Source organism: Papaver somniferum, chromosome 8 (assembly GCF_003573695.1).
Source record: "Papaver somniferum cultivar HN1 chromosome 8, ASM357369v1, whole genome shotgun sequence".
NCBI lineage: Eukaryota > Viridiplantae > Streptophyta > Magnoliopsida > Ranunculales > Papaveraceae > Papaver > Papaver somniferum.
This window is the reverse complement of record NC_039365.1, coordinates 103,190,826-103,262,914: the sequence shown is the minus strand read 5'-3', so window position 1 is coordinate 103,262,914 and position 72,089 is coordinate 103,190,826. Positions and strand designations below refer to the sequence as shown.

At 37.7% G+C, this 72,089-nt stretch overlaps 4 protein-coding genes and 1 pseudogene across 4 annotated transcripts in view; 3 read left to right on the top strand and 2 right to left on the bottom strand.

Moving 5' to 3' along the window:
* Window positions 1–12,430: 12,430 nt before the first annotated feature.
* Window positions 12,431–17,191, top strand: LOC113302395 (acid beta-fructofuranosidase-like). The gene is made up of 7 exons (XM_026551297.1): window positions 12,431–13,018; window positions 13,161–13,169; window positions 15,044–15,903; window positions 15,994–16,155; window positions 16,250–16,485; window positions 16,586–16,673; window positions 16,751–17,191. Exons 1-7 carry the CDS (start codon window positions 12,610–12,612, stop codon window positions 17,027–17,029), a joined length of 2,043 nt encoding a protein of 680 aa, XP_026407082.1. The 5' UTR covers window positions 12,431–12,609; the 3' UTR covers window positions 17,030–17,191.
* A 10,251-nt stretch (window positions 17,192–27,442) lies between these two features.
* LOC113302393 lies at window positions 27,443–31,669 on the bottom strand (annotated as a pseudogene).
* Window positions 31,670–34,962: 3,293 nt separating this feature from the next.
* LOC113305871 lies at window positions 34,963–35,580 on the bottom strand. Its single transcript, XM_026554863.1, has one exon. The coding sequence runs from the start codon at window positions 35,578–35,580 to the stop codon at window positions 34,963–34,965; it is 618 nt and encodes a 205-aa protein (XP_026410648.1).
* Window positions 35,581–39,894: 4,314 nt separating this feature from the next.
* Window positions 39,895–40,968, top strand: LOC113305869. The gene is made up of 2 exons (XM_026554862.1): window positions 39,895–40,315; window positions 40,433–40,968. The coding sequence occupies exons 1-2, from the start codon at window positions 39,895–39,897 to the stop codon at window positions 40,966–40,968; spliced, it is 957 nt and encodes a 318-aa protein (XP_026410647.1).
* A 30,183-nt stretch (window positions 40,969–71,151) lies between these two features.
* The window catches only part of LOC113305868, a 1,806-nt gene continuing 868 nt past the window's right edge, over window positions 71,152–72,089 (top strand). The window contains exons 1-3 of the mRNA XM_026554861.1: window positions 71,152–71,320; window positions 71,438–71,529; window positions 71,587–72,089. The exon at window positions 71,587–72,089 is cut by the window's right edge and continues 868 nt beyond it. Coding sequence (XP_026410646.1) covers window positions 71,152–71,320; window positions 71,438–71,529; window positions 71,587–72,089 — 764 coding nt within the window. The remainder of the gene's footprint in view (window positions 71,321–71,437; window positions 71,530–71,586) is intronic.

Here is a 72,089-nt window from a genome sequence, read left to right as displayed (position 1 = left end):
CACAAAACCTTTACTCCAGACCCTAGATATCCACGCAGAACCTTGGAAGGCACTAAAGAATCTCCTTGGTTGGCATACAGTCATTGACTATAGGAGGAAGTATCCTGATGCGAAATTCCAATTGTTGTACATGAGTTTGCACTCAGCATACTAAAATTCATATATAAGTGACAGAGCTCTACTCAGATAGTTTCTGTACATCATAACCGGAGTCAACCAATCACATGGAAATATTAAGAAGATGGATAAAGAGATGGTTAAAAGTGAACGGTGTTTCCCATATCTGTCTGAAGGCCTCTGCCAAGGTGAACCTATCCTAATGGACTGAGATACCGGTCTGACTAATATCAACACATCTGGCATATACAAGGGGACTAGTGGTCGATAAACCTAACTCTAGGTCAACACAACTGGCATATACAAGGGCACCAGTGGTCGACTTTATTGAATTTATTCCGGTTGGTCTAATGGTCTGGTCTTTTTTTTTTTTTTTTTTGGTATCTCAATCACTCTATTCCACCCTAGCAAAGGTAACAACTTGAATCGTGTGCCCCACCAAATCACTTAAAAAAATAAAACAAAGGATTAGGATTCAACGAGATATGGCGAAACTACCATGTTTTTTTTTAATTCTAACACCTGAGCTCTGTGCTTTTATGAATAGACTCTTTAGATGTTTCCATCTAATCAGATTGGTTCCTCAACTCCTACAACCAAGATGTTCCCATCCACTTAGATTGGTTAGTGCCAACCTTAATAAGCATAAATTTCTAGGCTCTGGAGTTTATTTGTTGCAGCTAAGAGCTAACAAAAAGTTTCTTCCCCCCCCCAAACTTAAATCTAACATTGTCCTCAATGTTCTAAAGATGAAATTAAAAGCATGAACAATAAGAAACTGTTACCACTTGATGGATGGAAAAAGAAATAAGGAAGGATATTACCGTAAGCATGAGTACCTCCCAGGAAATGCTAAATTTAAAGTCTTTAGCTAGACATCAAATACCTCAAAAAGGATTGTCACCTTCCAAAGTCATATATCAATAGTCGAAACAATTGTGGGTCCATAAGACCAAATAGAGCTGACACCAGTATGAGACAACTGCACTGATTCAAAAAATGAAAAGAATGAGCACGTCCTCATCTAAGTTTCTGTCAAGACAACTGGGTTTATCTGCGGCGTAATTGAACTTCAGTGTGTCTCGATAAATAGATTCATCCGAAAAACGGGTCTCTAATACCTGGGTTACCTCCTGGACAGTATCAGGAGGATCGGGTTGCGGAGTCTGAAAAGACTCAAGTAATATCTCAGATGTACAAGGCTCGAGTCCCAAGTTAGGGACTCTAATTAGGGATACGATACAATCACAAGAACCATCACTACCCCCAAACTTAGGGTTCACACAAACCTCTAACTATTTCTTGAATTTCCGGATCTTCAGAGTCCTTAAAATACTCAAGAGATTCTTCTAGTTCTCTACCCCCAAACTTAGGGTCATCATTATTCTCAGAAAACCTAAAACTATTGCCTGAATTTCTGGGTCCATAGAATCTTTAAAATACTCAAGAGCTTCTTCTAAAGATTGATCACATATCTGATCTAAGAGAATGGTTTCCTCAAAATCATCTAAAGAATCTACCAGTAAAGTGTCAAGCCAATTATCCTGAACTAAAGTGCTAACTATTCACTTCTTCTAAATCATCGTTCTCAGAAGGTTGTCTAGTAACATTAAAGACATTTAGTTCAGTGGTCATATTACCAAAGGATATGTTCATAAGCCCAGTCCTACAGTTGATGACAGCGTTAGCTGTGGCTAAAAATGGGCGACCTAAAATCACTGGGATTTGACGACTTGGGTCCTGAACAGGCTGGGTGTCTAGAACAACGAAATCCACAGGATAAATAAACTTATCAACCTCAATCAGAACATCCTCTATGACACCACGAGGGACTTTGACAGACCTATCAGCTAATTGTAGTGTCATTTTAGTCGGTTTCAACTTACCAAGACCTAGCTGGGTGTATACATGATACGGGAGTAAGTTAACACTAGCTCCTAAGTCAAGTAAATCTTTATCGACCATGTGATTACCAATCGCACAACATATGGTGGGGCATCCAGGATCCTTATACTTAGGGGGTGTTTGGTTCAGAAGAATGGAACTTACCAGCTAAAAAAGCTTTCTTATGGACATTAAGCTTACGCTTTCGTGTACAAAGATCTTTAAGGAACTTGGCATAAGCAGGCATCTGCCTAATTGCTTCTAATAGCGGAATGTTGATGTTCACCTGCTTAAATGTTTCCATTATCTCGTTGAAAGTCGACTCCTTCTTGTTGGGGCTAACAAATGTGGATATGGGGCTCTAGGCACAAAGGTAGACCTATCAGGAATTTCTTGGGAATCCTTAGAGACTGTTTCAGTTTCCTCGTCTACGGGCTCCTCTTGGGAAGTAGAAGGTGGAACTACAGTATGTCCACTAGGCATGGCTACCTTATTGTCTACCGTTTTACCACTCCTAAGGGTTGTTATCGAGTTCACATGGTTTGATGATTTCTCACCAGCTAAAGATATTTGATGGACTCCCCTAGGGTTGGGTTGTGGTTGACTAGGAAACTTTCCTTTTTCTCTCAATGTCTCATTTATCTGACTAACCTGGGTTTTCAACTCGGAAATAGCCTGAGAGTTAGCCTGACCTATTCTCTTATTTTCTTCTAAACCTTGAGCAACAGATTGCTGAAACTGCACAGTGTTACGAGTTAACAAAGCAAGAGACTCTTCTAAACTCATAATCTTCTTATCCGAAGGGTTCTGAAACTGTGCCGGAGCTGAAGGATTCTTAGTATAGCCAAAACCTGGGGGAACCTGAGCATTACTAGACTGACCTTGATTCTGGCCCTTGGACCAAGAAAGGTTTGGATGGTTTCTCCAGCCAGGGTTATAGGTTTCTGAATATGGGTCAAACTTCTGTTGGTTATCAAACCTAGTGTTGTTATAAAGAGCATTGGCTTGCTCTTCAACAACATGGCCTTCCCAAAAAGGCTCATTTCTTCCACTACTACCACTAGAATGACCTAATTCTAAGGCTTCTAACCTTTTGGCTATAGCTGCTATTTTGGCATCTGACTCATAAGATCCTTCTACCCTATTAACATTTCCTCTTTAGAAAGAATTGTTTTCTGGGGTTCCCTACTATTTTCCCATTGTTGGGTCTTATCGGCGATTTCATTCAAAAATGTCATCGCTTCATCAACAGTTTTATTCTCAAACCCACCTGTGCATAAGGACTCAACCATGGTTGTTGTTGAATAATCTAAACCCTCGTAGAGGATCTGAACTAACCTAACCTTCTCCAAACCATGATGAGGACATTGAGATATCAAGTCATTGAACCTTTCTAAGTACCTATATAAAGATTCTCCCTCTTGTTGGGCAAAAGTACATATTTGTGTCCTAATAGACGATGTTTTATGCCGTGGGAAAAACTTATGTATAAAGGCAGAAGTAAGTTGGTCATAGTTTCAATTGACTCAGAGTCCAAACTGTACAGCCAATTTGGCTTTATCTTTTAAGAAAAGGGGAATAACCTAAGTTTCACGCATCATCACTTAGGTTTTTAATTTTCAGAGTACTACAAACTTCCTCAAATTCCCTAACATGAAAATAGGGGTTCTCATTCTCCTTCCCTAAAAACATTGGGAGCATCTGTAAAGTCCCAGGTTTCGGTTCATAATTTGCCTCGGTTTCAGCTAACTTGATACAAGACGGACGAGAGGTCCTAGTTGGGTTTAGCAAAGCTTTCAAAGTTGTCATTTCTGGCACTACCAAAGGACTAGGAGTACTAGGGGTACTTTCCTCACAAAGAGACAGATTCTCAAAACTGAAGTTTCCAAAAACGGGGCTCTCAAAAGAAGAGTCTTCGAGCTCCCCACCTTCACAAGAAGAACTACTAGGTTTGTCACTAATCAAACGACCTGGAGTGTTTCTTTTCCAAGCCCGTTTAAAAACTTCGGGCATACACTAGAAAAACAAAATCAAAAAGAAAAAGTCCTAAAAAGGAAGGGATGTTCTATGCAAACACAATCAAGGCTGACTCCACCACAACAAACCTATTGATTTCTAGCAAAAAAAAAAGCATGATGGCTCCACTTAGATTGTTTCTATACCAGCTTCTAATCTTTTCAAACGGGAATTCGTTACAATTTAAGCAAACCCCTCTGGAATCAATCCGAGTTAAAGTAAGTTGAATAGAGGCGAGGGAAGCTCGGTGGATCTTTGATACCCAAGGCCTCACCGGTATTACAAGGCGGCGCAGTCACGCATTCAACTTACAGAAACCGTCAAGAACTTCGAAGTGTGCTTAAAAGAGTAACCAATATTTTTCGAATGACTTTCCTGTTAAGCTCGTTACCCTATCGGTCTCGTTCTAGTCAAAATTTTAGGCTTAGGTTCGCGTTTGGTGTCGTTTTCCTAAGCCGGGAAAGAAGAGAACGGTGATGAAATCCGAACCCTTATCTTGTATGGCAAGTCCTTGCCCTTTACTAGGAAATTAAAGCAGCCGTTTTCAAGTCCTCAACATATATGCATACGAAGGAAGACAATAACTCGCTGACAGGGGATTCGCGAGTGTTTCGACAAACTTACCACCCGTACCAAACGGGGGATGAACCTTTGTAGTCGACTCGGGCCACGACTCCTATGTCATGTACGAACCCGAGGGGCCTAGGTGATATCGTAATCACCGTCCTTCTCTACAAACAGTTTATATTTAAACTACCCTTCCGTAGGGTTTAACAAAAATAATGTCCCAAAATTTAAAGTCCAAAGTCCAAAAATATAAAGTGCAAAAGAAAAAGAAAGTCTAAAAAAAAAAAGATCTACAAAAATAAAAATGTTTTTTTTCTCTCTTTTTTATAAAAAAAAAAATCTTCTTCTTTCGCTCCTTTCGCTTTGCCTATTACTCCAGTCTTTAAGTATTCACCAAAAGCTTTGGCAAATTTTTCTTTCGCTCCAAATTCCAAAATCTGAAAGAAAAAGACAAAAACCCAAAAACGTAAAGAAGATCAAATAAAAATAAAAACCTAAAAAAAAATCTAAAAATTCTAGCCTAAAGACAAGTCTGCGTCGGCGACGCCAAAAATTTGATGTAATTTCAAAGTTGTTGTAGCAATATGATTCGTTCAAGACTTGTGAAAGCGGATTTTTAGATTTTTTAATAAATAAAAATAGCGACCTAAATTAAAAAGATGTTGTGAAAATTATGGAGAGAATGGGACTAGGATTCCACCATTGGTTGATATTAGTGATTTAATAAAACAATAATTATGCAACTCAACATTCAAATTGATTCTAATAGTATTTCCTAGACATGTAGATTTCCAAAAGAATAGATGTTAATCCAAACATAGAATATCAAAATCCTAAAGCAAGCATATTCTATCAAGAGAAAATACGCCTAACTAATCAAAATCATATAAACAATTTTTAGTTCAATGTAAAAATCATAATAGAGTTCTTGTAATTAATTAATAAAAATATATCACTTTTACCGAAACAACGGCTTCCTCCATAGCCCCAAGGATTGGGTTTAGCTCATCATTGTGGAAACGCGCTCAAAAGTTGATTTCATTGCTCAAAGTGTTTACAAATGATGAATTGGAGAAAAACTATTAAAAATCGGGTGTTTGTAACGTTTTTAATTGTTGCAAAACACTGTTACATAAAACCATAAAACCAACTGTCGTTGTTCAACTTCTACGACCCCCGCCTCTGTGTCGTTATCACTGTTGATAAACGACTGTATTCGTGAGTCTGTTCTTCGTGTTCTTCAGTTCTGCAGCAGCAGAAATGGTGTTCTCTGCAACTCGATTTTTCGGCTCTGTGATGCTCTGTAACTCTCCCAAACTTTGTATCCCCTCACTGATACCCAGGACACTCTTATTTATACTGTGAAGACAATCTTAGGTCGACAATCATCTCAATTACTTCAAAAGATCTTTATAGTTAATGAAAGTATTTCACGGGAATATTTCCTCTCCATTTTCACATGTCTTCTGAGTTGTATGGTATATCCAAATCTTCTCATTTAATTGAGCCGAATAATGAAGAGAATATCTTCAATTAATTCCGTGAATAATTCCGTCCCTGTTTTCGAAAATATCCAAAAGTATACGATTCCCTTCCATTCAAGACACGTACAAAATGTTACTATCATGGTAAGAGGATAATCATGTCTTAAAGACACAAATATCCCCATAATATCATGACCAGAATCTCACACAATTGAGATTTCTTTTCCCGCCTAATATCTTTCCCGAGAAGAAGATGATGGGTGCCCCCTATCCGGTCCTGGGGTGCGAATAGCAGATGCCATGAGGGGTGTCTCTGATCAGCTTCTTGGGTGCAAATATCCTTTGGGCACCCCTTATCATTTGGGTGCCCCTTATCCACAAGTGAGAGTCTGAATAAAACGTTCCTTCCAGTGTTTTAGACGACTTTTCGAGCCGATTTTTTTCCGAGAATGTTTATTTCCAAAAATACCTAAAAACACATAAAATACCATAATAAGTACAAAAAATCGAGTAAAACAATACATGAAATTAAGGACAACGTAGACACAAAAATGTGTCTATCATTGGTATTTTAAGATTTGATTTGTATGTGTAACAATTTCCTGAGTTTTGATATCATGATATAACTATGAAAATTGTTGAGAGAGGTAATTATACTGAAGTTGCTAGAAAACCATTAGAAACTGAAGATTAAGAATTTACTGCTAAGTTTGTTCTAACATTTATGAAAATCCATTAGAAATTGTTTTATGATTCAAATGGTGGTGGTCTGATGATCAAAGGGAGCATATTATTTGTTCAGAGAAAAAACGTGAAGGATTTGTCAGATTGAAATTATATAATGCGGTTGATCAACAACATCATTCAACAAAAATGTATTTTTCTTTGGTAAGATTTTGATGATTTTCATTTTGAGGAATATTATGATGGTTTCCAATTTGAGGAAGATTCTTCTGATGGTTTCCAATTTGAGGAAGATTTTGATAGTTTTCAATTTGTGGAAGAACATGTTCTTCAATCGGCTTGCTAACGGTAACCCTAACAATGTTAAGTAATTAGTTTTTTATAAAAAAATAATAATAAATAAACAGAAGTCTAGATTTAATATAGTCAACGCTGGTCAACGTCATTTTCAAGTACCAAACCCTAACTTGGACAAATATTAGACCAAACACCGAAACTGGACAAAACCTAAGTACCAAACGTCAAATAACCCAAAAAAATTAAACTCTTTTGATAGCTTAACCATGAATTTATAGGAAAAAGTGTTGAGACATCTAAAGTTACAGTGTTGATCATGTGTATTCAAGTTGGCTTGTTCTTATCAGGTCACAATGTAATGTTCTCACAAGGAATCATTTGGATGATTATTAAGATACAAATCCACGTGATTAACCTAGTATTTACCTGAACCTTACAGATTCAAAGGCAAAGTCTTTTATCATTAATCCAAAATCCAAACTCAACAAGAACAAGTCTTGTACATCAATCATACTATTAAGTTAAAAACTATTTAGGTTGATTAGTGCAGTACTTGTGATGTTATATTATATAGATAGGATAATATAATACAGAAAAAAAAAATAACACAAGGCACTATAAATTTTGTTAACAAGAAAACCTACAATCTAACACAAAATTTCGGGACTCCGTCTAGTTTGAACACACACTGTATTAAGTCGCTACAAATACTAACATATTATCATATTTCACACTGGAACGTCGTTGAGACCGAAGAACCCTGTGAGAAATTCATCTTCAGTCGTGCTCCTTATGTATCTTGGATATCACAAGACGTTACATACTTGAATCTCATAGCCGACGTCCTTTAATGGCCTAGGAGTTGCTTCAGCCACTGTGAAGACTTTTAACTATTCAACTTCTAACATATAGCCTATTTATTTCCTTTAGAAAGATATACAATTAAGGTAGCATAAATTTGTTTCTTATGAGTGATCTTCAAGGATAAAGAAGATATCAAACAAACCTCAAAAATTAGGATATCTTTTTCTCTTCAAAAGGTTATTGAGATTCTTAACTGCTTTTACCTTACAAGATCAATTTAACATATATTAAACTTGTGGAATTACAAAGTTTGAGATGAATAATTTTTTTTTTAATTTTTATCAATTTTATTTCATGATTTTTGAATGGTAGTATATCAGGATAGACAAGAACTAGAATGATCAAGATAAAATTACGAATATCGTGAACTATCACGTAAAAGATAGTCTGACCGGGCTTCACGAATCCCTTACTTAAAAAGCCACAAACTAATTCAGTTTCATAAGAAAACATAGGTATTTAGAGGACAACTTTAGATGTAACTAGGAAACAACGTGCCATGGTTGAAATTCTTGCATGCAGAGAGTCCTCAATTTATAATGATGAAAAATTCTAAGCAGTATACAATCAAAGCAGAAATCGTGAACTAGTTTTCATGTTTACGAATTACTTTGACACCAAGTAATCTCAACTTCTTAGTATAGATTGATCAGGTAAGCTTGTGAGAAGTTTTCCTTGAATTACAAAGAAGAATGTGCACCATCATATTTATCGATATAATCTCTATGCACAAAAAGGTTTGCCCAAAAAATAATGGCTAAGTTATCCGTGAACCATCAAGCAATCATGGAGTTTGATAACTCTTAAAGAATAAATCAGTTGGAGAACTGACCAAAACAACTTATGAACAAATTGTCGTCTCGGAGTTCATGAACTTTTTATATCAATAGGTTTGCGAACTGTCTAAATCCACCCGTCTACCTCTAAAATCAACTAGCTCGCACACTTACCAAATCATTTAGTGTACTTGAGGATTTAAAAATGTCATGGAACATCTCAAAATCAGTCATTTCGCAAACTGAACAAAGAAGTTCGTGTGTGCGAGTTATTAAGAGATTTATTCATCAAGTATATTATCAATAAACTCAAAGTTCGTGTACTGACTTAATTAGTTCCTGAACTAGAATATACCTTGATGTCTTCTACGAACTTCTTATGCGATTACGATATATTTAACAATAAATTATTCTTAACCTATTATGTGATAAATTCTTCAGAACTTCCATTGCTTTAATATAATTAGAGATTTATCGAGTATCAGCTTGAACTCGAAATATTCTTCTTTGTAATTTTTATCTTAATACGAAAGTGATACGACATTATCTTAGTAGATCGAATAGTAGGAAATATGAGCAAATATGATAATCAATATTCGTATACCTTTTTTGGTGAAGTCCTCATAGATGACTTCATTGTTCTCCAGTCTCCATTCTTTAAGGTCGATCGGTGAATAATGATACTCAATTACCATGCTCTATCCGTATTCCAAGAATGACTTTGGTAGACTATAAATCAAGATATAGTTTTGATCAACTAAATTTGATAAAAAACTTGACATACCAAAATTTGTTAGTTTGACCGAGCGTTTCTCTAACATAAATCACTAACACCGAGCTCATCGATTTCATATTTGGTTTCGTCAAAATCGATCCGAATCGTACCATGCGTAACCTCAAATCTTATATCAGTGCCAACAAATTGCAAATACATATCGACTAATACAATAACGTACCTTCCAATAAGGAAAACCATAGACGTGCCAATTGCTTGATTTCTCTGTGAATGAGACGGTATGATGAAAAACATGAGGCAATTTCATGTCCCCATTTTCTGGTTACACTCATGACACGATCTCGAGCAAGAATCAACAAATTCTTAACTTCAAACCTAGTATGTGTTGCTTCTGGGTATATAAAATAAAATATATTTTTTGTTAAAGCGACAAATTTAATTTATATTATATATCCCGTTTAAATCTCGGTGGCAACGTGATAGTTATTCGCCTTTTATAAACTTCTAATACACATGGTAATTTAAGAGATTTAGACGTGCCAATTATCTAATTTGACGGTGCGATAAAAACCATGTAAGGCAATTTTCCTCTCCCATGTCCTGGCTAAATTTATATCACGATATCGAGAAAACCTAGCAAATTACTAGAGTTTCTCCGATGGTCAGTTTTGAAAACTAAATTTTTTATGAATAAAGATTTCGTAATTTTCATAGAACATCTTCACCCTTATAATATAAGGATTATATGTGCTAAATATTTGTGAAAATATTCTTTTAGTTAACGGCTTGTTCCAGAAAACTTGTAACTATTGATAAACACATTTCATTAATACATACCCTAAAACCGCATGAATTTCTTTTGCCAGGATCTATTTCATGAGAGACGGTCTGGGAAGATTAAACTGTTCTAAATCATTTATATATTTTTTTTCCTCCGTTGTTCAATTTTTTAATCATCTTTAAAAAATTTTTTTGCTTCCCTGTAGTATTTTATTTCCTGTTTTTTAGATCTTCAAATCCCTTTTAGTTTGAGTTTTATTTTTGGCTTTTATCTTGGTCCTTGGCTAGTCCGCTGGTGGTGTTAAAGAGGTGGGAATTGAGTTTTTTTATCAAGATAACTTCATTTTCAACTTTAGTTGCATCATCTACAGGAACAACTCAGGCAACCATCAATATTTCAACAACAATAAAAACATCAAAGACTATACAACAACATCAAAAGATACATAAGCTACTACACACAAATACTCTGTTGAACACTTAGATTGATTCCAACCGTATCAGATCGATCCCAACAGATGCAGAAGTCATAGACTTTTTTAGTTTTAAAAAGTTTATTTAGTAGTTAAGATAGTTCTATTGTCATACAAAACCATGAGAAATGGCTAAACATTTGACGATTCTAATACAATTGCTTTATATAGTGGTGTTAGTTAGTTTGATATTGATCACAGCAAAACAAGCTTGGCGATTTCACCTAATCCTGATAAACTTTTCTTGGTTTATTGGAAACCTAGGATTGATTGATATAGAACACTCTTGTAATCTGTTAACTTGAAGAAACTATGGTGTTAATGTAACTGCAGTGATCCTTGATATTCATCTAGTCGATTTTCTATGTAATGATACTTGATATTCATCTAGCTGATATTCTATGTAATGATCCTCATTTTGAATCGAAGCTACCTATATAGCTAGGATTTTTCGGGAAAAAAAGACATGCTTGTTCTAGAGGTTTACCAAATAATATCTTCTAAAACACTCTTTTACTAGTAAAATAATACTCGTTTAGTTTTTACTAAGGGTGCTAACGGGTCCTATCGGGTCATACTACCCGGAACCGGAACCGATAACTTTAGTCGATTCTGGATCCGGTTCCTAAATTAATGGACTCGGAACCGGACCCGATAAAAAACTTAAATACCCGTCGGGTCGGATATTTATCGGGTCCTCTAAAATCAACTATAATGTTTGATGATCTATTTTTATATTTGTTATGTTAGCTTGAATTTAATAATTTGTCATATAAAATTATTATTATATCTGTGTCAATGTTCTAACAAGGATTAAAGGTAAGAAAATAAAGGAAGAATGAAAATTTTTTAAGCAAAACTATACGAAATACTCTCATTTTAAGTAAAACTAACAAGCAAAAAGCAAGTATTCGGATACCCGACGGGTAATATCCGTTAGTACCCAAAAACTTAACGGTTCCTAACGGGTTTACCGGTCGGGTAGTGATTTTACTAATGGGTCCAATCTTGGTACCCGGAACCGGACCCGATAGACCCGACTCCGGTTCGGTTTCGGGTAATAGGGTACCCGTTGGTAGCCCTAGCTTCTACACATGAGTTACTAAAATGAAAAAGATGTGATAACTCTTTTCGGAAAAAAAAAAACAAAAAAAACGAACGAACACGGAGTATTAAAACAACCACTCCTTCCATCGGAGAAACTAGAACTGAATCACGAATCTGCATCGTTATTTTGTTTAAAAAAAAGATGATTTCCTTTTCTGATATTTTTTAATTGCATTATTAATTTTTGTTTTGAGCAATGATGTCCCGCACCATTTTGCGGATAGCTATCCCGTTCAAGCGGCTTCTTTACCGTTAGATCACGCTAAAACCCAGATCTAACAGCCTTGAACCCTTTAGGAAAAATGGTGGGTCTTTTCCTGAAAATGGTGGGTCCTTTCCTGAATTCAAATCTAACCGTTAATTTAATCATCTAACGGTAAAAAAACCCGCTTGAACGGGATAGCTATCCGCAAAACGGTGCGGGATAGCATTTGTCTTTGGTTTTTCCCTTTTCATTTTTAGAAACAATAAGAAAAAACAGAAGGAGACAAACCTACATCTGTCAAAACCGCATTGGCACTAATGTCTTGCCCGAATCTTTCCATTCAACACTCCGACCAAACTGGAAACGATTTAACTAATTAATCTCCCAAGTAAAAATCCCTCAACAAGTAGCCTAATCATATATACACATATGAATTTCAATTCAATGATCTATTGATTCACATCGGAATCTGACCCACATCCACCTCCCCTTTTCTTGTCAGTCATCCAACTCATCATCTTCCCTTCAACATTCTTTTCTCCCACCTATTTATACCCATTTTTCTCTCTTTGAATCTCTCTAAGCCTTTCTCTCTTTCTCTTTCTCTTACCAATCAATCATGGACAGCACCAGTAGAATTACAGATCTCGAAAGTGCTGTTAATGAATGTTCTTACACTACTTTACCAGATCATCATACTCTATCAGAAGATTCTTCTTCTGTAAATGGATTGAAACCATTAAAGAGTTTTGCTTATACCTTTTCAATCGTTTTATTCATTTGTTCTACTGTTTTGGTTTTAGTCGGAGATCACCAAAGATCTGAAATTCTTTCTTCAATTTTACCACCAACTAGTAAAATCACTCCGTCCGTAGTAGTATCATCAAGAGGTGTTTCTGAAGGTGTTTCAGAAAAATCTAATGCCAAGAATTTGTTTGCTGCTTCAAACCCATTTCCGTGGACCAATAATATGTTGTCCTGGCAAAGAACTTCTTATCATTTCCAACCTCAACGAAATTGGATGAATGGTAACAACAATTTTTTCTCTCTTACTTTTCGAATTTACAGCTCATTAATCTTTTCTAATTAAAATTCTGTTTTTGGTAAATTTCTGGTTGGACTGTTCTATTGATTCTGGTACGCGTAATTAACCGATTCGTTCTCCTTCAGATCCTAATGGTAATTTTCTCCTCTGTCTCTAGCTGTACTTTTATTCTTCTTTTATGCGTTTTTACTTTCACAAATTATCTTAGTACCCACTTTCTTAAAGGTCTTAAACCATTCACAGAAACCAAATGATCAGGATTTTACACACAAATCTCATCTTTTGCTTACGTGTTTAAGATTTCTTAGACCTTTGTTCTTTCAAAGGTGTTTTTTCCAAGCCTTGCCTACCGGTTGTGGACAGGCGGGCGCAAAAATTATGTTCAACTTTTGGAAGCTTTGTCTCCTATCCGACGTGGTACTTGTTACTCGAAAAGAATTATGGTGTTTGGTCTTTTCCAAGTGTCAAAACGGTACACCACCGGTGTTCAAATTTCTTCCGGCGAATGAGTAGAAAAATGTAGACTCCACGTGATCTCAGCCACCTACTGACCTTAACTAGATATGGAGATTTAAAACGCTTTATACGAATTTAAAAAAAAAAGAAAAAAAAAAGCTGAATCTTTGATCAAAGGATGTTACTTTTCCTTATAAGAGTTGAATATAGTGATTAATGAAGTTAGTATTTAATTAGGGTATCAAACTAATGAGCTTTGAATTTTAAGATATCGAGAGACTGGACTAGATTTTCAAATTAGGCTAGTTCATTCGGGTGCAGATCCCATGTCCCCTTCCTCCATGTACCCTGGTGTCCCACTAGTTAGATTTTGACATGTGGCTTCATTTTTTTCCATAATTCAAAAAAGGTAACCGTATATATGCTTTTATGTTTTCAAAAAAGGTCAAATGAAACCACATGTCAAAATCTAACTAGTGGGACACGAGGGCACATGTAAGAAGAGGACATGGGATCTGCACCCAGTTCATTCATTTTGATTTTATACGATCCATAAATCACTATAAGAAGATACCGGAGGGGCGTAGAGGAATATATAAGTGAACAACATGGGCAACCGATTTTGGGCCCTCGTTTTATGGATTTATTTGTGTGGTCCATGAAGATACTTGCCACGTAGCTAGATATAAGTGGCGTCAGATACACCATAAATCTTCTTCAGATTTCTATTTTACGTGGAGAACTGAAAAAGGTTTTTATTAAATAAAGAAACGGAAAAGTCAATATTTTTTCTCATCACACGTGGAAAGTACTCAAAAATTTATCAAACACTGTTTTTCCATCCCAATGGAAACTGCCCGGTGGTATTCTCCCTTCCGGTAACTTGAACGGGAGGTAGAGTTCATTTCGAATGGGAGGCTTAACAACACAATGAATATGTATCTGCTCCTCCTTGTGTATTTATTTATGCACCAGTCATTTTTAAAATCAATCATTAATATGGATCTTTAAATGAAAAAGAATGTTTCCATTAACACTTAAGTCCTCGAAAGAATTTATTAATTTAATATGACACCATTACAAATTTGCCAAGATATTTCAGTTTTCTGAAATGTCGATTGCCGGTTAATTAACATATCAAGGTCGATGGACCTTTCAAAAAGTAGAAAATGTCAAACTGATCAAAGATTTCAATAATTAAAGGTAGAAAAAGGGTTTATATGATGCATTATTTTTATAATAGATCTTTTATAAAGTCATAGAACTTTGTTTGCTATTTTATTTTTTAAAGTTCAACTGTGAAGATGGATCCTGAATTTCCATTTCAAGTATTAAAGGTGCATCTCATCGGTAGCGGATAGATCTAACACATTAGTTTAGTCAGTTCATTATATTCCATTTCCATGTGAAAAAACATATGCCCACACCGTCATTTATCCATTTTTTGACCAACTGTTGGAAATCATGAATAGCGCGATGAATCATGTGCGCGAAAGCTGTACCAATAATGTGATGAATCTAGTTAAAAACTAACGTAAATAACTTGATGCAGGTCCATTGTATTACAAAGGATGGTACCATTTCTTCTATCAGTACAATCCCGAGGGCGCAGTATGGGGAAACATCGTCTGGGGTCACGCAGTATCGAAAGATCTAATTCACTGGCAATACCTACCTATAGCCATGGAACCTGATAAATGGTATGACAGCAATGGTGTTTGGACTGGCTCAGCAACAATTTTACCAGACGGCTCACTGGTAATGCTCTACACCGGATCCACAAACGAATCCGTACAAGTTCAAAACGTGGCATACCCAGCTGATCCAAATAATCCTCTCCTTGTTGAATGGGTTAAATATGAAAACAATCCGGTTTTGTTACCACCACCAGGAATCGGTTCCAAAGATTTCCGTGATCCAACCACTGCTTGGAGGACACCAAATGGAAATTGGAAGATAACTATCGGGTCGAGGTTGAACACAACATTAGGCATGGCGGTTGTTTACGAAACACCCGATTTTATCAACTACAAATTGAAAGAAGGATTATTGCATGCAGTTCCCGGTACTGGTATGTGGGAATGTGTTGATCTCTACCCAGTTTCTACAGTCGATGAAAATGGACTCGATACATCTGTTAACGGACCTCATGTTAAACATGTTTTGAAAGCTAGTCTTGACGATGATAAAAAAGATTATTATGCACTCGGGGTTTATGACGAGGCTAAGGATGTTTGGACCCCAGATAACCCTGAAATAGATGTTGGGATTGGACTGAAGTATGATTATGGTCATTTCTATGCGTCAAAGACATTCTACGATCAGCATAAAGAAAGAAGGATCTTGTGGGGTTGGATTGGTGAGACCGACAGCGAACGAGCTGACATAGAGAAAGGATGGTCCTCTGTGCAGGTGATTTTCTTTTTATTTTATGTTTGGACATCCATTTCTGGAGCTGTGGTAATGATTTTACTAAATGTGCTATTTATTTGTTTTGGGCAGGCTGTTCCAAGAGAAGTAACATTTGATAAGAAAACCAAGACCAATTTGATTCAATGGCCTGTGGAGGAAGTTGAGGATTTGAGATTATCCAGCAAGAAATTCGAGGATGTTAAGGTTGAAACTGGATCCGTCGTTCACCTTGATGTTGACACAGCTACACAGGTTAGTAATTAAACATGTCAAGTGTTTATATTCAAGTCAGTGGTATCCACCGACTAATACTAATGAATGGTAATTTTGATTTTCAAAACTACAGGTAGATATTACTGCAGAATTTGAAATTGATGAGAAGGCTTTGGAGGGAGTAATGGAAGCAGACGTGGGTTACAATTGTACAACTAGTGGAGGTGCTGCAGGAAGAGGTGCATTGGGACCATTCGGATTGTTGGTGCTTGCAGACGGCAGTCGAACAGAGCAAACAGCTATCTATTTTTACATTGCAAAGGGTGTAGATGGAAATCTCAACACTTTCTTCTGCACTGATCAATCTAGGTACTGTCTTATTTCATTTTTTTGGCCGAAAACCATTGATTTCTTCTGTTTTGTTCTCGAAATTAAACACTAAGTGAAATATGGGATTTTTCCTGTGCAGATCTTCCAAGGCAAGTGATGTCAATAAACAGATTTATGGTAGCACAGTTCCTGTACTAAAAGGCGAAAAACTTTCAATGAGGCTATTGGTAAGTTAATCGAAATGTAAATTTCATCTGAACCATGACGGAATAACATCTAATCAATGTAACAATTTGTTAAACAGGTGGATCATTCAATAGTTGAAGCTTTTGCTCAAGGAGGAAGGACTTGTATAACATCTCGAGTCTATCCAACAGAAGCGATATACGGAGCATCAAAAGTTTTCCTATTTAACAATGCAACTGGGGTGAGTGTCACTGCCAAAAAGGTTAAGATATGGGAAATGAATTCTGCTTTTCTTCATCCTTACCATTTCTCAGCCGCATCAGTATCTCATGTAACTAGTCTATATGTTCTTGCTATGATATTATTTTCCGGTCTCATCAATATGTTCATCTTTTAGGTCTTAAAAAGTTAGTCTTCAATTCATCAAAATTAGCTATTCATTTGATCAATTTTCTTCTTCTCATTCATTGTTGTAATTCTTAATGGGCTGTGCAATATTCCAATTGTAACGTGATCCTGTTTCAAATATAATGAAAATCCAATTTTTTAGTGCCTTGGAGTAATTTGTTGCTTGTGTGTTGAACTGAAATCAAACTTCTTATAAGCATGTTTGGATGCCTGAAAATGAAATGCATTCTCCAAGCATGCGAATCATTCCGTTTCTCGCAGTTAAATTGAAATGACAATACCAATATCTCCTTTTCTTGAGAATGCTGTTGTTGCAAATGTCAATTCACTTCCCCTCATCTGCAACGGGGTTCAAGTTGTGAATAATATACAACAGACTCTTAGTACAGTCGGCTTACGCTAGATAAATGAATACATTCTCAGGTAGAGTGCAGTACGTTCTTGTGAATGCCGTGCAAGCTCTTACCACGTAACGCTTTGAAACCTGTTTTGAGGCATACTAAATAATGTCAAAATAGGGTCACTAAATAAAGAACAACATCACCCTTTATCCATCCTTTTTTATAATGGCATAACTACCCTCATATAATTAGTGTTATGATTATAATTAGATTTTATTAACTAAGAATTTTAAGCCTGGCGTTTTTAGGGGCCACCCCAAAGGATTTAGGGGCAATCAATTTATACCCAGCCAAAGACTCTAGTTAAGGGGTACCCTATATGATATTGAAGTTACATAAATGCCCTTATGGTAAAACTGTATAAAAACCAAATCAAAAACAATTCTACTCATTTCAACTCTTCTTCTTCCAGTTTCCTATTATCTTCAGATTGTGGAAGAAAAAAAAAATTTCCACTCCAAAGTCAAATGGCCCCAATTAGGTAAGAATCTATCATTTTTGGGGTTTATTTCGCTTTAATTCGACGAATCGAGAAAAAATAATTCTAGGGTTTTCGGTTATTTATCCAGATCCGGGCGATATTCATGCTCCTTTACTTCCGAATGTAATCGTGTTCTTCATTTCTCAAAAACATCGACAGTATTCGGGAGAAATATTTGATGGTTATCGGCCGAATATTGTTGGTCATATCTTCCTGGATACAAACTGGTAATAATCGGTAGTTTAATGAATTTTTTGGCTCCCGAATATATTTAAGTAGACACACAGTATTCGGAAGTACACTCACTACCGAATATATATATATATATATATATATATATATATTGAAAAAATCTCAAAATTTCTGATATAGGAAAAATCTCATTTTGGGGCCAGTATTTATTCGGAAGACAATATAATGTTATATACTTCCGATTATTTCAATTTCAAAATTTGAAAAGTATAAGTTTTTCCCAAATTCTGATTTTTGGGCCATCGTACATTCGGGACTTTACAAAACAATCATCCTCCGAATATAGCAAGTTCAAAACAAACCACGCCTTGGCTCTAGGTGGTTCCAAGGGCCAATATAGAATGTTAGACAACCCATATTCGGAAGTTTGGGTAACTAATTATACTTCCGATTATTTCAATTTCAAAATTTGAAAAGTATAAGTTTTTCCCAAATTCTGATTTTTGGGCCATCGTACATTCGGGACTTTACAAAACAATTATCCTCCGAATATAACAAGTTCAAAACAAACCACGCCTTGGCTTTAGGTGGTTCCAAGGGCCAATATAGAATGTTAGACAACCCATATTCGGAAGTTTGGGTAACTAATTATACTTCCGATTATTTCAATTTCAAAATTTGAAAAGTATAAGTTTTTCCCAAATTCTGATTTTTGGGCCATCGTACATTCGGGACTTTACAAAACAATTATCCTCCGAATATAGCAAGTTCAAAACAAACCACGCCTTGGCTCTAGGTGGTTCCAAGGGCCAATATAAGTTTGCCACCGAATGTCTTATTCGGAGGGAATACGTGTATCGTTAACAACCGATTGTAGTGCACCAATGATATGAAACCTCAACGGCCATATTTTCAGAAACCTCATAGGCCATATTTTCAGAAACCTCAACGGTCATATTTTCAGAAACCTCAACGGCCATATTTTCAAAAATTAGATCTGTTGGAACTCTAATCTATATAAGGAGGGTAACCCCTCTCAGTTATTATTGAGTAACAAATCTGAATGAAAAACCTTTTCAATGGCAAGTATATCATCAATCGACAACATACTTCGAAGATGCAAGCGAACAACTACATCAATTGCAGCAAGGGAAGAAGAAATACAAAAAAGGAACAAACAACCCAAAAAAATTAAACCATCGTTAGTGGCAACGGAGGAGGAGGAAGAGGAAATCAAGGCTAAGAAGCGAGGTCAAGAACAATTCCATCATAGAGAAAGACTAAAACAAGTTGAGGAAGAGACCGAATGGATAAAAAATTATTACATTGTGAAAGATCTACCCAAAGAACAGTAGGACGATTGTATATTTTGGATTAACGTTTCATTGGGTCCTTTTGTTGGTAAGTACAAGAAGCCACGCCACAATTATGAACCATCCCATGTTTCTTCAAGGGTGCACCATGTTATAAAATTGTGCACCGAGTACAACCGTATTCTTGCTAGGCACAGAGACGACAGGTTTGCGGCACAAGACTTGGATCCGATTGTCTTCAATCCCTTTCGACACTTCACACGCGCAGCTAAGTCTTTGAACTCTTGTTCTTTGTCGTATGTATCTCCTCGCCTCATCATCTCCATATAAAAACCCTTGTCCTTCACTAGTTGTACCGCCATCTTATTTCTTAAATATTGGCATTGGGTGACATCTTCGATATCCACCTCTCTAAAGTAACCCATTTGTTCCGTAGCAACGTGAAACCCACAATTTCCATCCCCATCAACCTCGTCGGTCGACAAAACAAATTGAATGATAAGTGGAGGGATTTGTTCCAAATACTCTTTGTATATTGTATATGTGGATCGATTTGGTCTTCCATTAAGATCTCTAGGGCAACGAAGAGTACCTTTGTCCTCTTTTATAGTAAGAATTTCCATTGGTTGGGTTTGTTGCGAGGCGTTCATTTGCTCAACAACTTCTTCGACAACATTGGGTTGACTTACTTGAGAAGGCTCTGTAGAGATCTTTGGCCTTACTTGTCGGGTGGTTGGTCCACTTTGATCATTTCTTGGACGACCTCTTTTCTTAGGTTCCGGCTCATCTTCAAATTCGGCTTCCGAACACTCGTGCCTAGACAATATTCTTTTATTAGACAAATACTCCTTCAACTCTTTTCTTTGGATGGTCCTCGACACTTCGGTGTTCGGCCTACCGGTGTTCTTTTGCTTAATAGGTTCATCAACCTCCCTTAAACAAGGGTGAAGGGCTTCCTCCAAATTGTGCATCAATATTTGCTTTTTGGTGCCGTTTGATGTAGCGTAACGCTCGGCTATTCGTGCATACAATTCCGACTCGAAGAAAAACGGACCATCAACTACCGGGGTGTTCGGAGTGAAATTTAATTTCTTCCAAAATGGGTGAATATCATCGATGTCAATCACTTCAACATACCTACCCAACTTATGACGACATGGGAGTCCAATACCTATCATATCCTTGCAAACACAAACCGTATTCTCGTCATCATAAGTTTTATATAACTTCAATTGTTTCATCATGCGATTTATTGCCCATCTTGAAACTTTATGAACAACTCCCCTTAGAAGCAATTTTTCCTTAATATGTTCCATCGGGAATTGGTGTACACTAAATTGCATACATTTCCTAATCTTTACGAGATCACGATTGGTGAATTCATGGATTTCTTCTTGGATCGACACAACTCCATTTTGACTACCAATTAGTATTTTCTTTAGTCGACCATGAGACCCCTCCGCAATGCTTGTCGCCTCGTTCTTGAAGTTACGATATTCATATGTCCATGCAAACACAAACCTCTCCTTAATCGTTAACCATTGTGTTTTACAATACTCAACCGGTTTTGGGTAGTCCGTGCCGTATTCATCCTCAAATTTCTTCAAGTTACATTCGTAAATTTCCTCGGTCATCGACCAAACGATTTTGTCCCATGCTTTCATGAACATTTTCCAAATTATTCCATCCTCCTTCCACTTTTCTTCAAATAGCCTATCCTCTTCCTTACGTTCTTCCAAGGTTAATTTACTAATGCGCTCATCCTCTTCCTTTGACCTCTTGGTACCCTTCCTTGGTATTTTAGCTTGGAAATGATGATGGCAATTGGTTTTGAGATTGCATTGAATGTGCCACGTACATTGCAAGTTTTGGGCTTCCGGAAACACTACCGCTATTGCATGCATTAAGGCTTGATCGTTATCCGTTACAATAACCCTTGGAAAATTATCACCGTTATAAATGGACCTCAACGTCTCCAACATCCAAATGAAACTCACATTGTTCTCATGATCCATTAAACCCCATGCAATCGTAAACGTGTTTTTGTCCGAAGTATGGCAAGCAATGTTCAAAAACGGCATGTTATACTTGTTTGTCTTATAAGTAGCATCTATCAACAAAATTTGATGAAAACATTGAGCCAATTGGATCATTTCGGGATGTGCCAAGAAAATACGAACCATATACCATCCTTTTCTTCCCTTCTCAAGGTGTAGCCGTGTAACTCCGCTAACCACTCCGATTGTTGCATGACCGTTCTACCATCCCAATCAATCCTTTTGATCGTAGCTAGGGCCGACTTAATTGTAGACAAAGAAGACAAGTTGTCGGGATCATCCGCCTTTATTTTACTTAAGATCGCACTCGCTTTTTGGATCCGCATAGACCTCACCGTCTGCATTTGATGTGGTTTTAACTTGGAAACCATTACATGTCCAATTAAATCCAACGGATCATCATGGTTGTGACAACCTTTATCAACTTTATACATTTTATACTCTTTACCTTTAATACCATCGGGCTTATAGAAGACAATCTTAAATGGGCATCCTATCTTCTTGGTATTGTTTCGGTATTTCCTATTCGTCTTCCATATGTACTTACTATTCTTTCCCTCGTGACTCTTTCGCGTCCCACCTCGCTCACAAATCATTTCAAATCGAGTGTCACTAACATGATTATTTTGAACTACCACGCACATGTTATCTTTTGCCTTGTTCATAAGCCATTCCTTTGCCTCCTTCTTACTTCCAAATGTCTAAACGTGCATAAAACAAAACAAATCTAATAAGCATAACCATTTAACATATAAATTTTGAAAAAAAAAAAAGTAGTAATGAGTATACCAAATCGTTAGCATAATATAGGGAAGTGTCGGGCCTCAAATAGAAATCATCAACAAACTCTTCAACGGCCTGCATATGAAAGCAAAAAATTATTATACAATAATCGGAGGTTATTAAATAAGTCAAACTGCCGAATATACTATATTCGGAATGTACATTCAAGTTTTCGGAAATTTTATTTTGAGGCCACTGTTATATTCGGCAGTCAAATAATGTTAAACTATTACCGATTGTAAAGGATAAGAATACTGAGTTTTGAAATTTTCTGAGGAATTCGTTTTTGGGGCCATTCAGAGGTAAATAACTCTACATAACTACCGAATGTAGATATTTTTGGAAAACCAGTTTGGGGTTTTTCTCATATTCGGCAGTAAACTAGTATCTTGGAACTACCGAATATACATATTTGGTACTCAGTGTGTTATATTCGTAAGTTTAATCTAGAAATTATCTACCGAATCTGGGTAGTTCATGGCATTCAATGCATGCAATAATCGGTTTTTCTTGTTTACAAAAGCACACAAACCATGCAAATCGAGTATTTTAGTTTCTTAACACAATACCTGTGTTTTACATGCATCGTTAGCTTCAATATCATGCGATTCTCCATTTTCTTCCATGAAAGGGTCGTCTAGGTTTTCCTCTCCACAAAAGTTTGGATCATTCAACATATACCCCAAATCGTCTTCTCTAAACGGTCGTGAACCCTCAATATTTTGTTCTTCGTCATGATTCTCACCTTCTTCTTCATATCCAACCATTTTTGTAGTGAAAAAAATGGTTTTTCCCTTTTTTCCTTCAACCTCTTCTCTATAACTCTAATAACTCACAAATGCAAAAGAAATGAAAAAATGAAACAAAAATCATTCTAATACTGCACCGACCACAATCGGAAGTCTGGGAAATATTTTGGCTTCCGATTGCAATCGGAGGATAACAATGTTATCATATCCTCCGAATATATAAGGGTAATTTCGCCATTACGAATTACGCGAGATAAGGGCTGGCTACATTTTCCCTTTGGGTGACCTTTTTTGTTTTATTGTTGGCCCCTAAATCCTTTCGAGTGGCCCCTAAAAACGCCAGGATTTTAAGGATTGATTAAAAATTAAATTATTTGTGGTAAATTAGTAGAGAAATCAAATTTATGTGAGAGTTGGGATTTTTGAGAGGAGGAAGAAGAAGAACTTAAAAAAAATTGGATTTTGAGATTTTAGTGATTAGAAGTGATTCAAATGTGTGATTCAAATCAGAGATAGACTTCTATACGAGGTTTAATGTCCTTTTTATAAGTTGAATCTGTCAAAAAGTTGAATTTTTAAAACCCAAAGATCTACTGACCAGATGAACGGTTCGGCTGATAAGTTGTCAGCCGAACCTCTGTATTTTGAAAATATACCTAGGTTCGGCTAATAACTTGTCAGCCGACCTAGGTATATTTTCAAAAACCAGAGTTCGGGTGACAACTTATCAGCCGAACTTCACTCTGTAACTGACGAATTTATATTCGGCTGATTCGAACAAAACTAGCAAAGTCGTATAAGCCGAACATAGTGTTTCTCTAAATCATAAACTAGGTTCGGCTCAAAATTGATATTCCAAGATCAGCCAAACTGATCTTCTGAAAAATTAAAACGAAGAACAAGGCTAGGTTCGGCTGATTCGAACAAAATCTAGCAAAGTCTCATTAGCAGAACATAGTGTTTCTCTAAATCATATATTAGGTTCGTCTCAAAATTGATATTCCAAGATCAACCGAACTGATCTTCTGAAAACCCTAATTTCATTTTTGAAATCATAATCTATTGATCAAACAAAATAAAATCAATAAAAAACAAGATAGGTTTGTTAAAAATACATTTTAAAATACATCTGAGAGCAATTGAGATTTGGATTTCGCACTCCAACATCGCTCACTTCGATTCGTGTTTCCTTTGCTTGATTAATTGCTTGATTGAGTTGGAGTCCAAGATGTTTAAGTTTAAAAGTTATTTTGATTTTTTATTTTAGGTTTTTGAGGATAAGGGCACTCTAGTAATTTAAATTGTTTAAAGATATATAGGTAATTGCACTACCTTTAGACACCCCTTATAAACCCATCCTAGATGGGATAATGAATGGTGAAAACTACTGACAAACCCAGTTTTGTGTTTTTTTCCACAGAGAAACCCACAAGAAGAAAACTTAGTGCGCGCACCCATTTTCTGAGAAAAAATTTCTCTCACGCCCATATTTCTCAAAATTAGTTGTTAGCTTCTTCTTCCTTCGTTTGTTTTTTCCGATGCTTTCCTTCTCCCTTTGTCTTCTCTTTCCGTGTCTTTGAAGAAGAGGGTAGACTAATTTCCCCTTCTATTAAGCTTCGTAATCTAAAACTGGATCCACTATTTTCTGAAACATATATACTGCGAAACCTTGTTAAATCTTAAAGCCCTGAAGCTTCGCCTCTAACCAAGACGTCGATAAGGTACACCACCAATTCCAACTCCCTAGTTAATCCTGAACCGGAAGCAGCTGAGGATTGTATATATATTTGAGTTGTGACCAATAAATGTTTGTAGAAATGTCAATATGATGTTAACATTAAGAAGCTATTATAATAATTATAATAATAGTCTGGGTTGTTTCCCGTTTCAAAATTTATGCAACAAAGGAAGTATTAATTTCCGAAGAAGAGTCATGACTACTTCAACCATTTCCCCCACCAAAGAAGCAGGTAAGCTCGTTTGTTGGCTCACTCATTTTAAGTGTTCTTAATCATTTTTTTTTGCACTGTTTTTTGAATATTTTTATTGATTGGTCGTGGTGATGGTGGTATTTTTGTAGACATGTGAAGAAAAAGAGTTGTTAGTGATTATCGGAGGTCGAGTAGATGGAAAACACGGAGCTATTAGAGCTAAAACTATTCCTCCTCATTTGGGAGTTTTAGTTATTGAAAAATCCAAACCTTTAACATTACTTAATGTCGACGTAAGTTTATTTGGTGATAGAAATTTTGAATGTGCAATCAATTTTTTCAAAAGGAAAAAGAAAAAGGAATAGTGAATGTAAATTTGAGAGACCACTAACTAATTTTGCACACCTTTTCCCATTTCATCTGTAGTTGTATGTAAATTATATTTTTTGCTTTGATTTGATTTGCAGGTGAAGATTTCCGGTGGAGGGAGATGCAATGTAACAAACTGGAAATGTAAATATTTTGCGCCTTCGATCATTCGTTGCAAGTTGTGATGATCTTTTCCTTTAAACTAACAAACTGGCAATGTAAATATTTTGCGCCTTCGATCATTCGTTGCAAGTTGTGATGATCTTTTCCTTTAAACTGTCTTTTTTAGGAGCTTTTGGACCGAAATCAAAACCTCACTTTCCAACACTTGTCCTAGCTATCATTACCACCTCCACCTCCTAATGAAGGTAAACTACTTTACTTTGCTCGATCTAAGAAAGTGAAGCTTAGCTTTGACCTCACTATGCTCCTAATGAGTCCGTTGTTCTCGATTTGTAGATTGTACGTCAGTGTCATGCACAGAGCCATTTGTTAATACACCTCCATGAGCATTTTGTGGTTGTGTTTAGCCAATGCAAGTTGGACTCCGTTTTAAGGTTGCCTTAATTTCCTAGAGAAATTGGAGTTATGTGATGAGTTCAAGATAGTTATTGCAAGAAGAAGTTACAGGAAATGATTTGCTGTCGGGAATGAATGTATGACTGTTGTGCAATACATGGAAAGAGAAGTACGGATTATTATTGTGTAATACAGGGAAAGAAAAGCACATAATATGTTTTGCATATATAAAAGTAGCTATATAATATGTTATGCATTTATAAAAATGGATGCGTAACCTATTATGCATCTACAAAATTTGTTGCATAACTTGTTATGCAGTCCAGAAAACGGTTGCATAACACGTTATACAACAACTTTTTTGTCACTATTAAAACTAGCAAAATAAAAACTGCATAACTTGTCATGCACCTACAATAATATCTGCATAACATGTTATGCAGTTGCGAAAATAGATGCATAACCTGTTATGCATCCAAAAATACGGCTGCATAATGCATTATGCATCGAGAAAATTGTTGCACAATCTTTTATGCATCGAGAAAATAGATGCATAATGCACTATGCATCTATTTTTTTTATGTAAGCACTAATACAATGGCTACATAACTTGTTATAGATGCATAATTTGTTGTGCAGTCGAGAAAATGGTTGCATAATTCGTTATGCGTCTGCAGAATGTGTTATGCGTCTTTTTTGGTGGCTGCATAATGGTTATGTATCAAGTTTTCGAAAATTTTGCCTAAAATGATGATATCTCCGATTTTTTCGTGAAAAATAAAAATTTGATATTGTTGTTTGTACTCGTTGTGTAGCTCTCTTAAAGAGATTTCCGACGATATAAAATTTGTAAAATTCCAAGGCGCGGATTTTTAGATATATTATATCCAAGTTGCGTTGCTAATTATACCCCTGAAAAATTAGTCTGCATAACGAGTTATGGCTGAAAAAATAGTATGCATAACAAGTTATATATTGATTCTTTATAATTTCAGATAATTTTGGGTGTCACTGTATCTAAAATTAATTGTGGGTATGACAATAAGAATATTATTTTTCTTGGGCCTGCGCCTAATTTTCCTTAATAAATGAGTATGCCTCGAAAAAATTCAGTATGCCTCAAAACATGTTTCAAGGCTTTGTAGTAGCTCTTAAGCTTACATTAAACCAACACGCTTTGGCCCAATAAAGAACCACTAGTAATACTGTTGTAATACCCAAGAGCAACTGGACGTTAATTATGTGCAGCTGAGATTCACTAAGTGTACCAAAAAAAAAAAACTAGTTTCATAATAAACACATGATTTGATCCCCCAACTTAGTTAAGCTGCCAATTGTAACTTCACATGTATTGTGCGACATATAGAACGCGAGGTAATCCTGATGTGGTAATCTCCTGATTATCAGAGATTATAGCGTAAACTAACTGATATTTCGTTACACTTACATCTTCTTCCTGATCAGCCCTCGCGAGATGGTCGAACTGATCTTTAATTAATTAGGCTAGTCAGCTAAGTCTTAACATGATGATGATCTAGATCATTCGATTATCCATGTATAACAGCATAAGAAAAACGCGTGCACATACAAACTTTATACGTTATACATAAAGCAGGATAAAGTGATGATCTAAATTAATATACTTAAACTGATCCAGTTAAAAGTAGTCAAGAGTTCCCTTGAGACAAACTGAAAGAGAGTGAGAAAGACAGATTGATGTCAAGTACTCCTACTAATAACAAGGAAGTAGAAGAAAGAAAACTATGAAATCAAACTCTAGAGATTGATCATTGATGAATGAATCCCATCCATTTTCTTAGTAAGGGGAGACACCAATATTAGTGGTTGCAGAAAAAAAAACCATCTTTCAGAAGAAGATCATCTCTTTCCTGTTCCAAACACAAACAAAAAAAAACCAGATCTCCATTTAGTATATGTGAAATAGAAATAAAATAAAAAGTGCACCATGAGAAATAACAAGATGCCATTTTTAGTAGACTGGTTAGTAGCCCTACATTAGTGGAAGACAAAGTTTTGAATAGAGATTGTACCTGCTGGCGCACATTAGTCTTCTTCGTACTCTGGTCGGGCATCAGACCAAAGTGGATGTGGGGAAAGTGGGCCCACTGCACATACAAAAAGGACCCACATAGTCAGAAAATAATGGTAAACAAATAAATCTAAAGACACAGTAAGTGGAACCCTAAATTGTTGTTGTGTTTCGAGCGGCCTCATAATGAAGACACCAAATAACCCAGTCATTTAGGTCGGTCCGTCTGTTATAGGCGCAGCAGATTATCTAGGGCTTCAGAGTTTGTTTGCTGTGAGGGGAAGCGCATTTCATTGTAGACCGACCTTTTCAGCCTAAGCTAGGGTCCTTGGACAAACTTTTGGCTGCTCTAAATGTACACAGAGAAGTCAAATTAGAAAAACATGATTTTCTTTTTTTGAAGTCTTGGTGCTACGTTAGAACCTATGTTCTATATCATCTAGATGTAACTTGTCATTTAGTTCAAACTCAGGTAAGCCTACAGACCGGTGAAGATGTGTCAATAGAATGCTATTTCAATTATTAAGAACATGAAAGTGGTGGGATTGACGGAAACTGATGAGAGGATAGCAGCACTCTTACATTCTTAGCAGCAGCACTGAAGGCTTCTCTGTGGGTGATATCAGGATTACCAGCTTTGATGCGTTGTATTTCGTCTCTGTGGATTATATATGATTGTAAAGATAATTAAATGTACAGGTTTTGACAATAAACCTATTTAATTATGTAATCATTTAATCAAGGAAGTTAGAAACTTAGAAAGGATTGCATTGATTGAAGTACTACAACATGGGACATCAAAGTTAGTTATCATGAATTGCTGATAGTGATCACAAGGGACCATTTTTTTCATTATTACTTACTTGATGAATCGATTGTACGCTGAGGGGACTCTCTGTCTTTTCTCCGGAGCTGCACAAACAAACAACATTCACAAAATTATTAACAACACTTCTCTGCCTCCTGTATGATCGTTTCCCGTCTCTCTTGATCACTCTCTCATGTAGGCAAGGGAATGGTACTAAAGCAAAAGAGAGAGTAATTAAAGTCACTTTAAATAACTTGTTCTTTTTATGTCTTAAATATTTTTCAATGCCTCCTTATCTCAAAGCAATCGTACTTTAGACAGTTAAAGAAAACAAGAACAAAGGAAGATCATTTATACAATTAGATTGTGTTTCTGGTAGGGGAAACAGTAAGCGGCCGAAACAAGAGACGTCGAAGCTATATGCAGGTATATATAACCTGTTAAATAGCTAAAGGTCTCAGGATGTGACCAACAATTTCCCCAACCATGAGTGAAGCCGTTTAATCGTTTTCTTGATTAGTCCAGTAGAGAAGAAGCCAATGCCATTCGTTCTAGGACTCACCATATACAAATGAACGAATGTCAGTTAATACAAATAACTTTGTATATCCTACAGCGTGTGTGTATGACGAATACTAGTCTGTCAAAAATGTATCGATTAACATTGTATATATTCACGTACACATCACATACTCATATACAGACGCCTCAAAATGTATAGACTGCATTCTGCTAGATACAAGTAAATCTTAAAAGAAGCACCATCGGACAGTACCGATGTTTACGACTTCATTGGACACTCCAGCAGACCTTTTGCTCAAATTTTATGCTAAATAATTACTTAGTTTCAGAGGAAGTGCAAACTGTTAAGATGGGGGAAATGTAACAATGTCTACAGTCTAATAAGATTGTTAGTGAGATCTAAGAAGTGTTGAACTTACCAATTCAATATATACATCTTTTACTTATTTACCTTGTTTCTTTTTACACTTTGATATTCTGCTTATATCATACATAAGCATTTGCAATCACTGTGAAAGATGTATCATAATTTAACTAGGTGATAGGGTGCGATTAGTATTTTAGTTCATGTTGTAAAGGTAAAGGAAGTTTCTAAAAGATGGAGTTTCTTTCTTCCTATATGGAAGTGATCCTCGTTCTCTCAGGCCTATTTTAACATTCTGAAAATGGTCCTTGCAAAATAAATAGATGTAGGGTTGTCAAATGAAATCTTCATGAAATGCCAAGGAATGCATGAGGGAACTCGATATATCCACTTAAAAGCCTTACATTTACACATTCAAAAATATTTGCGGATTTTTTATTTAAAGAGTACTGAAAACCTGAAATTAGCTACCGATGCTAGAGTTCTAACATTAATTCATCCCTTTGAAGAGCTTGCAAAACACTATAAAATTATTTTATTTTAGACAGGTTTAAAGAAAAAGAAAATTCCTGAACAGTGATTCAAAATCTTTTTTTTGGATGATTCTAAAATAGTTATCAAAGATCTTGAAATAAATGTATATACCAAGTATATAGTAGAAATCTGAGATGGATCAATAGATGGAGAGTATGATAAAAATGATCTTACGCTTGTTAACAGGGGGTGCCTTCGGGAGCTGGTCGTATCCTCCTCTTACGGAAGATACAATAGATGCATTTTCATTCCTTTGATTCATTAAAGACAAGTTTGGCGTCTGCGCACTTTGATGCTGCATCTCTTCCTGAATTAAGTATTAAAAGACAATCACAACCCCGAAAATTCTTCATACGCGTATCATCAGATTTGGTACCAAAAAAACTTAAAAAATAAAATAAAATAAAAATAAAGGATAGAGAGAGATAACTGAGGGCTTTTTGTGTCCATTGTACTAACCAGAATGTTAAAGGAAGGAGAGAAAAAATCATAGCCAAGCTGAAGGTGAGAGTTGTTGTTATTGGCATTATTATTAGTGTTAGGTGTTGGTGTAGGTAGATGTAATCCTCGCATGTTAACGGAGAGAAGATTCGTACAGTGACCGCATCGAACCGTAACAGTCTTGAACAAACTAGTACAAGGAACACTTACCTGCATATATACATACATGTTCCATTATGAAAATCAGCAAGGTAAGTAAATTCCAAAATCCTAAGCGGAAACTAAAACAAGACAACATATATATGTCGTGTGGTTAAGATATTTTGATCGCAAAAAAAATAATGAACATAGAGAATTCCTGGCTAGGGTTTCAAAGAAGAAGATAAGAAAAACCCTAATTGAAAGATGTTAGCAAATTAAGTTAATTATCTATGTATATGGTTTGCCGATGAGTAAAGAGAAAAAAAAAAAAGGAGTTTAAAGAGAGACCGCAAGGACAGTATCACAGAAATTGCATTGAACATAACAGAGCTGGTCTGAAGGAGAAGGAGAGATATTCATAAGGTGGTCCAAACAAGAAGAAGATGAAGAAGAATATGATATTGAAGATGACATGATCCTTTTTGTTGATATAGATCTTTGATGTGATGATTAGATAGTTAGACAGAGAATAAGTTGTTCCAAGGTGATTGACTGATTGATTGATTACTGATCATAAAATATAATGAACATCAACAGAGAGATATATATCATGGAAATAATTAAGGAATGATGAGAAAATAATAAAGAAGGGTGAGAAGAAGAAGGAGAAGAAAAGTGGATGGAATTCTTGTTTGCTTATAACTATACTAGCTACTTAAAGATTAGCAGTACTAACTAGCTAGTTTGTATATATAAAAAACATCTCTGCAACAGTGTTTTCGATTTATTGCTAACACATGTCTTTGTGTACTGTTTTAGAGTGAGAGAAAGAGATCTAGAGATAGATAGAGAGAGTTAATACTTGTGGGGAAAAAAAAAAAGAAAGAAGAAAAAAAAGGTTTATATCTGATAGTCAAGAAATGGTTCGTATGAAATATACAGACAGGGAATACCCATCAAGGCCAATAGATTTGGGATATGCATATTCTAATTGTTACGTCAAGCAAAGGGGAAAGAAGCATAAATTAGACATTTCATTGTATCCCCTAATCCAAAGGAAAGGAAAGGGAAGAAAAGAGAAACCAGAGATTTCCAGGTTTAAGTGGGTCCCAAAGAAAATGCCAACGTGTCATTCTAATTTGGAAAAACAAATTAAAAAAATGTGTGGTGGTTGGCATTCCCGATGAGAAGAATAGCTATAGCAGGAGTTTAGGGAGAGAGAGAGATAGTAAAGAGAGAAAGAAGGGCTCGATTGTAGTGGCAGTACAGGCTACTACAGAGCAGCGGCAGCAGCAGCAGCGGCAGCTAGCTCTCTCTAGCTAGATGAGAAAGAAAGAAAGAAAGAAAGAAAGGGACATTTGCATGGGAGGTGATCACCTGTTGCTTTCATACTTAAAGAGTGCTGAGAAGCTTTTTTTTAATGTCTTGGTTTCATGTTTCAGAGTTTAACCTCTTCTTTTTGACTGCTGGGTTATAAGTTGTACCTAGCTATACGCCTCTCCTAAATCCTCCTAATTAATAACCCTAAGATCAAACGGAAACAAAACAACTTCTCAAGCTTGCTAATTTCATCAGATGCTATCGATAATAAATTTGCTCTTATCTTAAAACTCAGTTACGTTCCCCTCAGACTCGATACAATTCATGAACGCTTGACTACATATTTTTCTAACCTGGCTAAATTGAGGTCTATGGCACTTAACTGGGCCTATACTAAAATAAGGTCATTGAAAGGTAAAAAAAACATCCTTATCCAATTATTTTAAAAATGACTAATTTACTCCTTGATTAATTAGAGTTAATCGGATGACTAATTGATATTTAATCAAATTAAACTAAAAATTAGCCAATCGATGAATGTTCATGTTCATGTAAATCGAGTGTAAGAATCGGTTTATTATACCTAAAACATAGACTGATTGTAAAATTGTTTTCCTGTGATTTTTTCTCTACAATCCGTTTACATAAATACCCACATAAACGGATTGTAATCCTATGCAATCTAAATCGGTATATATTACTCTATATATAACAATTTAAGGAATCGGATTTTGTATATACATTTATAGACCGATTGTATCAAAAATCGGATTTTATGTTTGCAAAAATGGACCGATTGTTCCGAGGATCGGATTTTTGTATATAGATATAAAGACCGATTGTCGGTAAATATATATACAAGAGAATGAAACGATAATTAGGTGAAGCATCTGTGAAGCTCCACTAGAGATTAGAAGTATGTACACGTAAAGGGAGATTAGGTGAAGATATGTACACGTAAATAGAGATTGGGTGAAGCATGTGCACGTGGCTAGTAACAAAATCATAGATGTTATTGCACTTTTTGTTTCTTATATATGATTAGTAATTCATCAGAACAGAAGAAAAAAATGAATGAAAAGGTCGTTAATCTCAATAACAAAGAAATTGATAGAAAGAAATCAACAACAAAGTCTTCTGAAGCAGGATTACAATTCGCAGTTGGAAGAACCACTCGTAACTTGTAGAGGTGATAGTAGTACTAGTTGAACCAGATGTGAAGATTGACGAGGTAGAAGATAACTTGATTCCGGTGAGAAGGAATCTATAACCTTTTTTATAGTTAATTCATTAGTTGGGTGAATTGAGATATCACATTCTCGGCAAAGAATTGCTCCATCTTCCCGGAAGAATAAAAAAGCTCGACGTTCCTTCAACATCACAACATAAAAACCATAAATATAACTCAATCCATATTTAATCAATCAATTGGAAGAAGAAAATAGGAATATAGATCAATAAACTTTACGAACCTGACATGTCGGAACGAGGAATTTCACTGGAAGAAGATGAAGGATGTAGAAGAGAAAAATGGTGGTGTTTACTAGCAAGTTTGTTAGCATGGTGAACACGATGATCACAACCATTACAAAGAGCAACTTCATCAGCTGAACAAAAAACTGCAGCTTCATCTTTGTTACATACATCACACTGGATCTTCATTTCTCAGTTCTGTTTTTTATATCTAGAAAGTAGAAATATAACTAACTAGGCTTGGATCTTTGTACTAGGTGTAATTTTGGGTCATAATCTTTGCTATGGAAAAAATTCTAAAAAAGGAGAGTGAGAATAAATATGATGAAGAATTGTCAGAGTTTTGATAGGGTGGTTTCTGCACGGGGATGGTCTTCTTCTTAAATCGGTGTTTACTCATGCAGATGTAATCCGATTGTGGATAGAAAAATTGACAGAAAAAATTAACGCAGAATCGGGAGGTTAAGTTGTGACATATTTACCGATTCTGGTTTCTATGTTGTTTATTTTTGAAACCCAAATCCAGAATCGGTTTATATATTGCAACATATCCCCCGATTCTGGGTTTTACGTTCGTCTTTAAAGGAATTTTTTTCAGTTATACCCAATTTTTGTGTGTTACCGTTGATTATGTGATTTGGAGTTTGTGTGAAGATGACGATGATCATGGAGGATGGCAAAGGTAGAAATTGAGTTCACAGGGAAGAGGTAATGATGATTATAAAAGTAAAATTAGGTTTTAATATTTTAGAATAAGGGTTATTTGGTAGTTTCACCCATTTTAATCTGCTTTTGTCGTTTAGTACCAGGCCCAAATTAAACTGCCTAGGCCCCAATTTAGCCAGCTTAAAAAAAAGGGGGCCATTAAGCAAATGGGAAAGGCCATCGTTGGTAAAGGTACCACCACATTGTCGTGCAATGATGGGAAAAAAATCATATTTGTCATTTGATAACAATAATGCAGGTAAGAGTCTCATTAATATTTAAAAAAAAAAAATAGGTATGTATTGATAGAGAGTAGAAAAAGTTAATCATATTGATTCAGTCTCATCTGTTACTATCTCACAATGAGAAGTTGTTCCGATGACTAAATCTGTTAGATTAACCTCCACTGAAACTGTTACAGGAAAGTTGTTTAAATTACATACTTCATAGGCTTTGACAGTGTCATAAGCTATTGTTGGAATTAAAAAACTAGGAGCTTGATCTATCCAGGAGGTTGTGTTGTTGCTTTTCCTTCCCTTCTTTGCCAAAAGATCAGCTACTCTGTTAGCTTTTCTGTCTGCATAAGGAAAATCCAAAAAAGAAACTAGATTGTCTGTTATCTTCTTTACTTCTTCGAGAATGTCCAGACTCCGCTGTTGGATTGTTGAAACCTTTCCTTGTAAGTACCTCATTACCGCTTGATTATCTCTTTCAGTGACCAGATTTTGCAAGTTATTTGAGTTGGCCCATTTAGTTGCATGTAATACAGTTAGAGCTTCTGCTTCTTCAGCTGTGGAAGTTCTGAAGATGCCTGATTCTGCTTCCTTGAAGGTTCCTGTCCAGTTACGAAGGATAAATCAAACCCTGCATTAGTATTCTTAGATAACCAAGAAGCATCAAAATTCAATTTGAAAATGTTAATGAGTAAGAATTGCCAATGTGGTGTTGGTTTTATGGTTCTACATTGTGGTTCACTCAAACTATTCAATTTAGTTGGATGCCAGTAAGCATAGTGCCTAGTGATATCAAGTGTAAGCTGATCAGGTGTTCTAGACTTATCTTCAAAAAATTTAAGACACATTTCCTTCCAAATAAACAAGCACTTGGTTGTTGCGAGTACCATTGATATAGAATTCAGATCTCCTGCTATCCAGTTATTGTATCTGTGCAAGAAAGAAATATTGACAGGTGCTCCCTGTAAGGCCATTGGCGGCAGATTCCACACAGCCTTTGCATAATCGCAGTGAAAGAACAGGTGATATGTAGATTCCACAGCATCATTACAAAACACACATTTGTTGTCCACTGATCTTAATTTCTGTCTAGTAGGCAGTGCATCTTGCAAGCATTTCCAGATGAATAACTTGATTCTCTGAGAAGTATCCATACTCCATAATCCTTTCCAAAACTTCTTAGTTTTGTTATGAATTGAATTAGAATGATTCAGAAGTCTGGCATATAGAGATTTTACAAAAAAATCTCCATTCTAAGTTAAGATCTATCTTAGTTTATCTCTTTTCAAACTTCCTTCAGCAGTCGTATATAGTCTAATGTTATCAATTTCTTGTACTATTGAATTGTCAAAAGATTGTAGCAGTTCCAAATTCCACTTTTTCGTGTTTGAGCCTATTAGCTCAGACACAAGTGTTATGTTTGTGTTTTGTTGGTGAACAGAATCTGCCAGAGTCTCTTCCCTGGTTGGTAGCCATTTATCATCCCAGATAATAATGGACTTACCATTACCCACTTCCCATATACTGTGTTTTTTAGTGTGTTCTATGCCATGTAAGATGCACTTCCATACCCAAAAAGCTTTTGATTTCTTCTTAGAATGTAAGGCTCATGTTTTCTTAAAATATTTCCTTTTTAGAATTTGAGCCCATAGATCATATGGGTTACTTACTAAACGCCAAGCTATTCTGCTGATTATGGCTTGGTTGACCTTGTTTGCCTCCTTAAAGCCTATACCTCCCTGTTCTATTGGTTTACATAGAAAATCAAAGGATTTTATGTAAATACCTATAGAATTTGAGTGTTTTCTCCACCAGAAGTCTCTCTGTATTTTATTGATTCTTTTTGTGATCTTTTTCGGTAATACAAAACAACCCATGATGAAATTGGCATGCTAGACAACTGCTTCGTTCAAACTATTTTACTTGGCTGTGACATGATCTTTCCTAGCCAAGTCTTTATTTTTTGTTCCATTTTTTCAATTATGTTGTTGAAGGCTTTAAGCTTTGATCTATCTATGAACAAAGGTACCCCTAGATGTATGTCTTTTATGTTTATCTTTTTTATCTTCATTAATCTGCAAATTATTCCCTGGTGTTTATTGTGAACTTTTTTTGCTAAAAAACAATCCAGATTTTGTAAAATTTATTACCTGTCCTGATGAAGCACTAAACATGTGAATGGCTTCTAGTAGATTTTTACATCTACCCAGATCAGCTCTTGTGAACAGAAGGAGGTCATCTGTGAAGAAGAGGCGGGAAACTGGAGTTGATTTGGGAGTTAATTTAATTCCTTGAACTTTTTTCGTACTTTCTAAGTGACTTAACAGTCTTGAGAAACTTCCATACACAAGATGAATATGTATGGAGACAATGGATCTCCTTGCCTAATTCCCCTAGATGGTTTGAACTCAGCCACTAAGAAGAACTGCAATTGAAGAAGTAGAAAGACATTGGTGAATAAGTGTACACCAATGTTCAGAGAAACCAAAAGCTTGTAGAGTTTTGATCAGAAAGTTCCAGTTTACCCTGTCGAATGCCTTCGACATGTCTATTTTGAGGCCAATGTTACCAGCTTTCTTTTTACTTTTTTTTTCATAGAGTGCACCATTTCATGAGCAACAATAATGTTGTCTGAAATTTGCCTGGATGAAAGAAAAGCAGACTGTAAAGGTGAAATTATGTTTTCCAGGGATTTTTTGAATCTATTAGCCATAAGCTTAGCTATGATTTTATAAGGTGTATTGCATAGACCAGTTGGTCTGAAATCTTCAGGAGATTTTGGATATTTTGTCTTTGGAATTAAAAAAAGAAATTTTTTATTTAGCTCACTATTTAGTTTTTTGTTTTGAAAAAAATCTTGTATTACAACCACTAATTGTGGTCCTACTATACCCCAATTATGTTTGAAAAAGCTCACTGGGAACCCAACTAGCCCCGGAGATTTGTTTGGTTTAAGTTTTTTAACCACCTCTCATATTTCATCTGTAGATGGTATTTATGTTAGAGAATTATTTTCATCAGAAGATATACAAGGTAAAATGTGAGAAAAGATTTGGTCATCAGAGTTAGTGGAAGTCTCAATGAACAAGTCAGAGAAGTAAGAAGTCAGAACAACTCCAATTTCTATTCTATTAGAAACCACAATATTGTTTTTATCTTGTATACAATCTATTGGTGGATTTGGATGTAAAATTTTAAAGGTAGAATTTATGGGTTCAGGGGATTTGATAGAATTACGTTTCTCTTTGTATGTTTGATTGCCCGAATTCTTGGAATCACGTTTCCTACGGGATTTAATTTTTTAGCAAATCATCCATATGGAGTCCAACCCCTCCCCCCTAAGATTTACTGGGAAACTTATCAAGGGATTTGTGGACCCATTTTTTTTTTTACTTTAAATCACATATATATGCAATTTTAAGATTTGAGGGTAATGCGCAAACGGTACAAAGACTTTAATACAAGAAAACTCTATAAATCCTATGAATTTTAATTGAGTTACCAAACACACAAGGAATTTATATGAATCCCAGAATTTGTAATCACATGGGATTATAAATTCCTGGAAACGGTAAATTATACAAACAAACCCACCATATGTTATTTCTTTTTCTTCTTTGCAAAATTGTGACATAAAAGAAAGTCGTGTTTCTTCTTTTCAAAGTTGTTTTGCAATTTCCTCTTGTGAATCATATTGTGCTTCTAGTTCTAATAACTTTTTGTTTATGAGATTTGTATTAATTTCATTTGTTGGTTTCGTTGTTAATCTCTCTATGTTCTTTAAGATTATCTTGATCTTTTTATTTGGTCTTCCATACACATGATATTTTCCAGATACTAAGATTGTCGCCTAAAGTAGAGATGTTTTCAATAAGATCTAAGACATGGTTCCCTTAATTAAAAATCCAAGATTTTTTTATAACCTCTATGCAAGTAGGTTCTTTAAGCCAGGTGTCATAAAACTTGAAAGTTGGAGATAAAAAGGAAGAAGATTTCAGAGAAAGGCAAATTGGCCCGTGGTCTGAGCCAATTGCCGCCATATTTTCAAGGGATGCTTCCTAGAAATTCTAAATTCCACTGTGCATTGGCTAAGGCTCTGTCAAGGCTCTGTTTTATATTAGCCAAACCCTCTCTTTTGTTACTCCAAATGAAAATGTTTCCTTTAGAACCTAGGTATTCTAATCCAGTTCTTTGAATTAAATTCATAACTGGCTCATTTTTTTTCCTATTGAAAGGGAGACCACCTTCTTTTTCCTCACCATTAAAAATAATGTTTAAATAACCTATTATTAACCAAAGAGTTGAGTTCATGTTAACTCTTTGCGCAATATTCTCTAATTAACCCATTATTTCTAATTTCAATTCATGTTTTGGAGAGCCATACAAACAAGTTAATAACCATTCGTTTGAGTGGAAATTGTTTTTAACAATGATGTTAATCATGTTAAGGTTCCATTGAACCACTTCAAAATGAAACCCATCCACCCAAGCAATTGCTAGCCCCCATCTATTCCATCTGGTTATACAATGTGGGTGTTCGGAAAATAATTGATGTTTCTCATTAAGCCGGCCCCTTTGTGACTTGGTTTCTGATAAAAATAAAACATCATATTTTTCAAGATTTAACAAATTGTGAAGATGTTGTTGAGTTTCTTCTGGCCACACCCTTGTGTGTTCCATGCCAGAATCTTCATAATGCACCAAAAGAGAAGTAGAAGAAAAAAACCAAGTAAAAAGCACTTAGATTTTGAGTTTAATGAAACCTCGGCTTATAAGAAAATTTAAAAAAAAAAATTAAAAAAAATTGCAGTCTAGGTTGTAATCCTTAGTCTATTGAAACCTCAGCTAATGAGCAATTTTCTTAATTGTAACCAATTGACCAGGGGGGGTTAGGTTTTAAAGAGACTAATAAAGTGAACCAGGCTATGATTAGCAGGATAGCCTGGAGATTGGTGAGTAGTCCTGATGATTTATGGGCTCAAATTTTAAAAGGAAAATACTTTAACAAAACAGGAGCTCTTCAATCCAAAAAGAAATCAACAGCTTCTTGGATTTAGAAATGCATCTTACAAGGTATTGAACATATCAAAAAGTATAGTGTTTGGGAGGTAGGAAATGGATTCTCTATAAATATCTGGGATGATAAATGGTTACCAAACAGGGAACAAACTCTAGCTACTTTTGTCCCTGGAAACTCTAATATAACACTTGTGTCTGATTTGATAAATCATAACATAAAGAAGTGGAATGAGTCTTTGTTACTTTCAACTTTTGATAGATCTTTGGTCAGTGAAATAATGAACATAAGATTATACACACAAAAGGATTGAAAACTGAAAAAAGATAAATTTAGATGGTTACTTACTAGAAATGGTAAATTTTTTGTTAAATATTTATATGCAAAGTTACTGAATCCATCTAACACCATTCCTGACAAAACAAAAAAGTTTTGGAAAGGATTATGGAGCATGGATACTTCGCAGAGAATCAAACTGTTTATTTGGAAATGCCTGCAAGATGCATTACCTACTGAACAAAAGTTAAAATCAGTGGACAACAAATGCGTTTTCTGTAAGACTGCGGTGGAATCTACTTTTCATCTGTTCTTTGACTGTGACTATGCCAAAGCTGTGTGGAATCTACATCCAATGGCAGTTCAGGGATTACCTCACAGCTCAGCTTTTCTTGATACTTATTTCTTGCATAAATATAATGAATGTTTAGCAGGAGATTTGAATTCCATCTCAATGGCACTAGCTGCAACAAAGTGCTGGTTTATTTGGAAAGAAAGGTGTCTTAGGATATTTGAAGATAAATCTAGAACACCAATTCAGTTAGCAGTAGATATATTAAGACACTATGAGTACTGGCATCCAATGACTTTGAATAGTTTGAATCAAACAAAAGACAGAACTATCAAACCAATACCACATTAGACCTTCCCAATCATAAATACTTTCAAACTAAATTGTGATGCTTCTTGGTCGTCTGAAAAAACTGATGCAGGCTTTGATTTTGTTCTTCGTAATTGGACAGGAACCTTCAAAGGAACAGAATCAGGCATCTCCAGGTCTTCCACTGCGGAAGAAGAAGAAGCTCTAGTTCTCCTTCAAGCAGCTAAATGGGACAAACTACATAACATACAACATCTGGTCATAGAAGGAGATAACATGGCAACAATTAGGTATTTACAGGAAAATGAATCAACTGTCCAGTGGCAAAGCATTGCAATCCTAGATGAAGTTAAGAAGCTAGTAAAACAAATGGTATCTTTTTTGGGTTTCCAGTACGTAGACAGACGAGCAAACAAAGTGGCAGACCAGTTGGCAAAGAAAGGAAGAAAAGGTAACACTGCAATTTCTTGGTTAAGCCAAGCTCCCTTATTCTTAATTCCAAAAATTGCTTTTCACACGGTCAAAGCTTACGAATCTTGTAATATAAGCACAAACCTTGTATCAGTTCAAGAGGAGGCTAATCTTACATATTCAGTCATCAGCAGGACAACTCTATCATTGGCTATTGACTTTGTTTATTGTCATTAATTTGGTTATATCAACATCTAACCTTATAGTACCCCATGATTTAGTACAAACGTTGAAATAAATTGTTAATCAACTCAATCGAGAAGGAGTTCATAAAGAATTTATTAAGAGGAGAAGAGAAGAACAAACGATCACTTTTACAAGAATGGGGTGCATAAATGTTGAGATGAAGATTGAAAGCTAAAGCGAGGCTGATGATTTGAATTATCATCTTCACTTTTTACTAACTACAACTCAAATGGAAAACAAAAAGAAAATTGAATTTCCATTGTTTCTGGCCAGTGTTGCTTGTTATTAGATACTTTCAGCTGAATATGAGTAAGCAAAACCTTTTTCTTGCCAGGCATACACTTACAGTTTGATATTTTCATAATTTCGTGTTCGATATGTTTGCTCAACTTTTGTTTATCATCTGTTATATAATGCCAAACCAGCATGAACAAAGTTTAAGCAGTTAACTTTAAACTAGCTAGTTAATCAATAGGTTATAACTGGAGCAACTAACTAACAGTACGAGAGTATGGACATGGATTGTTGTTTGGAAGTAAAAAACTATTTTTTCTCCCCTACAAAGTAAATTACTTTCAGTCTCTCACAACTCTATTTTTGAATTTGAGAGAGGATTTGTTGATGTAGCTATTCTCATAATTTGAGCATCATTTTTTTTCATTTTTTTTTTGTAATTGAACCAAAATGATAATGATTAATGAGTTTGAAGTTAATATTTTTGGTGATATGTTATTATTATGTTGTTCTACATTCATACCAAGACAACGCACAATCTGAAACATCATCTACCACTTTCAAAATTCCAAGAAAATCTACAATCTGAAACATCATCTGTCACTTTGAAATTCCACCGTAAAAATAAACAGTTGAATGTAGAACACTGGAAGAGATACAGCCATATTAGAGGGGAGGTGGGGAGGCAGTCTAGGGACTGCCTAGAGCCCCAAATTGTTGGAGGCCCACATTTTTTTTCTTCAGTTGATAGTCGGTTTATGACACTTATAAGTGTTTGCCAAAAAAATTGTCAGACAATTTTGCGTTTATAATCATTACTGAATGTTTTGTAATAACTATAAGTGTTACTAGTCTTTTTATTCTTATAGTAAGCGGCCAATTGTTCACATATTTTAAGTCAAATAATAAGTTTATAATCCAAAAGTTAACCAAAAAGATAAAAAGAATTTGGGTGCCTTTTTATCTTTTTTTTTTCTTCTTCTTGGAAAGCCACTAAGTTAAACATTGATTAAGCCAGCAATTACATGAAAATCTTCACCTTTTATCAAATCGAGGGCAAGATCTCTTAGGGAAACCAAATCTGAAAATTACATTTATTTTAAAATAAAAGACAGCGATCAGCCACCAAAAGTTTCTTTCATCTTGAACTATACTTCTCGTCTCATCTTGTCTCACGAGCTCTTACCCAAGAGATAAATCTATCAAGATAAGGGTGCCCTTCTATCGCAGAGCCGAATCCGACCTTTCACTTTAAACATATTATTTATTTTATAAATTAAAACTCTTGCTCTATCCTTGATTTAGTAACCTACGTCTGTGTGTCTATATATATATAAGAGTTCCTTTAGAGGACTCCAAAATCATAAACCGATCCTGAGAAGAGGAACATATTACCAAAAAATAGCTTTATGCTTATTATCATTCGAGGTCTATGAAAAAGAAATAGTGTAAACATTATGGGATAATATGAGAATCATGTCAATCGAATCTCTCATTTTCAAATTTAAAATCTGTACTTATCTATATTCCGAGCCTTTTACAAACTCAAAATTAACTTTTATAAATTATTTAATAACGAATAGTAGTAAATTGTTGCCATTATCACTCATTGTAGTGGTATTCGATAAAATGTACGAAAAATAAATAACTAATTTTTATAACTAAAAAAGAGGGAGGATCCACTCACATGATTATATTCACAGTATCTCACATATGTTGTTGATGATGTTTTCCAAATAAAACCTAAACCATAATGAGTTAATATTTTGGGGACATATTCTTCTCCCAAAGTTCTACATACCTACCAAAAATGAGCATGTTTCGAAGTACCAAACGTTACTATATATCGATTTTAATTTCAACGGTTGAAAATCCGTTGATTTTCAATGTAGTAGATAGTGTTGTCATACGTCTCGAAATATACTCATTTTTAGTAGGAACATATAAGAAAAACATACCCAAAATATCAATTCCAAATCCGTCACCATTAAAATTTTATTAAGAAAAATATCACTTAAAATGTGAATTAATGTGAATATAAGGATGTGAGTGGATCCTCCCTCACAAAGAAAATAGTTTGATACGACTAAATAAATAATTTAGTTGAAGTATAGAGATATTTTGTCAATAAGTCTTATTTTTCCTAAATCTAGTTGTAGTATTAGAGATATTTTGTCAGTAAGTCTTATGTTTCCCAACCAATGTTAACTGTGAGCACTCAAATCATGAAGGCATCTGAATGCTCACAACCAATCATCGTAATCTAGAGTGATTTGTGATGATGATATCTTAGTGTTGATTCCTTGGCTCAAAACCTTCGGGTTTATCACAGCCTCATCTAACAACTCCATGCAAGGCGTTTGCGCATGGGATATAGGTAAAAACAAAGAAAGAAATACATACAAATAAAGATCCATGGGGTTAGGCAAATATAAAGTGCTGAAATATAAACAAGACCGAGGTTTACGTGGTTCAGCACTAAGGCCTACGTCCACGGGGTTGGTAGTTTCACTATGTTCTTCGCGGTTACAAGAGTAGTCGAATGACTTTTGGGTTTACATGTATTTTCTCTTCTAAAGGATTAACTTACACTCGAAATCTCTCTCTCCTTCCCTTCCTGATTTTCTCGATCCCCATTCCTCTCGGTGGAGAGGGGGTATTTATAGGGTTAGAGTGTGGGACCCATCTCTGAAGGCCGTTGGAACCTTATCTTCTAGTGTCTTGTGTCCATCACGCAGAGGTCTGCGTTTGCCACTTGATCACGCAGAGACATCCTCGCTCGTCCCACGGGTTGATCGACACGTATACTGCTCAGAGTGTTTAATGAGGGTGGTTGAGATGCCTGCTCGTGTCAGACAAGTGTCTTCTGCCCCTGTCACGTCCGTGTCAGCTAACTTTCTCTCCACCGTTGATCTTCTTTTGGGGATGAGATAAAGTAACTCCTTGGGGTTTATTTGGTGTTCCGTAGTGCATCGTATTTTGATGTCTTGGTCTGCATGCTTTCCACGTATCTTTCTATATACACGTGTCTGATGGTGAGATATATGTATACACAATGTGCCCCTTTTCTTCGGGCTTGAATGTTTAATGGGTGCATTGAAGAAAACAGTCGTTGCATATTCTTCTATCTCTCCTAATAAATTTTCCTAGCTACTTGGGTACGTCTTTTATTTGTGCATTAACTGCTCATGTAACGGGCACGTTTCCCATTCCTCCATTAATTTCCTTCTCTTTCTTTTGGGTATATTAAGGAGAGAAAGAAAATTAATTTCATTCTTCCTAAACAATCTCTCGATTTTAAATCTTCGTTCTTCAGCCCTTAAATTCTCTGTCAGTATTCATTCTTCCGCCCTTAAATTCTGTCAGTCTTCATTCTTCTGCCCTTAAATTCTTTATCAGTCTTCATTCTTCAGCCCTTAAATTCTCTCCCCTTAGCATTAATCACGCTTGCCTCCTCTTTATTTCTGATTTGTTCTTTCTGCTGCTGTTTTTGCTGGTAAGTTTTTCTTTTCTTTGTTTCCATGGTTTTACGCTATGTTGATTTGTAAATTTTCTGCTACTGTTGTTCCTTGTTTGTGATGAAGAACTTCTTTCAATGCTTGCATGCTAGTTTGCCCCTGTTCTTCGTCTTAAATCAAGGAGGCCATTGTTTTCTTGTATTATTGAGCTTTTCAGGGGGATTTTATGGAATTTCGAGCATGTATGCTAATTTTAGGGTTTCTGCGTTATCGTGTGTGGATTGCTATTTATGTGGTTTTTTGATCGTTGGTAATGTCCTTGAGTTTGTTTTTGACTTGTTTATGATTAATCTTTTCGCAGCCATGTCTGACCGTCCGCGGCTTCCTTATCAGACTCCTGGTTCTGGTCTATCGAGATCTCCTCCGCGTAGAGAGTCTCAAGATGATGTTCGTAGAAGTCGAGTTTCTTCTGGGGCGAAGGCCTCATCTTCTAGGGAAGAGTTCCTTCCGACAAATCTTCTGGGGCTCGAAAAGTCTTCGATCGCGCGGTGTCTCGTCCTCGTGATGATGTTAGGAGTACGCAGGCACCGACTCGTGCTGTCGCTTTTGATGTTCCTCCTCTACGTTCTGTAGTGCCCGAGCATCATCTGCCGCCCCCTCCTACAACTTCTTTTAAAGGGAAGAATACGAAAGGTGGTGTTCCGAGGGCTGAATCTTCAAAAATCCTTCTTTGAAGAGAAAGGCTTCCGAGGCGTTCATTGGTTCATCCGGTCCCGCCGAGGAGGATGAGGCTGCCCCATTGATACGCAGCGTTTCGGTCAGCAAGAAAAAAGTAACGTTCAAGCATATTGATCTCGAATTTTCAAGGAAAAGCATGAGCTTCAAGCCTTCGAGGTTCGTTTCTATGCCCCTGAGGATGATATTACTTATGAGCTTATCTCAAAGTATGAGTTCGATGAATTTCATTTGTTGACACGGTTGGAGCGTTCGAAGCTGGTCTTATGCTGCCGTTGTACAAGTCAGGTGATTCCTTCTACTATGATGTGTGCTAGTCGTGAAGGCTCTTCCACCAATACTCACAGCCGTTCTGTATCGCAACTATCGGGGAATTATCTCCGCGCCCTGAAGGAGTGCTATCTGCGGAGTAAGGGGGAGACGACAATGACTTGTTACGTTCCCAATCCCGCGGAGAAGGAATGGTATACTCCTGAGAATTTCAATAACTCCTTCGGTGATTACGTCAATAGTAGGAACCGTAAGCCGTGGAGTGTCAGCCTTCGGAATCTCGCTGCTCCTCGGGGCGAAATTCGTCTGTTAAATGAGGTCAGCGATGCCAAGCTGAAGTATGTTCCCGGCACGGAGGGGTCTAGTCAGCGGAAACTTTTCCCGGCCCGCGAGAGGATCAAGCGCGACCATGACTACGAGTGGCACGCTACCGTTATCGAAGGTTGGTCCATGGGCGTACGGTTGGATCCCTGGTCCCGCGGTTGGCGTCCTACTGAGAGTAGCAAGCCACGTGAATCTCCTCCTGCTCGTTATGGAGATTTCTGTCCCTGGCGTTTAAACTTCGCAGGTATGAATTTTCCTTATGCCCTTGACGTCGTGAGGGAGACGAGGAGGAAGGTTCTGGTGCTATACTTCCACCGAGGAGTGCCTCGACTGCTCAGGTACGCGGATTCTAGCTGCGCTTCTCCTTCTTTAGAAATTCAACTGTTCGGGAAAAATAATTCTTTTTGTGGTGTTGGTTTTCAGGTGTCGAAGAAGAAAAAGATTAAGCCGAAGCAGTCTTCTACCATTGTGATGGGTGAGGCTGAGGCCCATGAAGAAGTTACAAGTCCGGTGAACGAAGAGTTTGCTGAGGATGAGGAGATTACAGATGGGGAGGAACGTACTGGTACTTCCCCTATCAATGTCGAAGAAGAGGTCTGTGTGGGTATGGTGATGAAGGGAGAAACAAGCCGTGGTAGCTGATGACGGTGTTATTGGTGATATTTCTGTCCCTGTTGGGGATGCCGCGGATACTCTCCCCACCCTTTCTCAAGAGTTTTCTTTTGATCGGATGTATTCCACAGGGGAGTTATGGATGATGCCCTCGATTTTCCTGAGGACTTCTCTCTACTTTCCCCCAATGATGATTGGGATGTCCTCGGGGGTGCTGGTAACGAAGATGGTGGCGCGGAGGAGCATGGTGCGCATGTGGTGCCGACATTTGTGTGATGGGGCCGTGTCAGAAAAGGGGAAGTCGGTGATTGATTCGCCTGCTGCGGATCTTCCTCATTCGCCGACATCTGAGGGTGAGGACGCCATAATGGATTGGCTCAAGGAAAAGAATCTGCTATTTGTCCCTCATCCCGCCCCTGTTGTTGCTGGTGAAAAGGATTCTGATGCGTATACCCGTCGTATGATGGAAATGTCTTCCAAGGCGCGGGTGTCTGAGGCCTGGGGAAGAAATTTGAGTGTTCCCGAAGCTACCCTTGTGTCGGAGCCTCCTACTTCCGTTGCAGATATGATGGCCATAGCCGACGGGTATCAATATGGCTTTCCTCAGCAGCGTGTCTTGGAGGTAAATTTTCGTACATACTTCTACGTGACGATCCAATTCTTCGGTGAAATAATGTTTTTCGTCTTGATGTGTAGATGATGAGGAGTGAGCATTGTAACCACGTGCTGTATCAGTTCTTCAAAGCGAAATCTCTGAAGCTCGAGGCTAAGCTTCGTCACAGAGAAAAGGAATTATCTGCGGCTGAGGTGGAAATAGAAGAGCTGAAGAAAAGCCTCAAGGAGAAAGAAAAGCTGGGTGAAGCGGAGGCCGGTCTTCGTTCAGAGCTTGTTTGTTCGCGCTGAGTTAGAGCAAACTCGCGGCCAAGTTTCAGCTTTCACAGGTTTGGTTCTTTTTTCTTTTTCCCTCGCAGTGTGTCGTCATTCCTCTATTTCTTAGTTGTTCTGTCTGAGTCTCCCCACCCTATCTCCAGTGGGTGGCGTCCCCGAGCTGATATGGCTTCGAAACGAAAGAGCACGGCAAAGATCTCGTATTAAAGATCTTGTTGAGAAAATTAAGAAGTGAAGCCAAGAAATGGGATGCTCGGGCTGAGGTATGGCGCGCAAGGCATGTTCAGATGGTCGACATGCAAAATCTGTATAACCATGACCGTGCTTTATTTAATGGTACGCTGTGGACACGTGATAGTCTGCGGGAATCCCGTGAGCGTACTTCTTGTTGGAGTCTAGGATTCACTTCTGGAAGAAGAATTACAAAGGCTCGATCCTCCTTTCCAGGAGTTAAGGAAGTATGCTAGTTTCAGAGAAAGAGACGATGCCCGTGCCGAAGCCTGCTCTCAGCAAGGCCCTTGCCGCGTCCCGCGTTGAAGTAGCTCGTCAGGCTGAGTCTGAGAGAATCTTGAAGTGTGTATGTACAGACTTAGCAAGGGGTATCAGAGATAAATAAAGAAGTCGACCACCTTCGTCACATGGATTCGATGAAGCAGGTAGAATTAGATGCCTGTCAATTTACTCTCACCAACCTTCAACTAGACTATAAGAAATTATCCGCGGAATATGCATCTTGATGAAGCGCGAGATGCGGTTGTTAATGAGTATGAAGAGGCTTCGGCTTGTGTCGAAGGTATAACCCTATTTCATCGAGTGTGATTGTGTCTTTTTGTGCTAACTCCCTGGTGTTGTCTTTTTCAGACTCGAGGGACAACTTCGCGTTGAATGAAAAACTTGAAAAGGCTCAATCTTCCTTAGCGCAGCAGGAAGAACAGACCAAGCATTTTAAGAGTTTGGCGGCAACCGCGAGGAGGCCGTTGTGCTGCTTCTAAGAAGTGAATCGTCTATCTTCGTTGTTATCCCAAGCCCAACAGCGGACGCAGTTATTAAGCACAAGGCTCGGTGTCAATTGGCTGAGGAGACGAACAAGATGCGAGAAGATAGAACTTGGCCTAAAGAACGAGCATGGTCTTGTGAAAACTATCCGCGTCGTCCAGTTCCTGCTGCCTTGCCTGGCTCCTCGGGACCCTCATCTGGTGGGAGCGTCCCTTCAAGTCTTCGGAACAATCCTGCTGATGGGGCACATTATCTAGTAGAGACCGCAGCATTCATTATCCTTCCCTTTTTGTAATTATGTAACAAGAATATTTTTTGCTAGTATCATGTAAAAGGAATATTTTTTGATGTGTATCTTCCTTGAATTGGCCTTTCACTTTTTGTAATCATCCTTTATGAAATGGATCCTTTTCTTGATATACCTGCAATGTTGGTTTGTTTTTATTTTAAGCATTGTGAAAAAAAAAAAGTTTTAAGTGTTTGGGTGCGATATCGGGAGGTACCTTCGTGATCGTCTTGAGACCTGTCACCCCGCTGGCGAATCCTGGCCAGAGGATTCCCAGACGGTGGGGGCCGAGGCAACGTTCTAGGATATGGGGTTAAAATATTTACACACCCATTCCGTCGACCCGTTGCCTTAAGATTGGTTGGGTATCTCTTTCTGCTGGGTGCCTTCCCCCTGGTCTTACACTTATGGACACTGATGGGGGAGCCCTGAGAGATTGTAGATTAACTACTTTCCCCAATATTGTCGATAGATTTCGTGACTTGATAATTTGAAAGCTTGTTTGATTGATAGGTTGAGGCCTGCAATTCCTCTTCCAGAGATAGAAACATGTGGAGGTCGGCTCCCTTCTTCTTCTGGTACTCAGCAGATTGCAAGTCTGCGTTGCTCCTATGGGAAGTATGGTTTGAGCCACTTAGCATTCCAAGGATGTCGGAGGACTCGCCTTTAGATTACGAAGGTAGTAGGAACCGCTCCCGCAACATCGTGTATTATAAAAGGTCCTCCCCACGTAGGTGCTAATTTTCCCCTTTTCTTCTGATACGTGGGATTGTTCTCAACACATACTGCCCTTCTACAAAATTCCGAAGCTTTACCTTTTTGTTGTACTCCCTTGCTAGTCTTCGTTGATAATTTTCCATCTTTGTAATGCTGCTTCCCTTTTCTTCCAAGTCGTCCAATCTTCTAACATATCTGTTGTGAGGTTTTTCTCCCAGCTTCGGTCTTCGTGGTTGGCATGAGATTTCCGTAGGGATGACTGCTTCAGCTCCATAAGTTAGAAGAAACGGGGATTCCCCGTGGCGGATCTTCGCGTTGTCCTGTATGCCCATAACACATTGTGCAGCTGTTCACACCATCTCCCTTTATGCTCGTCTAATTGTTTTTTGAGTATAAGGGCGAGGGTCTTGTTGGTAGCTTCCGCTTGTCCGTTGCTTTGAGGGTATATGGGGGTGGACTTGTTCTTTCTTATCTTGAAAGTATCGAAGAGCATGTCTATATTTTTCCCCTGTAATTGCTTACCATTATCAGACACAATTTCAGCGGGTATACCGAATCTGCAAATGATGTTCTGGAATATGAAAGTAAACACATCCACGTCTCTGATCCTGGCCAAGGCCTTAGCCTCCACCCATTTACTGAAGTAGTCCGTGGCTACTATCAAAAATCGTCTTTTCCCTGATCCTTCGATGAAAGGCCCGACGATGTCTACGCCCCATTTTGCAAATGGCCACGGGCTATCGACGGAGTTTAACATTGTTGCCGGCGCGTGGATCTTTTTGGCGAAGCGCTGACATTCTTCACACCGTCGGGACATCCTCGCGGCATCCTGTATCATTGTCGGCCAGTAATATCCTTGCGTTTTTGCTTTGTCAGCTAGTGATCTCATGCCGCTATGATTCCCCGCGTCACCATAATGGATATCGTTTAGAATTCGATGCCCCTCTTTCCGGGACAAGCAACGTAGTAATGGTCCGAGGAAGGATTTCTTGTACAGGACCCCATCCCGAAGATCATATCTTCCTACTTTGGAGAGTATCTTCCTAGCTTGTTTCTGATCCGCAGGTAAGCTTCCCTTTTCGAGAAAGGCATGGATCATCACTCTCCAGTCATCTTCGTTGCTGAAGTCTTCGTCTTGATTTGCTCTTGACAGGATATCTTCTTCGTCAAAGTCGTTATGGATGTCTTCTCCTACCTGGTCTTCGATATTTTCTTCCACTGTATCTTGATTGGTAGCGAAGGAGAATTGAGATGCAATCGAAGGCTCGTATACCCTTGCTATTTTAATAGCTTCGACGTTTTTATCCCTCAGCATGGATGATATATATGCTAGGGCATCCGCGTGCCTGAGGTCCCTTCTGCATAAGTGCCGGAACTTGATGTTCGGGATTTGCGATGCCAATGTTTGGACCAAGGCCATGTAAGCTGAGAGGGTGTCATCGTACACATTATACTCGAGCCCTATTTGCCGTATGACAAGCTGCGAATCACTTGTCAGCCTTACATCGGTTACCCCCATCTCTATTATTATACGGAGGGCATGTACGACAGCTTCGTATTCAACGATGTTGTTGGTATGCTCTTTGAATTCTAACCTAAGTGCCTGTATAATCCTTTCTCCGGTTGGGGTGATGATGACAATGCCTATTCCTGCTCCTTCCTTATTTTTGGATCCGTCGACGAAGACTTCCCATTGTCTTTGACTCGCGGGTTCGAGGATATCCATTGGATCCTTGTTTTCTTCCTCGGCTTCTGGTATTCCCTTAATCTCTTCGTCGTTGTCAAGGGGGAGGTCTGCTAAGAAATCCGCCAGAACTTGGGACTTCCGAGAATGTTGAATTTCATGAATGATGTTGAATTGGTCCAGATGGGTGTTCCATTTGGCTATTCTGCCCACTTTTCCCGTGCTTTTGAGGACTGCTTCCAATGGTGCTTTGCATGGGACCCTGACGAGGTGAGTTAGGAAGTAGGTTCTCAGCTTTTGAGTAGCCCATACCAATGCGAGGATGAGCTGTTCGATCTTGGTATAGTTCCTTTCCGCAGAATTGAGGGTCTTGCTGACGTAATAGATAGGTTGTTCTATCTTGTATTGGTTTTGACCAACACTGCGCTGACTGCGTCTTCTGTTGCTGCTATGTACAATGCCAAAACCTCATCAGGATCTGGCTTCTGCAGGATCGGGATTGAGGCTAGGTGTTCTTTGATTTTTTGGAATGCTTCCTCGCATTCAACGGTCCATTCGAACCTGCTCCCTTTTTTGAGAATATTGAAGAAATGTTTGCATTTGTCCGAGGATCGGGCAATAAATCTGCCCAAAGCTGCTATGGATCCATTGAGTTTCTGTACTTCCTTTAAATTCTTCGGGGACGGCATTCTACTATGGCCTGAATCTTTGCTGGGTCTACCTCGATGCCCCTTTTTGTTACCAGATACCCGAGGAATTTCCCCGAGGTGACACCGAAAGTACATTTCTCCGGATTCACTTTCATGTGATGTTTTCTCATTGCTTCGAAGATATTTCTCAGATCCTGGTGGTGATCTTTGCGCAGCTTACTTTTGACGAGCATGTCGTCAACGTAGACTTCTAAGGTTCCTCCAATCCATGGCTTGAAGATAGCATCGACCATTCTTTGGTATGTTGCCCCTGCGTTTCGAAGTCCGAAGGGCATTCTAGTGTAGCAATAAAGGCCATGTGGGGTGTAGAACGCTGTGTGTGGCTGATCTTCTTCTGCCAGGGCCACTTGGTTGTAGCCAGAATGTCCATCCATGAATGACAGTTCTTCATATCCTTCTACTGCTTCTACCAGCTGATCTATGCTGGCAGGGGATAGCTGTCCTTTGGACATGCCTTGTTGAGATTAGTAAAGTCGATGCATATTCTAACCCCTCCATTTTTCTTAGGAACAATGACCATGTTGGAGATCCAGGTAGGGTACTTGACTTCCTTGATAAATCCTGCGTCTAGTAGTTTCCGAAGTTCTGTTTCTACTGCCTCATGATACTCTGGAGCTACTTTTCGTATTTTCTGCCTGAACGGGGGCGTGCCCGGTTTGATGCGTAGCTCGTGTTGGATTACTTTTGGGTCAATCCCCGGCATATCTCCTAGCTTCCAGGCGAACACATCCGCGTATTCCTTAAGTAATTTGGTTAAAGAATCTTCTTCCTTCGTCCATTATGGTCCCTATTTTGATCATCTTCGGGCTTTCTTCCGTTCCTATGTTGATTTCTTTTACGGGCTCCACTGGTGTGAACACAGGCTTCGGATTTCCGAGGACTGGGACGTTCTTTAATTGCTATTTAGCGTGTTTGTTCTTCGCTGGTTGTTGAAGTACTTGTCTCTGTGCTTAGGACATTATCATCTTTCGTCAAGCCCTTCCCTGTAGTTTCCTTGAGGAACAGGTCTATGGCCTTCTCTTTCGCGGTTTCTTTATTTTTTACTCTTCGGATTTTTCGCTGCTCTTCTTGCTCGTTGTTGATATGATCCTGAGTGGCCTGGCACTCTCTCGTAGTGACCCGATCTCCCTTGATTTCCATTACTCCCTCAGGTGTTGGGAATCTGAGATATTGGTGGTACGTTGCCGCAACTCCTTTGAGTTTATGTATCCATTTTCGTCCAATAATGGCGTTGTAGGGGGATGGGGTGTCCACCACACTGAATCGGGTTTCTATTTCATGGGCCCTGCGTTAACCTGCAACACGATGTCTCCCAAGGGCTTCGTGGGTGCTCCATTGAATCCGTAGATGGTGTAATAAGAGGTCATTAACTGTTCATCATGGAGCTTCATCCGTTTGAATGCATCGTAAAATAGGACGTTTACGGAGCTTCCCCCGTCTATGAGGATCTTTTTGAGGTTACATCCAGCTACTGGTAGTGTCAGGACCAAGGGATCGTTATGGTCTTCCATATCTTCTTCGATATCTTCGGCATCGAAGATAATAGGAGAGTCCATCCACTCTTCGTGCTCGTCCACCTCTATTCCATCGACCTTATACAATTCGCAGCGGTCTTCGAATTGCTTCCGTAACCTCTTCCCTATCTGCGCTGTAAGTGAGGGCCCTGCGGCTTCAGAACACGAGATGGTGTTGATTGTGCGGTTTCCTTCCGGAAGTTGGACTAGCTTGGTTCGTTTAGATCTATCCTCGGTAATATCCTTTCGTACGTAATGTTTGATCTCTCCCGCATCAATTAATTTTTGGATCATTATTTTAAGGTTCTTGCATTTTTCGGTCTGGTGTCCGTTGAAACAATGATATTCACAGTAATCTTTAGACTTCTCGGATCTCGGGGGCTGCTTTCCCTTAGACCATGGCCATTCCAGGTTTTCCCTCCCTTTGATCTCTCGTAGGATACGAGCATAGCTAGCGTTGAGTTTCGTGTAAACTTGATCTTCGAATTTTCGGTCACCTGTTCTTCGTTCGTCCCTTCGTTCCTTCCTCTCTTCGTGAGGTCTCTCCACTGAGCAACTCCTTTTAGCCCCATTGGTTTGTTCTGCTGAATTGGTGCGGTGAGATTTCTGCGGATATGCCCTCGGGTTTTCCCGTTGAATTTCTTCAAGTCGAGCGTACTTTTTAATAATTATTCGAAGATCTCCCTCTGTCTTAGGCACGCTTCCATGAATCTCAACAAATAGTGGACTCATTCGGTCTAATCCCCATTTGTAGCAATTGATGCTTACCACTGGGTCCACGCTCCCTATGGCTTGGCAGATCTTCTGCCATCTGTTAGTGTATTCCCTCGTGGTTTCCTTGTAGCCAATCGCCAGTGAAAAGAGCTTATCCATCCCTGTGTTTACAGTCTTGTTGTACATGTATGTTCTTAAGAATTTTTCTGCGAGTTGGTCGTATGAGTGGATGGAGTCTGGTGGCAGATTATCAAACCAGGATAATGCCGATCCCTTCAGGCTTGACGGGAAGTATCTGCAGAGTACATCGTCGTTCTGATCCCATCTAGCTAAGACACGGTTGTAATATCGAATATGTGCCGCAGGGTCGCTGGATCCATCATAACATTCGAACGTTGGGAAAGGGCATTTCAGTGGAATAGGGGTGTTGGCCAAGCGATGATTTAAGGGCGTAGAGTTAGCTTCTCTCATGACCTCTTCTAACCTCCCCCCGCCTTGTCTACTTTTTAATTGCCTGATCTCGGCCATCATTTCATCTCGTAGCTCTTCCATCGCGCGGTGGTGCCCTACGTTCTTCTGCTCGTTATAGCCTGATTCTCCGTCGTCATAATCCGGGTCGGATACGCTACTTCCCCTAGTCGCGTCTCCATTAGCCGCTATGACGACTCTTCGGTCTCGGTTTGGCTCTGGTGCTTTGGAATTTGCTTCATCAAGTTGTTGGCTGGTTAGAGCAATCCGATCCTTTAAATCTTGATTTTCTCTGGCCAGCAGAGCTACAGCATCTGCGTAAACCTGCTGGCTCTTCTTCAATTCTTCAAGCTCAGCCATCAGTCGATGTGATTGGTTGGACCCTTGATTGGGAGTCCCCGCCCGTGCCACTACGGCCATGGTGCCGCCTTCCTCTACGGTCTACACTAAAGGTGGCAGAGGTTCAGCTTCGGTTGCTGGCATTTCCAAATGGGGGTGAGTGCCCCTCTGCGGTGCTAGAGCTGCCGGTATGGTTTGATTTTGATCATTTGTTGGTGGCATTCCGAAAGTTGGAAGGTGCATGAGTTGGTATGTTCTGGATTCATCCACCCTTTCTCTTGGTTGATGAAATTGATTCATAGCACAAGTTTTGCTAGCCTCTGCAGCCTTCGGGACTACCGCAGCCGCACCGTACTTTGTCGCCGCTGCTCTGAGAGCCGCGGCTGCAACTAAATTAGCGTTCATAGGTGAAGTGATTTCCGCAGTATCTTGCCTTTGACTGGTCATTTTAGCTTTGTCTCCTTTCTGCTTGCTTCGGGTGATGACCGGGGTTGTCCTGGGTGTTTCCTTTGACAAAGCTTTGGATTTTCCTGCTTCCTGCGTCTTTTCCATCACGGGTCCTTTTGTCGACAATGAAATCTCGCAGAAACTCGCCTTCTTTACTCACAATCCGTTCTTTCTGCACAAGGGAATTTCAAACAGCGAAAAACGGGAATATCCGCGTGAATCGGGTTAGTTGGCGAAATATCTTCCTCCAGGAGAGGATTAATACATCCGAGTTACAATACACGGGTTAAAGTTTTATTAAAAGAGATCCTTTTAAAAATGCAAGTAGATCCTTTAAAAAACTACGAAAACCCCCCTGAGAGACAGGTTCGCACGAGATCTAAAGAAAAACGTAAATCCATGGATCAAAACAATAAATCTTATCGAAGATAATAGGTGCGTTTTTGAATATAATAAAGTTAACAAATGATCTATACGGTCCGAGCTAATAAATCAGAGCAATCGTATGCCAGTTTAAGGTGAAATCACAGGACAAGATAAATCTTTTACCGGGACGAAGTCCCTGTTTCTAGCGCCAAATTGTGAGCACTCAAATCACGAAGGCATCCGAATGCTCACAACCAATCATCGTAATCTAGAGTGATTTGTGATGATGATATCTTAGTGTTGATTCCTTGGCTCAAAACCTTCGAGTTTATCACAGCCTCATCTAACAACTCCATGCGAGGCGTTTGCGCACGGGATATAGGTAAAAACAAAGAAAGCAATACATACAAATAAAGATCCATGGGGTTAGGCAAATATAAAGTGCTGAAATATAAACAAGACCGAGGTTTACGTGGTTCAGCACTAAGTCCTACGTCCACGGGGTTGGTAGTTTCACTATGTTCTTCGCGGTTACAAGAGTAGTCGAATGACTTTTGGGTTTACATGTATTTTCTCTTCTAAAGGATTAACTTACACTCGAAATCTCTCTCTCCTTCCCTTCCTGATTTTTTCGATCCCCATTCCTCTCGGTGGAGAGGGGGTATTTATAGGGTTAGAGTGTGGGACCCATCTCTGAAGGCCGTTGGAACCTTATCTTCTAGTGTCTTGTGTCCATCACGCAGAGGTCTGCGTTTGCCACTTGATCACGCAGAGACATCCTCGCTCGTCCCACGGGTTGATCGACACGTATACTGCTCAGAGTGTTTAATGAGGGTGGTTGAGATGCCTGCTCGTGTCAGACAAGTGTCTTCTGCCACTGTCACGTCCGTGTCAGCTAACTTTCTCTCCACCGTTGATCTTCTTTTGGGATGAGATAAAGTAACTCCTTGGGGTTTATTTGGTGTTCCGTAGTGCATCGTATTTTGATGTCTTGGTCTGCATGCTTTCCACGTATCTTTCTATATACACGTGTCTGATGGTGAGATATATGTATACACATTAACACAAACTATTGTGATATAAATGATCGTTTCCCTTATTGTGTTTATTGTAAACATCACTCTATCAAACAAGTTATCTACGCAACAAAAACGTGATCTTTCATTTATGATCTGGTCTCAAATGAAAGCTAGGGTCACTTTGCATATTGTGTACTACTAACTAATTAGTCCATATGATTTAATATCACGAGCAAAGAGATGATCTTAAACAAAACTTTCTATTAGTTGAGGGCTATTGTACTTGTAATGATTTGACTACTCACTTCTTCCCTCTCTCATAATTCAAGTCAGTAAACAAAATCGATACAGACGGTGGAATGGATCATTTCTTTTGCCATTACAACATTTGTCTTTTTCTACATCTTTTATTTCTTTTCTAGATCTCATCTCGACAGACTTTGATTTACATGCATGCGTTCCCATCCATACATTTTTATTTTCTAGCTGGGGTTATAATTAGGGGTGTAAATAATAACCGAAAATACTCAGCCTGCCTGTATCCGTCCGAGCCCGCCTGTACCCGAAGTAGCCCAAAGCCTGTTATGGCCCGTCATGGACCACCCGGCCTGGCCTGGATTAATTTATTGGGCGGTCTCGGGCTTTGCGATTAATTATGATGCCCGGCCTGATGCCCGGCCTGGTGCCCGCCTGAAAGCCTTTTATGTGTCATTAATCATTTAATATCCTCTTAAAAAGACTTAAAAGTTACAATTTTATAATTGTCAATTTTGTGTCAAGAAAAATAAAGTATATAATTGTTTTTTTATTTATAATTAACCTTTTCAAAACATTAATGGTAATATATTTTCTTATTAGAAAGTTTATTGTACTCTAATTAATTATTTATTATAGGCTAAAATTAAAAATTTGTTAGTGTAATTTAAATATAAAATAATACTATCACTTACGATATGCGATGTTGGAAAGGAAAGGATATTGTATTTAATACCGTTCATTTGAAAATTTAAACTTAAAAAAAAAAAATCAAAATAGTGGTCTGTCCGGCCCGATCTGGCCTGCCCGTATAAAAAGCGGGCTTTGGGCAGTCTTTGGGTAGCAAATTATCTACTTGTACCCGTCCTGTCCGGCCTGAATTTGTTTACGGACTCACAAATATTAAGCCTGGCCTACCCGGCCCGTCTTAGTTTTTGGATCAGGCGGCCCGGCCTGCCCGAATTTACACCCGTAGTTATAATCTTTTTCGTCATATATGTAATATGTCCTCAATTTGCTGCAGAAAAAACTTACATATATTAAGCTGACAAGTTTTGACGTACATGCTCACATACTTGACCGTGTATAGTATCCAAGCAAGCAAGCTACGAACACGTGTTAAGTTCAAAGGAAAGCCATGAGCAACGAAAATATTCCGTAGTTTTTCTTGGATGGCTGGCGGTATAGAGATCATTTTTTCTTTCCTTTCCTTTTATGGGATAGATTTGGCAATAAATTATAGAGTGTTCTCCGAGCCCAACAAACTTTCAATTTTGACAAAAGGCATTACAAGATATTCAGCGCAAAAAAAAAAGGTTGAATAACCTCAAAAAATAATTTTGGGTGTAAAAGATGAATAACATTTGATATTTTTCAAGGCTTCTCTTAAATACAGCCCACACTTTTATTAATCATAGTCCATAGATTTTGGTTGATAAACTCTGATCATAATTTTAAATTTGACCTTTTGATATTATTATTCATAGTCCATAAACTAGGTTAGTGAGTCCCTAAATTATTGAGTAGTAACTCCATGTTCTGAACTCCCATTTCTCTTTTTCCGCCTCTTTGTCTTTGGCTTAAGGTATGAAGGGATTGTTAGGAAATAAGTGGATTTCCTGTTTTGGGCCTTTTCCACATTAGGTGGGTTTCCTAATCTAGGTGGTATAGAATTTAGGAAAGAGTATAGTTTCCTAGTTGGAGACTAATACTTGGTGACCAAGTTTGTGTTCTCTATATATATGACTAGAATTGTAGGTTTCTAGAAATCCAACTTAGAAGAGTGGTAGAACCTTGTGCTTAGGTTTTGGTCTCTTTGTTGGGAGGATCGTGTGCTACCGTGAAGGTCAATATCGGTGCGAGAGAAAAACTTGTAGAGAGAGGATTTTGGTGTTCTAGGGTTTAGGGTTTGGGGCTTTGCCCTAAACCTAGTTTCTAGTGTTTCCATGTTTCTCCTCTGTTACTAGCGACTATGGACACAGTGTAGAAGAGAAGATATGAGGCTGGTTTGGAGAATGGTTTAGAGAGTTGGTTTCTATGGTTTCTTCAATGGTGTTCTCGGGTATGTCTTGTTAACTTTTTGGTCTTGTCTTGGGTTGCGTAAAGAGCATGTAATGGTCTTTGATTTAATGGAAGTTTTCTAGTGGTGTTGGCCATGGATGTAGACTGTAAAGGTGAACCACGTATATCTTGTGTTGTGGTTGTGTGCTTCTTTATCTTCTGTCTCTTTCTAATTATTTCTCTCATATTTGGTTCAAATCACCAATTGCCCTTTGTGATCCTGTGATTCCTCTGCGCTAGGGTGCCAATTTTCCCAACAATTGGTATCAAAGCCAAGGACGGGATGGTGTGATTGAACATGGAATTGAACGATGGTTTATTGTTCGGGTGGAGAAATATATTTTGAAGATAATTTGTCAACCGGTGTTTACACAAAGATGGATTTGTGATGTGTGATTTACAAATCGGAGGTTCAACTTGGTAGAAGTTTATGTTCTTCGTTTAGTTTTATGATATAGTATGGGATGCAGAATAAGGCCGAATGAGGTGGGATACATATATACTTCTTGAAGAGTGTTGGTAACCATACACTATAAAGAATGGGTTACAAAGTTTGAATAAATGATGAGGCTGTGAAGTCTCATGTAGAAGAAATTTCAGCAACGCTTCGAAGTTATGCACGAGATGTTATGATTTATGTTCTTAAGTCTATGTAAAGTATTCTTGATGGCTTTCACGTCATATCAAGAATGCGTCCTATCTTGAAAGCATGTACCACGGTAATATGGGCATTCACATGGTATATATTCTAAGCGAGTATGTTGGGTGTGATGGTGGTAAGAGTATGTCAAATTAGTGATGGCTTTGGGAATCACTTAAAGGATTAAGCCTGTTAATCACAGTGGGGATATCTGATGGTTTATTTCAGATACACGGTAATCATGACATGTGCTGGAGTATGATATTGAAGCTAATTCTTCCTTTCTGGATAAGAGTTCAATATGCAATTAGCTTATTGATTAGGTGGAGCTAATGGTGATTCTTCTAGATGGTTCTCTTGGTGATCAATGGTGGAGTCTGTGCAAGGATTCATTGATGGTGATTGAAGATTTTCATGGTGTTTGTGAAACATGATCAATTTCACAAGTATTCTTCTTAAGAAGATGGTTTGAAGACTATTATCAACATCATTGTGTTTTGGTCTAAGAAATGGTTCTATGAAGATAGAAGTTCGGGTGTGAGCTTCAAAATTAATTCTACGGGTATATAGAGATGGTCAGTAACTCTGGTGGAAGATGGAGGTGATTTCCTATGATCGTCTCATGCTTGAAAGTATGATCCGAGGTGGAGATTGTTAGGAAATAAGTGGATTTCCTGTTTTAGACCTTTTCCACATTGGGTGGGTTTCCTAATCTAAGTGGTATAGAATTTAGGAAAAAGTATAGTTTCCTAGTTGGAGACTAATACTTGGTGACCAAGTTTGTGTTCTCTATATATATGACTAGAATTGTAGGTGCGGAAGGTTCCAATGATGGGAATCGTATATGTACCAAAAATAAGAAACCATAACAATGGTGCAGAAGGTTCCAATGATGGGAATCGTTCGTATACAAATATAGTTAAGAAGAGACCACATGTTATGTCCAAGATTGATGCATATTCTTTATCACATCCTCCAGTTCGCGCTTCAACAGGTGAGATTGTAATTACAATTCCAAAAGATGTTATTCAACGTTCCAAAGAAATTTGGAAATTCAGTATTGTGGGTCGTTTTGATTTTAAAACCCTAGGCGCTAATTTCGAAGATGTAAAGCGTATTTTATGCGATCAATGGAAACTAACCGGCCAAGTACAGTTTATTCCATGGGTGAAAGGTTATTTTGTCATTAAACTTAGCAACGAGGTTGATCGTAAAAGAGTTAGCTATGAAGGTCCTTGAAAAGTTAAAGAACAACAATTAAAGATGCTGCCATGGACTCCTATGTTTAATCCTGAATCGGAAAAGAATACTAGGGCAACAATATGGGTACGTTTTTCTTATCTTCACTTTGAGTATTGGGAGGAGGAAATTTTATTTCGAATAGCTCGTGGTCTTGGCAAGCCTGTAGCTGTTGATCCGAGAACTCTAAGAGTAGAATATGGCTATTTTGCTGCAATACTTGTGGATATATATTTTTCAAAACCTTTGCCAAAGCTTGTTATTGATGATGAAGATTTTCCGGAGGGTTTTCGACTTGATTATGAAATCCTGAATAAGCCAGAATTTTGTGATCACTGTAAATCAGTTGGGCATACTATCTCTTAATGCAGATCGTCTACGTATAAAGATTTGGAGAAGTTTCATGATGCTGAGGAGGATACAGTGAAACGCACGGCCCTCAAGGCTGAGATGGATGCATTGAAGGATTATTGGAAGAAAGAGAAATTTGTCAAGCCGAAAGATCCACCGCCGCCGGCAAATAATGGAGGAGATCAATCTGAGCATGTGGATCCGAAGGGTAAAAGTGATGAGCTATGTATTGGTGGAGTCAAACCTTCTGAGACTCATGTACGTTTTACTAGTCCATATGCTAGTGTTGCTGGTGATGACAATATTGCAGGCATATCGCATTCCTTGCCTGATTCCGCTAGCACTAATGTAGCAGCTGGTATGGTGCCTTTGCATGAAATAGAAGATGATGCTGCTACAATTCCTTTGGACCTAGAAAATGAAGAGGAAGAGCTTTACAAATTTTATGATGAACAAAAGAAAATAGTTGATGACATGTCTAAGGCTACATATCTTGCTAAAATTGAACAAGAGGCACTCTTGGCTAAACTGCAGAACACTAGACAATTGCTTATGGCAAAGAAATGGCAAGAGGAAGAGAAGCGTGACCAGGAAGAAGTAAGAGCTTTGAACTTGGAGAAAAAACAACAAGAAGATCTACAGCAAGATGCCCCAAAGACGCAACAAGTTCAAGATTCACATTTGGTGACAAATGTAACGGGTGAACTGCAAACCAATTTTGTTTTGGAATAAATTGACGATGGTTTTAGTTCTCCAACTAAAACGGCTAGAAGGAACTCACCAGTTAGAACTGAAGAAGTTCTTGAGACTTCTAATATGTTTGAAACTGGTATTGAAGATATTGAAGAGGAAGAGGAAAACATTGAAGCTGATGCCCTTCCTATTAAGGAAAATCCCCCAGATACCTTGCAATCTGCGAGTACTAGTAACGTAGAGACTGAAGCTGAAAGTTTGGAATGGAGCGCAACTAAAGATGAAGAAGAAAGACTTAAAAGATAGTTAGCTAAAAATAAGAAGTTGGATAATTTGGCTAAGAAGGGCGCTTCTAAAACAGCTCCAAAAAAGAAAACCAAAAATGAGGCCAAACCGGTTGAGGAAGAAGGCCAAGCTGTTAGAAGGGGTAGAAATCAGACGCGCAAAGAGGATGATAAGGGTTCGGCAAGCCTTTAAAGGAACGTGGTTAAATAATGCATGTCTTTTATTGGAATGCTCAAGGCTTTTCTAAGGATGGTGCAAGAGCCAAGTTGACTGAGCTTTTTTTCTTGCACGAACCTGACGTAATTTGCATTGCAGAGCCGCATGTTTTCTGCACTGCACGTTTTGTTAGGTCGCTAAAATTGGTTGATTTTTGTGAAGATTAAAAAGCGGGGTTCTAACAACACCATCCAATATTTCGCTTAGCAATCTTTATGGACTAAATCCAAAATACTTTCTAGAGAATCAACTGGACAGTCAGACTCAATCTAGGTAAAAGTATCTCGATGAGTTAATATCTCTCTCTTGTTTTTATTTACTCGAGCTAATAGAAATCAGCGAGTCTTTAATCAAACACAAGGAATAACTTGGATGGTACCAAAGAACAATATCCAAGGATCAATCAATGACAATCAACAAACAAAGGTTGGATTACTCTAATTGATGATCTAACGCACAACCTGTATTATTTCAATTATAAAGATAAAACAATATAATGCGGAAACTGAAATAACATAGACACCAGAAATTTTGTTAACGAGAAAACCGCAAATGCAGAAAAACCCCGGGACCTAGTCCAGATTGAACAAACACTGTATTAAGCCTCTACAGATACTAGCCTACTCCAAGCTAACTTCGGACTGGACTGTAGTTGAACCCCAATCAGTCTCTCACTGATCCAAGGTACAGTTGTACTCCCTACACCTTAGATCCCAGCAGGATACTACGCACTTGATTCCCTTAGCTGATCTCACCCACAACTAAGTGTGGGGATTAGTTTTGCAGAGTTGCTAGATGTCCCATTATATAGTCTTTCAAATCAGGGTTTCGCCTTGGTCACAAAGCAAACAATATCCACCATTAGATGAAAACCTGATTTAGATTTAAGCTAATATTTCTCAACCGTTAGATCGAAAACTTAGCTTGTTATACACAAATGAACTGCACGCTTCTAGGTTTGTTAACCGTACCCAATCGTGTACATTGTTGGTTCAACGATAGTTAACCAAAAGGTTAGCCATATGAGCATTTCATAGCAACCATATTCTTCTTCACCATAACTAGTTCAAATGACTCAATTGAACTAGTTAGAGAGTTGTTCAATTTCAAGGAAATCTTATGTACTACAAAAGACACAATTGAAGCAAATATGATTTGATTCACTCGAATCGGTTCATGAACTTTATAGCCACGGTTTGCAAATTGCATTCCTTAGTCTTTATAAGTTTAAGTTCAGAAATCATCTTCAGATATATAACCTTCTTAAGTTCACACACTAGGTTCGCGGACTTAAGCAACCGGGTAGAGTTTACAAACTCCAGCAGAAAATCTCGGCAAGGACTTTCCGCCGGTTCGAGGACTGGGTTCGCGGACTGGTACTCACGTAACAAGTTTGTCAACTCCAGCAGAATTTCTCGGGATGAGAAGTTCGGCAGTTTGCGGACTTGGCAACAAGCCATTCTTCTGGTTTCTCTTGATCAGAAAGGTTCGCAAACTTTGGATCAAGGGATGTGACTTATGCACATATGTGTTTCCACAACAATACTTATGTCCATCATTGGTTATGTAATCTAAACTCTCATTCCAACCATTGAAACATTCTTAGAGGACGTTATATAGTTGTTACACCATTCTCTTCAAAGCAATTTTCAAAGTGATTGAAACATATCATGACTTTCATCACTAGGTAAAGATAAACATGGTCGAAGCGAAACGCTTACCAACACATATTTAATATATAGATAGGTGAGGTATACTCGGCTCGAAATACCAAATGTGTATAATATAAGTCTATATATAGCATACGACTTTTTGTCTCAAGAAGTGGGAGATAGAGTAGATAGACTTTTGAGTGACAGATAAGTTCATGTCTTCACATACCTTTTTGTCTAGAAGTTCCACCGGTTCCATAAGTATTTCTTCTTCTTGTATGATGAATCTCCATGAAGTCCTTGAGCTCAACTACACTTTCTATCCTAATCCGAGACTTAGCTATAGTAGACTAGAAATCAAGACTTATAGTTTTGATCACTAACATTGACAAACATGCTTGAGATAGCAACACATGCGAGTTCGACCGAGCAATGCTCTAACAATCTCCCCCTTTGTAAATTTTAGTGACAAAACTACCAATACATATGGAATATAAAAAAGATAAAGAAACTTTAGTAGCTCCTATTCCACATGTCTTATCTTCAACATTCCTTGAAATCTTCGTCACTTCCAAGTACTCCAATGATCCCTAAGGTTGTAAGTTTAGCATCACCGTTGTTGAAGATCCGTAGCTATAACAATGAGAAAGCATCGGTCTCGATCATTGTTATACAGTGTCATAGTATTATTACACAGTGTCAAAGTCCAATTGTATCACAACTTCAACAATAATACTATGGTGATATGTATCACTCCCCCTTAGTCAATACTCCATCTCACATGTAAACCACTCCCCCTTACACAATGATCCGAAAACCATATGTATTTGTAGTGTGAACTACATATTAATTCTCCCCCTTTTTGTCAATAAAATTGGCAAAGGTACAAGAACGGGATCATAATGAAATTTCCGTAAGAGACATTTCATGACAAAAAGAAAATACATACCATCTAATTTAGATGCAATCATATATCCGAATCTAATAGCATTCATCAAGGAGTTTAAAGATACAAGATAACCCCTTTAAAATTCCACAGCCGCACACCCCTCAAGATATGACCATTAAGCACAAGTTCAAAAGAACTCTCCCCCATTAGATGTCATTCCCAAGGGAACAACAAGAGCGACCTTAATTTCAAAATAAGAAAAAGGATTTTGATTGGACACCAAAAACCATGAGAATGATTTTCTATATCCAAAAACTCAATCAAATTAATCACAAGTAAATCCATGATTAATTTAATCGGAATACGCAATCAAATTAAACATGAAAGTGATCAACTTAATTGATTATGCTCGACATGAGAGAACTTACGGAGCATACGACTAACATAACCATTAGAAAATGAATAGGATAGTCGTTCATATACTCAACATAAGAGGAATCTTACGGAGTATGAAAATACTCAACTAGATTAATTACAAGAGAACCCGTAATTAATCTAATTGGAATATACAACCAAACTAATTACAAAAGTAATCAATTTAATTGCCATTTGTTTTGCTCGACATAAAAAGACTTATGGAGCAATAACTAAATTACCAAACAAGATGATTAATTTAGTTCAAGAATGCTCAACATAAAGTACCTTACGGAACAACCAACAAAGCTAATAAAAAATTAATCAACTTGGTTGTATCGCGCTCAACATAAGACACATTACAGAGCCTCACAGTATTACATAAAATATGGATCAGTGAAGATCAATACTGTGAAATACACAAGTATTCATTTTATCTTAAATCACTATTTGCATAACGATATTTAATAGACATAATCCTCGAACACAAAAGATTTTAACCTATCTTCCATCAAAGAATTGACAATATAGGCTTAACTTTTGTATATGTCAAAAGTCGATTCATCCTTAAATCAATACATGAATACCGATCATGAATGACTTGACTTTTGACAAAATATGGGACAACATAGTTCACGGACGTAAACACCAATATCCCATAACAAATTGCAATATAAAAAATCATAAAGATTAAATACTGCAAATCATTATCCTCCAAATATTTTTAGAATTTAAACCAATAAACCTAAAAAAGAACAAGAAGATGAAAAATAATAGCTATGTGTAGTCATAATTTTTCTATTCAAGCACTAGTTATTCTTCCAACTAAACCAAAAATAAGACATACTAGGCAACTAATACAAGAAACATGATTAAAACACTCTAAACTCTGTCATCAACTAGAGATTGAACATGGAAGAGCTCATCAGTTGCCTTCTTCAGTTTGTTTTTCATAAAATCAAGATTCCTTGTTGCAATTCCGAGTTGTTCACGTACTACTTCAAAGTCTCGAAGAAGGATTCGTACCAGTTGTGATGATATCTAAACTAGTACTTTGTTTTCATGATCAACAGCATGAAAGCATGTTATAGAAACATGATTCAACTCAAGAATATTGTCCTTCTCAACTTCATCAACCTTGTTGCTTCCATCCATTGTGTACAAAAAGAGTCAAGTAGAATCTTTTGACCTTATGGAACACAGTATTTATAAGGTGTTCCAAGAAACCTTAGGAACAATGACGTTCGTGTGGGTTTGGTATATGTACTTGGTCAATCACACATGTGAGACCCGGGGAAAGGAGAAGCACAATTATTCAAAGAATTGATGAGCGACAGACACTCGGAGAAGGTATGAAGGAACATGAGGACCAAAAAAAAATCCTTTTAAAAAAAAAAAAAAACTTAACAACGAATTTAATACAACCCCGACAACTTTTCTTAGATGAGTCATCTTGAGAACAAGGAGCATCCACCTTTTATATAAAAGAGGGATGCAGCTTCAAGCAGTCATGGTGTATTAAGATAAGCATATTGCTCATCAATATTCACTTCTTCTTTTCCTTTATCAAGGGTATTTAGAGAGACATTACTCGTCATAACTGAAGAAGTTTTATCAAGAAAAGGGTTAGGAGTACCTGAGTCAACTGTTTTCCATGTTTTCTTGATGCTCCGTTTGAGTCTGTTTACACTGATTTTTAGATCTGAGACTCGATTGTTGATATGTAAGAAATCTGGAGCGGAAGTCTTGGATTTGCAGCTTTCTTCAGGGAGAGATGAGGAACTCAACTTTTCTTTCTTTCTCCTATGCCTTTTTCTCTTTACAGGGTCAGTCACCCTTTCGCCATTATTCCTTCTTCCATTGTAGGCATTTTTTGTTTTGAACACACAACTAAGAAAGGACTTATCACAGTACATTCCTTGAGTGTTTAAAGTGCCTTTTCCAACAATGTGTGAAACCGGTTTAATGACTTATTTAGACATCCAAGTAAGAATGTTATGAAGCTTTTCATTCCTCAACCGATAACGACATCTTTGCTCAGAATGTCCTTTATTCCCGCAGTAATAGCAGTTAAAGGAATTATTTTTAACTGTTCTCTTGTGAGCAGAATTAGAAGGAGCAGAATCCTTGTTTTTGGGACCATTACAAGCTGCTAAAGGTTTTTCACATGGAGAATTATCACTAGCTTTAACAAATTTGATCTTACTAGTTTTTGGAGCGTCTATTCCTTTATAGCCCAGACCACGTGTATTACGATGTTCTTTAGATGCTCCAAGCATAGTAGATAATTTTGTAGAGCTAGAATTGAATCTACTCAGACTCTCTTCCAGTGATTTTACTTTATTAAGAGAAGCTGCAAGATCAGTCTCCAAGGATTTTTCTTTGGCGAGAAGACTGCGCTCTTTGTCGCAAAAACGTTTTTGTTGAGAGTCATATCTTGCTTCCGTTTCTGCAAGTCTTTCTTTCAACACGAAGAGATTTAGAAAAACATTATCACATTCAGATTTTTTTGTGCGTACATCTTCTTTACGATATTTAACGATAGATTGTAAGAGTTTATATCCACCATCTTATCCTTTAAAGAGTTTTCTCAACTTTCTGTTTTGTTGACAAAGAGGACCCATGTATTTACTCAAGCAGGTTGTTGACTTCTTTTTTTCAAGGCACGATCAAATAGCTTGATATATTGAGAGACTTCCTCATCAATACTTTGTCCTTCTTCTGAATCATTATCATCTGAAAGATCATCCAACTGTTCCTCAAGAGATTTTTTCTAGTAGAAAGTTGTTTCAGTCAATGGACAAGTTCTTGAGTTTTTCTCAGAAGTTTCAACCCTTCGAGACTCACGTGAGTGGCTCTGAACTGGTGTTGCGTTATCAAAGATGTACTTGTCGTCCATAGATTCAGATCGCTACAAACACATACTTTTGAGGTCTTGAACGTGTTTTCCTGCTCTGATACCAATTGAAAAAGCGGGGGTCTAACAAAACCACCCAATATTTCGCTTAGCAATCTGTATGGACTAACTCCGAAATACTTTCTAGAGAATCAACTGGAAAGTCAGACTCAGTCTAGGTAAAAGTATCTTAAGGAGTTAATATCTCTCTCTTGTTTTGATTTACTCGAGCTAATAGAAATCAGCGAGTCTTTAATCAAACACAAGGAATAACTTGATGGTACCAAAGAACAATATCCAAGGATCAATCAATGACAATCAACAACCAAAGGTTGGATTACCCTAATTGATGATCTAACGCACAACCTGTATTATTTTAATTATAAAGATAAAACAATATAATGCGGAAACTGAAATAACACAGACACCAGAAATTTTGTTAACGAGGAAACCGCAAATGCAGAAAAATCCCGGGACCTAGTCCAGATTGAACAGACATTGTATTAAGCCGCTACAGACACTAGCCTACTCCAAGCTAACTTCGGACTGGACTGTAGTTGAACCCCAATCAGTCTCTCACTGATCCAAGGTACAGTTGTACTACCTACACCTCTGATCCCAGCAGGATACTACGCATTTGATTCCCTTAGCTGATCTCACCCAAAACTAAGAGTTGCTACGACCCAAAATCGCAGGCTTTGACAATAAAAAAATCTGTCTCACACAGACAAGTCTATCAAAGGATCAATCTGTCTCCCACAGAAAAACCCTAAAGTTTTTGTTCCGTCTTTTGATAATAATCAAGGTGAACAGGAACCAATTGATAATCCGATCTTATATTCCAGAAGAACAGCCTAGATAAATCAATCAACTCACAACAATCTTAATCGTATGGTAGCGAAACAAGATGTTGCGGAATCACAAACAATGAGACGAAGATGTTTGTGACTACTTTTTATATCTTTCCTATCGGAGATATTAATCTTAAGCCAATCAATCTGATTGTACTCGTACGATAGAAGATGTAAGATCAGATCACACAACTACGACAAAAGTAGTATCGGTCTGGCTTCACAATTCCAATGAAGTCTTTAAGTCGTTAACCTGGTTTTATAAGAAGAAAACCAAAGGTTAAAGGAGAAACGACTCTAGCACGCAAAATAGTATCACACGTAAAGTGTGGGGATTAGTTTTGCAGAGTTGCTAGATGTCCCCTTATATAGTCTTTCAAATCAGGGTTTCGCCTTGGTCACAAAGCAAACAATATCCACCGTTAGATGAAAACCTGATTTAGATTCAAGCTAATATTTCTCAACCGTTAGATCGAAAACTTAGCTTGTTATACACAAATGAACTGCACGCTTCTAGGTTTGTTAACCGTACCCAAACTTGTACGTTATTGGTTCAACAATATTTAACCAAAAGGTTAGCCATATGAGCATTTCATACCAACCATATTATTCTTCACCATAACTAGTTCAAATGACTCAATTGAACTAGTTAGAGAGTTGTTCAATTGCAAGGAAATCTTATGTACTACGCAAGACACAATTGAAGCATAGATGATTTGATTCACTCGAATCGGTTCATGAACTTTATAGCCACGGTTTGCAAATTGCATTCCTTAGTCTTTACAAGTTTAAGTTCAGAAATCAAGTTCAGATATATAACCTTCTTAAGTTCGCACACTAGGTTCGCGGACTTAAGCAACCGGGTAGAGTTTACAATCTCCAGCAGAAAATCTCGACAAAGACTTTCCACCGGTTCGCGAACTGGGTTCGCGGACTGGTACTCACGTAACAAGTTTTTCAACTCTAACAGAATTTCTCGGTATGAGAAGTTCGGCAGTTCGCGGACTTGGCAACAAGCCATTCTTCCGGTTTCTCTTGATCAACAAAGTTCGCAAACTTTGGTTCAAGGGATATGACTTACGCACATATGTGTTTCCGCAACAATACTTATGTCCATCATTGGTAATGTAATCTAAACTCTCATTCCAACCATTGAAACATTCTTAGAGGACGTTATATAGTTATTACACCATTTCTCGTCAAAGCAATTTTCAAAGTGATTGAAACATATCATGACTTTCGTCACTAGGTAAATATAAACATGGTCGAAGCGAAACGCTTACCAACACATATTTCGAGATATAGATAGGCGAGGTATACTCGGCTCGAAATACCAAATGTGTATAATCTAAGTCTATATATAGCATACGACTTTTTATCTCAAGAAGTAGGAGATAGAGTAGATATACTTTTGAGTGACAGATAAGTTCAAGTCTTCACATACCTTTTTTTCGAGAAGTTCGACCGGTTCCTTGAGTAGTTCTTTTTCTTGTATGATGAATCGCCATGAAGTCCTTGAGATCAACTATACTTTATATCCTAGTTTGAGACTTAGCTATAGTAGACTAGAAATCAAGACTTATAGTTTTGGAAAATAAACTTGACAAACAAGCTTGAGATAGCAACGCATGCGAGTTCGACCGAGCAATGCTCTAACAAAGATGTTATTACAAATGAGGTTGATGGAGAAAAAGGTAATATTTGGATTTTATGGAGGAATACTCTTTTGAGGCATGATATTTTATCTTCTTCAAAGCAAGCAATTACTGTGAATTTTGCGGGGGATTTCATCACGGATGTTCATGCTTCTTATGATCCGGTGGCAAGAAAAAGACTTTGGCGTCAATTAGGTATAGGCTTTGTATCTATTCCTTGGTTGGTGTTGGGTGATTTTAATTGCGTTTTACACTTGGAGGAAAAGAAGGGTTGAAGGCCGATCAAAGAGGTTTATATGAATGAGTTTCGTAGCTGGATTTATGACAATGGATTGGTTGAGGCTGATGCTATTGGCAAAAAATATACTTGGTCCAATTGTAGAAGTGGAGCTCAAAGAATTGTCTCCAAACATGATAGAGCGGTTGTTAATGATGCTTGGTACTATAAGTACGCTAATTGGAGATGTAAGGCCTTGCCTAGGGTTTGTTCAGATCATTCTCCCCTTTTTGGGTTTGCTTTTGAGAATCCAAGGCCGGATAGAGTTCCTTTTAGAATTCATAAAATGTGGCTTTCCCATCCAGGTTTTATGCAGCTGGTTAAGGAGAACTGGAATTTGGAACTCAATGGTGCGCCCCCTTTTGTTTTTACTTCTAAGCTAAAGAGATTAAAGGAGGTGTTGAAGATTTGAATTAGAACTATTTTTGGAGATGTGCAATTTCGATTGAAGCAGGATGAATTGAAACTTGAAACTGAGAATGATCTTCTTGATTATAATCCGGCTGATGAGTTTCAATTCCTAAAGGTTGCGGATGCCAAAAAGGCTGTTGATGATGTGAGAACGGAGTTGGAAGTTATGCTTAAGATGAAGTCGAGAGTAACTTGGTTGGAGGATGGCGATCAAAATACTTGTTTCTTTCATAATAGCATCCGTATGAGGAGAAGTCAAAATACCATCTCGGAACTTAAGGTTTCTAATGACACTACTTTGTTTTTGCAGGATGAGATAAAGGATTTCATTGTTAATCATTATCAGGCCAAGTTCAATGGTGGTGACGTTAATATCGATCCAGTTTTGTTTGATATTGAACATGAGAGTATTTCAGTTGCTGAAAGCGCTTTCATGGATGCTATTCCGTCTTTGGAGGAAGTTAGAGTGGCGGTTTTTGACTTGGGAGCTGATTCTGCGCCTGGCCCAGATGGCTACACAGGTTCTTTCTACAGAAAGTGTTGGGA

What these genes read in the sequence shown, in the direction of transcription:
- LOC113302395 (XM_026551297.1), top strand. Translation starts at nt 12,610, where the DNA reads ATGGACAGCACCAGTAGAATTACAGATCTCGAAAGTGCTGTTAATGAA. An exon ending in AAGGATGGTCCTCTGTGCAG is followed by an intron (nt 15,904 to 15,993) that starts GTGATTTTCTTT and finishes TGTTTTGGGCAG; the next exon opens with GCTGTTCCAAGAGAAGTAAC. An exon ending in ATGTTGACACAGCTACACAG is followed by an intron (nt 16,156 to 16,249) that starts GTTAGTAATTAA and finishes TCAAAACTACAG; the next exon opens with GTAGATATTACTGCAGAATT.
- LOC113305871 (XM_026554863.1), bottom strand. Translation starts at nt 35,580, where the DNA reads ATGGATACTTCTCAGAGAATCAAGTTATTCATCTGGAAATGCTTGCAA.
- LOC113305869 (XM_026554862.1), top strand. Translation starts at nt 39,895, where the DNA reads ATGGATACTTCGCAGAGAATCAAACTGTTTATTTGGAAATGCCTGCAA. An exon ending in GCATCCAATGACTTTGAATA is followed by an intron (nt 40,316 to 40,432) that starts GTTTGAATCAAA and finishes AAACTGATGCAG; the next exon opens with GCTTTGATTTTGTTCTTCGT.